The sequence below is a fragment of the Triticum urartu genome, chromosome 1 (assembly GCF_003073215.2).
Source record: "Triticum urartu cultivar G1812 chromosome 1, Tu2.1, whole genome shotgun sequence".
In the NCBI taxonomy this organism is placed as follows: Eukaryota; Viridiplantae; Streptophyta; class Magnoliopsida; order Poales; family Poaceae; genus Triticum; species Triticum urartu.
This window is the reverse complement of record NC_053022.1, coordinates 284,762,958-284,827,273: the sequence shown is the minus strand read 5'-3', so window position 1 is coordinate 284,827,273 and position 64,316 is coordinate 284,762,958. Positions and strand designations below refer to the sequence as shown.

The following is a 64,316-nucleotide window of genomic DNA, read 5'->3' as shown; positions in this document are numbered from 1 at the left end:
ATTGGGAGAGAATCACATCTTGGACGCTACAAGTTGGTATCAGAGCCTTACTGATCTTAGGAGCCCCCTTGATTGATCAAACTGCTGTCGTTGTTGAGTCTAGAAAAAACTATTTTAAGTCTTAGTTATATCGGAGAGTAGGAATTCTTTTTACTTCTCATCGCCTTTGTCGCTCTGGTGAGGATTCTGGACGTAGATGTTTTGACTTCACTCTTCTCTTTTTCACTCAATTTTTTAAGGATCACGTGGGTATTGTGGAATCGGTCCGATATCGTTATGACGGAAATTTTGTCTTGGTGCCTCCTGACATTTAGGGGTTGTGGCAGTGTCCCCGAGAGTTGAGCTCCAAGGTGTTTTTGTCACAGTGCTTATCATTTCAGTTCCAGAATACCAGAGGTCACGGACATCGAAAACGCTTCTATACTCTTTGTGGTGAGAGTAGTTTGACGACACCCAGTACTGGGGAGAGCGATCAGATGTATTGCCACATCTAGTATATCGGATGTTTTCGAAGGTCTGAGGTACACGATTCCGAGGTTTTTCTTGGTTATGTGTTGAAGGATGGATACAGTTGGAGCGTAGGGATTGTTATTTGTGTGATATATTGTGCCTCCCTGTATACCCAACACCAGATTGCATAACCAGAAAGTTTCGGGAGTTTTTAGGTGGGAATTCAAGTATCACGTAGGAATTATTTCCAACAAACACATGATACGATATGGGGTCTATCATATGTTTGTTCTGGCTTATTCCGCAAGTCAAATCCTTTGTTTTGTTTTGAGTTGTGGTATTCGAGTTGCTTCGAAGTCAAGTGTTGATTCCATACCTTTCCTAAGCGGTGTTCTCATATTTTGATGTGAATGCTAATCCTTCTTGATCATCAAGATTGTCATGTCAATTCTTTCCAACCGGTGTGCTTCTGTTCAAAGTAATCCGATCCCTTCAACATTCGCAAGATCAATTCTCAGTTTGCTCAACGGTGTTCGTTTCACCCTTCCTAAGTTGTCTTCTTCTTTGTTCCACCCTCCCACCCTTCTTCTTCAAGAAGTCAAAATTCTCAGATCATGTATCCTTGTATTCGTGAGAAGTCTCTTCATTCTTTTCTTCAATGTTCATAGCCGGTGATTTCTCGTGAAGATGCTCAGGAGTTTCAAGTTCATCATTCTTCATTATCATTTTCTTCTCCGGTGGACATAATTCAAACTTTGATGTTGATCATATCTCTTCCTCTTGTTTCACATGTTTTCCCATGTTGGAATTTCTTATCCAAGACTCTCTTAATCGTTCACCTCTCGCTATTCATTTGTTCCGGAGTGTTGAAGATATCTCAGAACATTCGTGTTTCAATTCTTAATCCGTTCAACCTATTTCGAGGTTGTTACCTCATTCAAGCCATTTAATTCAACCGGTGCAATCTCTCCTTAAAATTCGTTCAATGGTGTTTTCTTTTGAGTGGGCCCTAACCCACAGGTCTTTTCTCAGGATCTTACCTGACTTTTCTAATTATCAGGAGCGATTCTCAAATTCGTTTCCAAGTTTGACGTAAGAATGAATTCTCATCGGTCATATGCCTTCTCCGAGATCTTTCAAATTCTTTTCATCGTTGGTTCAACATTTCTATTCTTCATTGTTCTGAAGTGCCTCAACAATTCCTGGTGGTGTTTCTCATAGTCATTCTTAACACAGAAGACCGAGGAAGAGATTTCCTCCAAATCTTATCCGTTCTCTCAAAGATTTGTGGTTCTAGCTTTATGCCATCCTCTCATAATTGTTTTCGATTGTCAGAATTCTTTTCACCCATCCAGAGCAATTTAGGAGTCTTTTCAGTTTGAATTCTCTGGAGCCCATCATCTCAGAATTATTCATTCTTAGCTTTCAGCTATTGTTCTCCAAATCTGACCGGTGCATCTCTCAAGTATTCTCTAGTCAGCTCATGATTTCTTTGTTCTCCTGTATCTAAATTCCATCAAGCATCTCCATTCGTTTTCTAATTCTTAGCGGCGAGGCATTCTTTTCTTCGTTCGTTTTAAATTCTTACGGTGCTTCATCCAACATTCCTATTCCTTTATTATCATATCATTTCACCCGTTCTTTCCAATCCTACCGGTGATTCGTCGAAGACTTCTTCAGAGTTTGCGCTAAGTCAATCATTTTTCAATGAGAATAAGTAGATGCCAAATCCGTTTGTCATAAATTTAAATTGTTGAAGGATACACATAACATAATTCTTATTTTTATTTAATCCAAGTGATTAATCCCTTCCTTCGGAATTTGTTCATGAAGAATAAATTCTCGGCTTCAAGTTGTTCATCTTTCTTATCCAGAGTTCAAAGTTTTCTCATTTCGTAGCTCCATCTAAATCATTGCAAGGCTTCTACTGGAGTTCTTTTCAACTTTACTTTCGTTTGATCATTCTTTTATTACCAGAGTTCTCACGAAGGCTCAACATGGTGGCTCATCGAAGATTTAATTCATTCTCGAAGTGTTCGTCAAGATTCTTGTTCGAGGAGCTCAAGTATTCTTCATCTTGCATTCCAAAGTGCAATTCTTCTAAATTATCTTTTGAGGTGGTGTTATGTCATTTTTGACAATTTCCTTCATGTTTCATGATTAACAAGTTGTCAGGAATGAGATATTTAAACCCATCATTTTCTTCCTTGGAGTTATCTTGGTATAGATTTCACCTGAAGCCTTCCATTGGGAATGTTGCTAATTGTGTTGTCTATCAATAATCCAACTTCCCTCCTATTCTCGTGGTGAAAGAAGTTTTTCATCTCTTCGTTGATCTCAAGCAATCATTTGCTTTTCGTTGGTGGCATAATTTCACCTATTTTGTTAAGATGTTTTCCATAAGCCCACACCAAGCTTATTCATTTGGTTGTTGATTCTTTCAACAACTCCGTTTGAGTCTTCCTAGCAAAGTTGCTCTTCAAGTTTACCTATGGCGGAAGAATTATTTTCTTCTCTGTTCTTTTCATTCCATTCTTTCATTTTTTTCTAGAGGCTTTGCATTGTTGCTCTCGTCAAGTATCATCCCATCATCTCGTTTTGCCAAGATCATGTTCTTTTCTTTTCCTTGTTTATCCATTTAGCCAGAGTGTTGTGTCGCCTCTGCAAGTTCTTCTCACCACCGGCGAAGTTTGCACCAACTCTCAAGGTGAGAAAGGGCAATGCACGGTACCGAAGAGTCTAGCAATGATGGAAGGGTGAGAGTGCGTATAATCCATGGACTCAACATTAGTCATAAAGAACTCACATACTTATTGCAAAAATCTACAAGTCATCAAAACCAAGCACTATGCACATGCTCCTAGGGGGATAGATTGGTAGGAAAAGACCATCGCTCGTCCCTGACCGCCACTCATAAGGAAAGCAATCAAATAACATCCCATGCTTCAAATTTGTCACACAACGTTTACCATACGTGCATGCTACGGGACTTGCCAACTTCAACACAAGTATTTCTCAATTCCACAATTACTCAACTAGCACAACTCTAATATTACCACCTTTATATCTCAAAACAACTATCAAGAATCAAACTTCTCATAGTATTTAATGCACTCTATATGAAGTTTTTATTATACCCATCTTGGATGCCTATCATAATAGGACTAATTTTGTAGCCAAAGAAAATTACCATGCTGTTCTAAAAGACTCTCAAAATAATTTAAGTGAAACATGGGAGATCAATAATTTCTATAAAATAAAACCACCACCGTGCTCTAAAAAGATATAAGTGAAGCACTAGAGCAAAATTATCTAGCTCAAAAAATATAGGTGAAGCACATAGAGTATTCTAATAAATTCCGATTCATGTGTGTCTTTCCCAAAAGGTGTGTACAGCAAGGATGATTGTGGTAAACTAAAAAGCAAAGACACAAATCATACAAGACGCTCCAAGCAAAACACATATCATGTGGTGAATAAAAATATAGCCTCAAGTAAAGTTACCGAGAGATGAAGATGAAAAAGGGGATGTCTTTCGGGGCATCCCCAAGATTAGGCTTTTGGTTGTCCTTGAATTTTACCTTGGGGTGCCATGGGCATCCCCAAGCTTAGGCTCTTGCCACTCCTTATTCCATAATCCATCAAATCCTTACCCAAAACTTGAAAACTTCACAACACAAAACTTAAAAGAAAATCTTCCTGAGCTCCGTTAGTAAAAGAAAACAAACCACCACTTCAAGGTACTGTAATGAACTCATTCTTGATTTATATTGGTGTTAAACCTACTGTATTCCAACTTTTCTATGGTTCATAAACTCTATTACTAGCCATAGATTCATCAAAATAAGCAAACAACACACGAAAAACAGAATCTGTCCAAAACAGAACAGTCTGTAGTAATCTGTAGGTTTCGAATACTTCTGCAACTCTAAAAATCCTGAGAAATTAGGACATCCTAAATAATTAGTATATTGATCTAGTTCAGTTGGAATTGGTATTTTATCACTCCCTGGTAAAAATGAAAATTATTCTCGTGAGCGCAAACTTTCTGTTTTTTTCAGCAAGATCAAAAAACAATCATCCAAGAAGATCCTAAAGGCTTTACTTGGCACAGACACTAATTAAAACATAAAATACACAATCATAAGAGAGGATAGATGATTTATTTATTACTTAACATGAACAAAAATCAAGGAACAAAAATAAAATTGGGTTGCCTCCCAACAAGCGCTATCGTTTAACGCCCTTAGCTAGGCATAAAAACAAGAATATATCTAGGTATTGCCATGATAATGATAAGGCAAATCACGAAAACTCATCTCATAATCCCTACGTTCAGCAGCAAGTTTTCTTTGTGGCAAGCAAAAGTAATCAAAAGGGCTAAATTTAATGGGACAAAAGTCCCCAATATCAAGCTCGGCAGTTATTGGTTCCTCCTTTGGCCCCTCATATTGCACAACCAACTCATCATTATAAGCATTCTTTTGGCAAAAATTCATGAGCCTGTGTTCAAGGGAAAAACCTAACCCATTGTTCTAGATAGCAAAATTATCATTAAGTTCAGAAATTCTGTCAACTAGAACATCGGTAGGAACCTTTTTTCTAAGGTTTTGATTAAAAGCAACATGATCTAAAGATCGTAAGCGCATTATGTATTCTCGATAGAAAATGATTGCTTCTATGGGAGGATGGCCGGCATCCACCCTATAATGCGCAAAAATTTCATCGGCCTCTTTTATTATAAATCTGAACTCATGAGCTAAAAAGATGGTAGCTGCTCACTTAATAGAAGAATGCTCAATATTAGAAAATTCTAGAAAAATCCTCTGTATGCAAGGATGCATGTGGATAAATTGTCTTTCAAGTTCAACCACAAGAAAAGATATAGCATCCGCAAGACTACTAGTTTTATGAAGAATAGACCCGCTCATGGTGGGCAAAGCACTGGCGCAAGTAAATAAATCTTGAATAACTCCTTTTCCAATAATATTACCACTACCGATCCGAAACTTTTTAGTGTATAAAATAGTAGGTTCTTAATGAGGATAATCAAAAGCATCAACGTTTCCCCCATCGTTACTATTATCCTTTTCAACGATAACCTTCCCAGTTTCAGACATGATGGCAACAAAACGTACTAAGAACGAACACACAAAAGGCAAGCAGAAAGAGACGAACGGAAGAAGGGCGAATAAAACGGCAAAGGTGAAGTGGGGGAGAGGAAAAAAAGAGGCAAATGGCAAATAATGTAATGCGAGGGATAAGAGTTTGTGATGGGTACTTAGTATGTCTTGACTTGAGCGTAGATCTCCCCGGCAATGGCGCCAGAAATCCTTCTTGCTCCCTCTTGAGCATGCATTGGTTTTCCCATGAAGAGGAAAGGGTGATGCAGCAAAGTAGCGTAAGTATTTCCCTCAGTTTTTGAGAACCAAGGTATCAATCCAGTAGAAGAGTACATGAAAATTGCCTAGTACCTGCACAAACAAATAAGAACCTTGCAACCAATGCGATAAAGAGGTTGTCAATCCCTTCACGGCCACTTGCAAAAGTGAGATCTGATAAAGATAATAAGATAAATATTTTTGGTATTTTTGTAAAGATTGCAAAATAAACGGCGACAGAAATGGCTAGTTGACAGGAAACTAATATGATGTAAAGTAGACCAGGGGGGCATAGGTTTCACTAGTGGCTTCTCTCAAGATAGCATATATTACGATGGGTGAAAAAATTACTGCCAAGCAATTGATAGAAAAGCGCATAGTTATGAGAATATCTAGGCATGATCATAAACATAGGCATCACGTCCGTGTCAAGTAGACCGAAACGATTCTGCATCTACTACTATTACTCCACACATTGATGTCTACTACACAACCTTCTTCTTGTAGACGTTGTTGGGCCTCCAAGTGCAGAGGTTTGTAGGACAGTAGCAAATTTCCCTCAAGTGGATGACCTAAGGTTTATCAATCCGTGGGAGGCGTAGGATGAAGATGGTCTCTCTCAAGCAACCCTGCAACCAAATAACAAAGAGTCTCTTGTGTCCCCAACACACCCAATACAATGGTAAATTGTATAGGTGCACTAGTTCGGCGAAGAGATGGTGATACAAGTGCAATATGGATGGTAGATATAGGTTTTTGTAATCTTAAAATATAAAAACAGCAAGGTAGCAAGTGATAAAAGTGAGCGTAAACGGTGTTGCAATGCTAGGAAACAAGGCCTAGGGTTCATACTTTCACTAGTGCAAGTTCTCTCAATAATAATAACATAATTGGATCATATAAATATCCCTCAACATGCAACAAAGAGTCACTCCAAAGTCACTAATAGTGGAGAACAAACGAAGAGATTATTGTAGGGTAGGAAACCACCTCAAAGTTATCCTTTCTGATCGATCTATTCAAGAGTCTGTAGTAAAATAACACAAAGCTATTCTTTCCGTTCGATCTATCCTAGAGTTCGTACTAGAATAACACCTTAAGACACAAATCAACCAAAACCCCAATGTCACCTAGATACTCCAATGTCACCTCAAGTATCCATGGGTATGATTATACGATATGCATCACACAATCTCAGATTCATCTATTCAACCAACACAAAGAACTTCAAAGAGTGCCCCAAAGTTTCTACCGGAGAGTCAAGACGAAAACGTGTGCCAACCCCTATGCATAAGTTCACGAGGTCACGGAACTCGCAAGTTGATCACCAAAACATACATCCAGTCGATCACGTGAAATCCCATTGTCACCATAGATAAGCACATGCAAGACATACATCAAGTGTTCTCAAATCCTTAAAGACTCAATCCGATAAGACAAATTCAAAGGGAAAACTCAATCCATTACAAGAGAGTAGAGGGGGAGAAACATCATAAGATCCAACTATAATAGCAAAGCTCGCGATACATCAAGATCGTGCCGAATCAAGAAAACGAGAGAGAGAGAGAGAGAGAGAGATCAAACACATAGCTATTGGTACATACCCTCAGCCCCGAGGGTGAACTACTCCCTCCTCGTCATGGAGAGCACCGGGATGATGAAGATGGCCACCGGAGAGGGATTCCCCCTCTGGCAGGGTGCCAGAACGGGTCTAGATTGGTTTTCGGTGGCTACAGAGGCTTGCGGCGGCGGAACTCCTGATCTAGGTTTCTTTCTGGAAGTTTGGGTATATATAAGAGGTGTTGGAGTCGGGAACAAGTCAGGGGGGGTCCCCGAGGCGGCCACAAGATAGGGGGGCACGCCCCCCACCCTCGTGGTGGCCTCGGGACTCCTCTGGTCCATCTCCGGTACTCCGTGGGCTTCTTCTAGTCCAAAAACAATCTCCGTGAAATTTCAGGTCAATTGGACTCTGTTTGGTTTTCCTTTTCTGCAATACTCAAAAATAAGGAAAAAACAGAAACTAGCACTAGGCTCTATGTTAAAAGGTTAGTCCCAAAAATCATATAAAATAGCATATAAATGCATATAAAACATCCAAGGTTGATAATATAATAGCAGGGAACAATCAAAAATTATAGATACGTTGGAGACATATCACACATCGACCGCTATCCAGCATGCATCTAGAGTATTAAGTTCATAAGAACAGAGTAACGCATTAGGCAAGATGACATGATGTAGAGGGATAAACTCAAGCAATATGATATAAACCCCATCTTTTTATCCTCGATGGCAACAATACAATACGTGCCTTGCTGCCCCTACTGTCACTGGGAAAGGACACCGCAAGATTGAACCCAAAGCTAAGCACTTCTCCCATTGCAAGAAAGATCTATCTAGTAGGCCAAACCAAACTGATAATTCGAAGAGACTTGCAAAATATCAAATCATGCATGTAAGAATTCATAGAAGAATACAATATTGTTCATAGGTAAACTTGATCATAAACCCACAATTCATCAGATCTCGGCAAACACACAGCAAAAAGAATTACATCGAATAGATCTCCAAGAACATCGAGGAGAACTTTGTATTGAGATCCAAAGAGAGGGAAGAAGCCATCTAGCTAATAACAATGGACCCGAAGGTCTGTGGCAAACTACTCACACATAATCGGAGAGGCTATGGTGTTGATGTAGAAGCCCTCCGTGATCGAATCCTCCTCTAGCAGATCGCCAGAAAAGGTCCCCAGATGGGATCTCATGGGTACAGAAGGTTGCGGCGGTGGAGAAGTGGTTTTGTGGCTCCCTTGGATGTTTTCAGGGTATAAGAGTGTATATAGGCGAAAGAAGTAGGTTGGTGGAGCTACGAGGGGCCCACGAGGGTGGGGGGCGCGCCTGCCCCCCTGGGGAGCCATCAGTCCATAAATGGATCGCTGGAGCTTGCACACTTCGTTAGCACCTTTTGGATTGACAAAACCTTCCGGTTGCATCATATACAACTCTTCTTTAAGATATCCATTAAGGAATGCAGTTTTGACATCCATTTGCCAAATTTCATAGTCATAAAATGCGGCAATTGCTAATATGATTCGGACAGACTTAAGCATCGCTACGGGTGAGAAGGTCTCATCATAGTCAACTCCTTGAACTTGTCGAAAACCTTCCGCAACAAGTCGAGCTTTGTAGACAGTAACATTACCGTCAGCATCAGTCTTCTTCTTGAAGATCCATTTATTCTCTATGGCTTGCCGATCATCGGGCAAGTCAACCAAAGTCCACACTTTGTTCTCATACATGGATCCCATCTCAGATTTCATGGCTTCAAGCTATTTTGCGGAATCTGGGCTCATCATCGCTTCCTCATAGTCCATAGGTTCGTCATGGTCAAGTAACATGACCTCCAGAACAGGATTACCGTACCACTCTAGTGCGGATCTTGCTCTGGTTGACCTACGAGGTTCGGTAGTAACTTGATCAGAAGTTTCATGATCAACATCATTAACTTCCTCACTAATTGGTGTAGGAATCACTGGAACCGATTTCTGTGATGGACTACTTTCCAATAAGGGAGAAGGTACAGTTACCTCATGTGACGCCCCCGTTTTGACCGTACACTAATCATACACGCAAACGTGTACGATCAAGATCAGGGACTCACGGGAAGATATCACAACACAACTCTACAAATAAAATAAGTCATACAAGCATCATGTTAGAAGACAGGGGCCTCGAGGGCTCGAATACAAGAGCTCGATCATAGACGAGTCAGCGGAAGCAACAATATCTGAGTACAGACATAAGTTAAACAAGATTGCCTTAAGAAGGCCAGCACAAACTGAGATACAGATCGAAAGAGGCGCAGGCCTCCTGCCTGGGATCCACCTAAACTACTCCCGGTCGTCGTCAGCGGGCTGCACGTAGTAGTAGGCACCTCCCGAGTAGTAGTAGTCATTGTCGACGGTGGCGTCTGGCTCCTGGGCTCCAACGTCTGGTCGCAGCAATCGAGTATAGAAAGGGGGAAAAGGGGGAGCAAAGCAACCGTGAGTACTCATCCAAAGTACTCGCAAGCAAGGAGCTACACTACATATGTATGCATTGGTATCAAATGGAAAAGGCTATCATATGTGGACTGAACTGCAGAATGCCGAAATAAGAGGGGGATAGCTAGTCCTGTCGAAGACTACGCTTCTGGTAATCTCCATCTTGCAACAGGAGAAGAGAGTAGATGGTAAGTTCACCAAGTAGCATCGCATAGCATAATCCTAACCGATGATCCTCCCCTCGTCGCCCTGTGAGAGAGCAACCACCGGTTGTATCTGGCACTTGGAAGGGTGCGTTTTATTAAGTATTCGGTTCTAGTTGTCATAAGGTCAAGGTACAACTCCAAGTCGTCCTGTTACCAAAGATCACAGCTATTCGAATAGATTAACTTCCCTGCAGGGGTGCACCACATAACCCAACACGCTCGATCCCATTTGGCCGGACACACTTTCCTGGGTCATGCCCGGCCTTGGAAGATCAACACGTCGCAGCCCTACCTAGGCACAACAGAGAGGTCAGCACGGCACGCCGGTCTAAATCCTATGGCGCAGGGGTCTGGGCCCATCGCCCTTTGCACACCTGCACGTTGCGAACGCGGCCGGAAGCAGACCTAGCCTAGTAGGCGTTCCAGTCCAATCCGGCGCGCGCCGCTCAGTCGCTGACGTCACGAAGGCTTCGGCTGATACCACGACGTCGAGTGCCCATAACTGTCCCCGCGTAGATGGTTAGTGCGTATAGGCCAGTAGCCAGACTCAGATCAAATACCAAGATCTCGTTAAGCGTGTTATTTGAAATAACCGCGAACGCCGACCAGGGCCAGGCCCACCTCTCTCCTAGGTGGTCTCAACCCTGTCGCTTCGCCACAAAGATCCACTCAGAGGGCCGTCGGGACAAACGTCCTTTCGGACCCAATCCGTGAATCACTCGCGGGTACTCCTACGAGCCGACCCGTCTTTAGTCACACAAGTATCATATATTATGTATAGGTATATACCCGTGATCAACTCCCGAGTGATCACTGGCCCGATAGTATAGCATGGCAGACGGACAAGAATGTATGGCCATCTGATGATAAACTAGCATCCTATACTAAGCATTAGGATTGCAGGTAAGGTACAACAGTAGTAGCAGTAGCAAGGACAGGCTATGCAACATGATAGGATTAACGGAAAGCAGTAACATGCTACACTACTCTAATGCAAGCAGTATAGAGGAGAGTAGGCGATATCTGGTGATCAAGGGGGGGCTTGCCTGGTTGCTCTGGCAAGAGAGAGGGGTCGTCAACACCGTAGTCGTACTGGGTAGCAGCGGCGTCGGTCTCGGGGTCTAGCGAGAGAAGAGGGGGAAGAAACAGTAAATATAATGCAAACAAAAGCATGACGATGCATGACATGACAAAGCATGATGCTAGGTGTGCCCTAACGCGATATGAGGTGGTACTGGTGAAGGGGGAAACATCCGGGAAAGTATTCCCGGTGTTTCGCGTTTTTGGACAGATGAACCGGAGGGGGAAAGTTGCGTATTTGCTATGCTAGGGATGCGTGGCGGACGAATGTGTTGCGTATCCGGATTCGTCTAGTCGTTCTGAGCAACTTTCATGTTGAAAATATTTTAATCCGAGTTACGAATTAAAAGATATGATTTTCTAAAGATTTTATTAATTTCTGGAATTAAATTAATTATTTAAATTAATTCGAAAATGAACTAATGACATCAGCATGATGTCATGCTAACATCAGCAGTCAACAGAGTTGACTGGTCAACCTGACCAGTGGGTCCCACTGGTCAGTGACACATTATTTTTAAACAGTTTAATTAATCTAATCAAAATTAATTAGGGGTGGGCCCCACTGTCATAAAAATTAATTAGCTAATTAACTAACCAGGTTAATTAGATAACTAATGTTTAATTAGTTTAATTATTTGTTTAGTTTAATTAATCAAAATTAATTAAGTTAATTACTTCCGTAATTAATTAATTATATTATATTATTATTATTTTTTATATAATTTTTTAATTCTTTTTTTTATAAACGTTCTGGGGGCTTGAGGCCCCACTTGTCATAGGGCCAGCGGGCCAACAGGGTTAAAGGGCGCGGGGTGTGGGGCACAGCCCGAGCGGTTCGGGCGCTGCAGGCATCCGCCCGTTTGGGCGCCTGTCTACGCCAGTGAATGGTGCCGGGACGCCGGCAACTGCGGCAAGCGCAACAGCGAGCGGGGCGACTGGCCGGCAGCGGCGACTGAGGCCGGGCGAGGGGAGCAGGGGCGTGCGGTGGGGCGTGGGCGCGCGCCGGCGAGCCGGGGCGCGGCCAAGCGCGGATGTGCGCGCGCATCAGCGGCGCGTGGCCAGGGGGCGGACGCGCGGATCCGGTGAAGGTCAGCGCGTAGTGGGGCGAGGGCGCGGCCGGCAGCCACGGCGAGCGGAGGCGGGCGCTAGAAGCGGTGGGGTGAAGGCGGAGATGGCCGCGGGGCGAGGCACGAGCGGGCGCGGGCTCACGCGCGCGCGTGGCGCGTAGGCGCGGCGAGGCCGGGAGCACGACGGCAGCAGTACGGGGCGGCACCGGCGCGGACGACCTAGGGAAAGGGGTAGGGGAGATGGGGTCATACCCCCGGTGCAGGGGTTCGGTCGGCGATGTTCGGGGCGGCCAGCGTGGAGGGGATGAGGAGGCGGCAGTCCGGCGAGCTGGCGAAGGTGTCGAGGTCCGGCGACGGCACGACGAGGTGGCAGCGTTCGGCGACGGCGTGGTGAGGTAGAGGCCTCGGGCGGCGTCTCGCGGTGCGAAGGAGGGGCGAGGAGGCGAGGCGACGGCAGCTGGTGGTCGGAGGCGCCGGACGGGTGCGGTGTCGGGGCGAGCGGCGGGGTCAGGACGTGGCCCGATCCAGATCCCAAATCGGGGGGAGGAGAGGAGCGTGGGTGCGTGTGGGGAAGTGGGGGGGTCTGGTGGTTAGGGTTCGGGTGTGTGGGGTGGCCTAATAGGCCAGGGGGCAGCATGGGGTGGGCCGGTTTGGCCGTGTGGGATGGGTCGAGGCCCATGGGGAGCTGGGGGGGGTCTTCTCATTTCCTTTTCTTTTTGTTAGTTTTGTTTTTCCCTTCTTATTTTTCTTTTATTCTGTTTTATCTCTGTTTCCTATTGTTTTAGTTTTTGTAAAATATATACTAGGCATCTAATCTAGTATTTCAATTTAGTCCATTGTCACAAAAAGTCTAGTCCCCAAATAATTTAGTTTGGTATTTTATTAATTAGTAAAGGCATTGAAATAATTAGGTTTGCTACTATTTAAATCATTTTAGTGCAGTTAAGCATTTCATAAAAGTTTGGTTTCACCACCACAATCACCTATGCATTTTCTGGCACGACACGAACATTTTAGTTTCATTGTTTGAAAACTTTTGTTGTTTGCCTGATTTTTTAATTTGGATTCGAATCGGTTTCAATCTAACGCGAGATCAGCAACGGTAATTGAGGTGACGTGGCGTCATTAGTAGAGGTTCACTGTAGCTTAAGTATCCGGGCATCACAATTCTCCTCCACTACAAGAAATCTCGTCCCGAGATTTAAGAGGGGTCTAAGGGGGAAAGGTTTGGTTACGAAATTCTAACGAATCTTCTCAGTCTTGGTTGCTCCTCTCGAATTGGTCGATCCATTATATTGATGTCTTCATTTTTCTGCTTCAGGTCATCAATATGAAGTCGACATCCTTTCTTTGGGGGTTCCATCGTACTTATGAAAGAATAAGGGGGTTATTCCGGGAGAACGAACCTCTACAAGGTCGACTATCTGGTCGATAACATCGGGGAAGGTGGTAGAAAGTAACTCTCGAATTGAAACTTAAGAAAATATCGAGAGCAAAGTAATGAGGTTTCATGGGAAGTTTCGAGCGAGCAGGCAACCGTTCGATGCCTGAAACAGGCGTGAAAGGGGCTCAAAGCAATCGATAATAAGTATTGCATCCGGTAACAGATTTGATGATCCCTCGGAAGGTGGCTCGTGAATTACATATGAGGCCACACGCGAGGAACAACCTTGGGAACAGGGGGTGCAGGAGAGTCGGGTTTCGATCCTGTGGAACTGTGGGTTATGGGCCCACCATGTGGTCCAAAAGTAGGAAGGACGTCGACATATTGCATGGTCATGGTAGCAAGGCATGGCAGAGGATAGCCTGTTATTTATGTTGGCAACAACGTTGGTACCAAGGGCGAGGGACGATGAGAACCATTTTCCTGCTCGTTGAACAAGGCGGACCAATAGGCAAACTTCTCGTCCATCGGTGGTTACCAGAATGTCAACAACAATAGTAATAGGGTCTTACTGACAGAGTTGTACACTGAGGTGCTTATAAAAGCAGTGACATATTACTGCTTAGATCATTTAAACCTCAAGAAGGTTAAACAGAACAATGGAAAGGAAAATGTGATTATTAGATTAAACAGATCAATGGGAAGGAAAATGTGTTTAAACACATATTTCAGGGGTATATCCTTCCCAAGAACAAGCAGAGTATGATATCCAAGACCGGATAGAAGATAGAAAACCACTTAAGTAAGGGGGAGGAAGCTCATGATATTACCCATACAACGGTGTTTGGATAATTGAGCAGGAAACATTTAGCATTAGCATTCAATGTTTTTGTTGAAAATCGGAATACCATAGACATGCTTCGAGATAGCATTGACATGGCTGTCAAGCAAAGATTACACTTCGGATACACGAAGGATCCATCAGGAACAACTTGTAGAATAAGCCTTACAATTTCCTCATGGAAGAATGGATAATATTGCTAAAAGGAAGAACTATAACAATAGGCCCTCCAGCCAGGTGTGCTAGGCATGACATCACCTTACCGGGTCATATAAAGACCAACGTTATAACTCTTGGAAAATGAGTCCCAACCATCATATCTGACCGGGATCCATATCTGATTGGTGTCAGGATACATCAGACTCAGGATGCCTGAGAAGAAAAGGTGCAACACGATTTGACGAGATGACATTGTGAGATTCTCAGAAATGATCTATGGAAGTGAGCTCTGAAACAAGAGTTCTTCAGTAAACCAAGGAGAGGATGAGGAGGTGGCTGATAGGCTTAGCAACAAATCATCGAGATTTCCAAAGGATTGATTTCCACAATTATGTGAATAAGGAAATATCATTTGTCGGATCAAATGATATAATGATGTATGCTCGAGGGAAACATACACAACTGTACAATGATAGAAGGGTGCACCCAGGAATCTGGACTAGATAGCACGATCAATGTTCGAATGATGATTCAATAAGCAATAGACTTAGAATGAAACTGTAGACCAATAACTTCAAAGCAAAGGGTTGCTAGAAGTTTAGAATTTACACATCACAAACCATTTGTCGGTATTCCGATTAGAAACAACACGGAGACCAAGAAATGAACGCAAAAGGTGAGAGATATTACTATATCAAGAATTCTCAAGAGGTGGTAAAATTACCACGACATTCTTGACATAAAAGGTGGTAGTATTCCAAGGTAAAGAAGAACAAATGCTGGATAGCAAGGATCTCAAGGTATAACACAAAACACGAATAAGTTTGTGTTGAACGGAAGGCAATAAAGTGGTCGATGATAACACAAACCATTGAGGGGCGAGGATGGTATTTCTCATCAAGAATTCGATATATAACTTGGAAGAGCTTAGGATGTTGATGATGACCACGACACATTTGTCGAGAGATTTCATGAAGATGTAATCGGTTGGCGATGACATCAAGTCAAATGATGATGCAGCGAAAGTCAAATAATACTTGAAGAAGAACTCATAAGAAGTTATGCAGTTCCGTGATAATCTCGAGATACCAGAGGGGGTAATACTCGATGACAGATCAAAGTAGAGGTTGGACTGGGGTATTGCTCTACAGAAGACAAGCGCTTAAACTTGCACGCGAAATGGTATTTAAAGGAGAACATGGTCGGAACCACGATTGCAAAAGGCCAGATCCCAGATATAAGATGAACTTATACCAAAGGAATAATTTAATTTAAGAGAAGATTTAACGATAAGATCTACATCGTGTCCTTGGGCATGAACACAAAGTTTAAGGTCGACTCCCACTTCTCCAATGCATAACCTTTCATTCACTTCTCACTTTTGAAGAAGTTGTAGTGTTGAAATTTCATCTGGCAAAATACCAGAAGGGTATGACTCGTGAAAACTTTCGAGTTCACACAGTTTAGAGAAGGCATATGTTCAACCCATAGGGGCTTCTTAGAAACATATACCACAAGTTTCAAGGGTAAATATCACAAGCTCGAAAGTAGAGCAAGGTTGAGAAAGTACATGATACAATTTACCAAAGGCATTATGTATCCAAGGGAAGGCTCACAAGGTTATTGAATATGAAGGACGCTACCGGATAAAATCCATTAAAGGATCTGCCGGTCCATAACAGAGCTGACGTTAGCATCGGCACACAACCAGAGGAAGTAACAATGCAAAGGCATTGGATTATGGAAACAACTGACTAATCCAGAGCTCAAATGCTAAGGAATTATGATTTTCAAATCAAGGGATCACAAGCGATGTTCTGATTAGGGATGGATAAGTTGAATAGCCTTAGGGGTACAATCAACGGCAATTGGATCTGTTGAGAACCAGCTCATGTTTAAAATGACGTCTGAGCCGGAAGATAATTTAAAAGGATCAACTGATGACTGCGTGCATTCGCACTCATGTTAAATCAAAGGGATCAAAATGACGGTGCCTAAGGATACTAATGAATATTGCCAGACATATGGAAAGCATCCATCATGCAAGCAGACAAGTATTGCAGAGCAATAAGCTACTAAGGATTTTTGGAGGATCGAATAGTATTTCGATGATCATTGTGAAACACATGAACAACTGGGGGATGAGCGGATACTCGATAAGTGCGAGAATTATCCGTAGGGGTATTCAGGTGACAAAGAACAACAAGGCAGTAAGCCCAAAGAATTATCGAAACAACGACGAGTATTACGGGGTATCTTGTAATAACAAGACCAATTGGGAATAAAAGTAAGAACGAAGGGTGTAAGTATTTATCCATAGGGATTTTTCGGTGGTAGGGAATTGCAAAAGCAACGGGCACAAGGTCTTGAGAAAATATCGGAGAGTATTGTCAAAATCTTCTGTTGAAGCAGTCGACCATCCGTAATGAAAGGGTTCTCCGGCATGAAGTGGTAACGAGAACCTAGAGTTAGATTTTAGCAAAATCATTTAACCCGAATAGAAGAGAGATCAGAGTCCTAGGGTAAGGATCGAGGAGTAAAAGATCCTAATACCACCCAGATGGCGACGTGGGCCTGTAAGGCACACAACCATGTTAGTAAACGTTTTTTGCAATGTGTAGACTCAACTTCAGCCAAGGAGCGTGGAAGGGGGATTCCTACAGGCAGTCGGCTCTGATACCAACTTGTGACGCCCCCGTTTTGACCGTACACTAATCATACACGCAAACGTGTACGATCAAGATCAGGGACTCACGGGAAGATATCACAACACAACTCTACAAATACAATAAGTCATACAAGCATCATATTACAAGCCAGGGGCCTCGAGGGCTCGAATACAAGAGCTCGATCATGGACGAGTCAGCGGAAGCAACAATATCTGAGTACAGACATAAGTTAAACAAGATTGCCTTAAGAAGGCTAGCACAAACTGAGATACAGATCGAAAGAGCCGCAGGCCTCCTGCCTGGGATCCACCTAAACTACTCCTGGTCATCGTCAGCGGGCTGCACGTAGTAGTAGGCACCTCCCGAGTAGTAGTAGTCGTCATCGACGGTGGCGTCTGGCTCCTGGGCTCCAACGTCTGGTCGCAGCAATCGAGTATAGAAAGGGGGAAAAGGGGGAGCAAAGCAACCGTGAGTACTCATCCAAAGTATTCGCAAGCAAGGAGCTACACTACATATGTATGCATTGGTATCAAATGGAAAAGGCTATCATATGTGGACTAAACTGCAGAATGCCGGAATAAGAGGGGGATAGCTAGTCCTATCGAAGACTACGCTTCTGGTAACCTCCATCTTGCAGCAGGAGAAGAGAGTAGATAGTAAGTTCACCAAGTAGCATCGCATAGCATACTCCTAACCGATGATCCTCCCCTCGTCGCCCTGTGAGAGAGCGACCACCGGTTGTATCTGGCACTTGGAAGGGTGTGTTTTATTAAGTATCCGGTTCTAGTTGTCATAAGGTCAAGGTACAACTCCAAGTCGTCCTGTTACCAAAGATCACGGCTATTCGAATAGATTAACTTCCCTGCAGGGGTGCACCACATAACCCAACACGCTCGATCCCATTTGGCCGGACACACTGATAGAGGCTAAGGTGTCCCGATATTTCGATGAGATGGTGGCTATCGTTTTCTGTGGGAGTTCGACCTTGACGATCCGACTACGAACGTGCGAGACGTCGCGCCTTAGCAATCGCTAAACCAACTTCCGAGGGTTATTGACCACGCCGGAGCACGATCAACCTGACCACGAGGGTCTGTTTCCTGCGAGCAAACGAAGAACAAGCAAGAAACTGAGATTGCAATCGGGATATTGCGAATATAAGATGAAAGCTTTATTGATCAAGGTGGGGTTCTGTGACGTCTTGGTCTGGTCGTTGGACACAAACGAAGTACGCGAAGTTGCAGCTATGGCGAACTTTTAATCTAAACAAAACCCAAAGTCTAAACGACGCCCTAAGGGCTGTATATATGGAGGAAGAGGGGGGAATTTCGTGGCCCTTGAGGGTGGGGTCCGAAACCAACCCTAACTCTTGTTTCCCCACACATACGGACTCTAAAAATAGCCTATACTTAAGTATTTCGAAATTACATGGGCCTGACCCATTAATAAGGTGACGCAGCACCTAGAATAGCCTATGGACGAATATTATGGAAGTGGCATCTTGTATATTTCGTCCAAGGCTTCATGCACTCCTTATGGCGGCATCAAAGTCCTGAAATCATCACTTGTAACTCCGTTCTTGATCCCCTTGCGCATGCCATCAACTCCATGCGTGTTCTTGCTCCAATGTTCATCCTTCTCCAAGCTAGGCCCTTCATTTGTAAGCAAAACAAATGTATCCAATTTAGGCAGCATCATAATCTCATGAACATTAGAATCATTACCAAGAAACGAAAGTACCTGGTAATTTAATTGGCGTGCGCGAGCTCTAGTAATTGGTCCAGTATATGTAACAGTAGGGGCTGTGGGTGTAACAATGGTATTGATGTCCTCATCATCCTCCCCTTCTTGAAACGAAGTCGTCCTCGACGGAAGCGCATCTTCCTCACCCAAATAAGGCTTCAAATCTGCAATGTTAAAAGTGGGACTAACCCCAAAATCTACAGGTAGCTCAAGTTTATATGCATTATCATTTATTTTCTCTAACACCTTAAAAGGACCATCAGCACGTGGCATTAGCTTTGATTTGCGCAGATTAGGAAATCTATCTTTACGCAAATGTAACCAAACAAGATCTCCAGGCGCAAACACAACATGTTTTCTACCCTTATCTCCAGCAAGTTTATATTTAGCATTCATACGCTCAATGTTTTCCTTAGTTAACTCATGCATTTTTAAAATCAATTCAGAACGTTCTTTAGCATCAAAATTAACCTTCTCTGAAGATGGAATAGGCAACAAATCAATAGGTGCACGAGGTAGGAAACCATACACAATTTTAAAAGGGCACATCTTAGTAGTAGAATGCAATGAGCGATTATAAGCAAATTCAATATGAGGCAAGCATTCTTCCCACATTTTCTTGTTATTCTTCAAAACAGCCCTAAGCATAGTAGACAATGTTCTATTGACTACTTCAGTTTGTCCATCAGTTTGGGGGTGACAAGTAGTACTAAAAAGCAGCTTAGTCCCCAACTTAGCCCATAAACATCTCCAAAAGTGGCTAAGAAATTTAGTATCACGATCTGAAACAATAGTATTTGGCACACCATGTAAGCGAATAATTTCACGAAAGAACAAATCAGCAACATTAACAGCATCATCGCTTTTATGACATGGTATAAAGTGTGCCATTTTCGAGAACCTATCCACGACAACAAATATGCTATCCTTCTTTGTTCGAGGTAAACCTAAAACAAAGTCCATAGATATATCCTCCCAAGGAACACTAGGTACTGGCAAAAGCATATATAAACCATGAGGATTGAGTCGTGACTTAGCTCTTTGACATGTAGTGCAGCGAGCAACAAAACGCTCAACATCCCGTCTCATCTTTGGCCAAAAGAAATGTGTAGCAAGTATATCCTCCGTCTTCTTGACGCCAAAGTGTCCCATTAATCCTCCTCCATGCGCCTCCTGCAACAACAAAAGACGAACGGAGCTAGCTGGAATGCATAGCTTGTTAGCACGAAACACAAATCCATCGTTAAGAACGAACTTGTTCCAAGTTCTCCCTTCCTTACAATTCTGCAATACATCTTTAAATTCAGCATCATGAACATATTGATCTTTGATGGTCTCCAAACCAAATATTTTAAAGTCAAGTTATGAAAGCATAGTATAACGACGAGACAAGGCATCAGCAATAACATTTTCTTTACCCTTCTTGTGTTTAATGACATAAGGGAAAGTCTCAATGAATTCAACCCATTTAGCATGTCTACGGTTCAGTTTTTCTTGACTTTTAATGTGTTTCAAAGATTCATGATCAGAATGTATAACAAATTCCTTGGGCCATAAATAATGTTGCCATGTTTCTAAGGTCCGAACAAGAGCATATAATTCTTTATCATAAGTAGAATAGTTCAGACTAGGCCCACTCAATTTTTCAGAAAAGTATGCAACAGGTTTTCCATCTTGTAATAACACACCTCCTAATCCAATTCCACTAGCATCACATTCAAGCTCAAAAGTCTTATTGAAATTAGGAAGTTGGAGTAAAGGAGCATGTGTCAACTTATCTTTCAAAATCGTGAAGGCTTCTTCCTGTGCGGTACCCCAAACAAAAGGCACATCCTTCTTTGTAAGCTCGTTGAGAGGTGCAGCAATGGTGCTGAAATCTCTCACAAAACGCCTATAGAAACCAGCGAGGCCAAGGAAACTCCTCACTTGTGTGACCGTTTTGGGCTGCGGCCAACTCTCAATAGCTTCAATCTTGGCTTTATCAACTTCAACTCCCTGTGGAGTAACAACATAGCCAAGAAAAGATACTCGGTCGGTGCAAAAGGTGCACTTTCCAAGGTTTCCAAACAAACGTGCATCACGTAGAGCAATAAAAACAGCACGTAAATGTTCCAAATGTTCCTCCAAAGATTTGCTATAAATCAATATGTCATCAAAGTAAACTACCACAAATCGTCCAATGAAAGCACGTAAAACTTCGTTCATTAACCTCATGAAAGTACTAGGTGCATTAGTTAACCCAAAAGGCATGACTAACCACTCATATAATCCAAACTTAGTTTTAAATGCTGTTTTCCATTCATCTCCCAATTTCATACGAATTTGATGGTATCCACTACGCAAAATCAACTTGGAGAATATTGTAGAGCACTCAATTCATCAAGCATATCATCTAGCCTAGAATAGATGACGATAACGAATAGTAATATTATTAATGCCTCTACAATCAACGCACATACGCGACGTACCATCCTTTTCGCACTAAAATGAATAGGAACAGCACAAGAACTAAGGGATTCGCGTATATAACCTTTTCGAGCAGTTCTGTACTTCGCATAATCTCTTCGTCTCCTCTGATTGTACGGTATGGTGCACGGTGGGTAGACACCGGAATTAAGTCAATTTGGATGCTCAATCCCTCGAATAGGTGTAATCCCGGTGCACGTCTTGTGGAAAAGACGTCATCGAACTCCTGCCAAAATGTTAATGACAGCAGGGGGCAAAGAGGAAGGCACGTCCTCGAATGAAAATAATGCCTCTTTGCACACAAAAGCATAGCAAACAGATTTGCTAAAATCTAGCTCATCAATATCAGATTTGGTGGCAAGTAAAATGCACTTTTCAATTTAATTTCAGAAAGCAACACTAGATGGTTTATTATTAGGCTTCATTTGGTGCTCAAATTCTTTTGCCACAATCTGATTTTCACTCTTATTTGTCTCCTGTTTTGCTTTATTAGCTCTATTAATATCATCTTTCAAAATGGAATCAGGAGTCATAGGAAGCAAAGTAATATTTTTATCGTTATGAACAAGAGTATACTGATTGTTTCTACCATGGTGTATAGAATTTTTATCAAATTGCCATGGTCTACCAAGTAATAAGGAACATGCTTGCATAGGTACCACATCACAATCAACATAATCAGCATATGTAGAGATACTAAAATACACACGAACAGTACATGTTACCTTAACCTTGCCGCTGTTGTTGAATCATTGGATGTAGTAAGGATGTGGATGTGGTCTTGTGGTGAGAGATAGCTTCTCCACCATCCCCATGCTAGCCAAGTTATTGCAGCTCCCTCCATCTATGATCACGCGAACAGAACATTCCTTCACAACTCCCTTTGTATGGAACAAATTATGCCTCTGATTTTGCTCAGCTTATGTAACCTGCACACTCAAAACACGTTGAGCAACTAAACATTCATACCTATCAGCATCTTCAGGAGCCATGTATTGCGTCTCATGATCAGAATCGTCTCCACCGTGTTCGTCACATGTAATAAGAGCCAAAGTCTCCTCATCATAGTCACTAGCGGACTCATACCCACCATCCTCAGTAACAATCATCACACGCTTAGATGGGCATTCTCTCGCATAATGACCTCCACCCTTGCAACGTCGACAAATAATATCATGTGTTTGCCCTGTTGATGCCATGGATGAAGAAGAGCTCTTTGCAGGCCCAGAAGGTGTGCTCTTGGCAGATAGTGGTGATTGTGCCTGCTTTATTGTATCACGGTTGGAGGTGGTAGCCGACGGAGGCGCCGGTGTAGCAGAACGTGTGGAACTAGATGATGCACGTGGTGTCCATGATGAAGGTCGACCTGCAGAAAAGTTAGTCCGTGCCAATGCCTATCGATCCAGCACTTCACGTTCAGCTTTACAAGCAAGATGGAATAAACGCGTGATATTAGTATACTCCTTATACTCTAGAATCGTCTGAATCTCTCTATTTAATCCACCCATAAAACGTGCAAGCATAGCTTCATTCTCCTCAACAATACCACATCTAATCATGCCAGTTTGTAATTCCTGATAATATTCTTCTACAGAATTTTTTCCCTGTCTTAAGCGCTGCAATTTTTGAAGTAATTCACGTTGATAATATGGTGGAACCCAACGAGTACGCATAGCAGTTTTCAAAGCAGCCCAAGTAGCCGGAATAGGATATAATCTACAATGCTCAGACCACCAAACACATGCAAAACTAGTGAAAGCACAAACAGCAGCAGGAACACGTCTCTCCTCGGGATATTGTAAACATGTAAATCGTTGTTCAGTTTCTAACTCCCAAGTAAGATATATATCAGGAACATATCTACCCTCAAATGGTGGAATATTCAATTTTAGTTTAGGGAGATGGTCATGATCTCGTACCTGAGGGTGAGCCCTACCATTGCCATTATTTGCATGTGGACGACCTGGTGGTTGCTGTGCTGTTGGTGGCACGTAGTTCTGATTTTGATCAACCTCATCCTCATAATCTCCCACATAAGCATCCTCCTCCACATCAGCAGTAGGAGCCACAGAAGTATCAACAGCAGCACCAGCAGTTTGGCCCGACTGAAGAGGGACACGGCTCGCTCGGCGGAGGGCTGTTTCCCGACGTGGAGGTAGTCGATGTTGTTGCTGTTGTTGCAGAGGTGCGGCAGGAGCAGCCGGTGGTGGTGGTGGAAAACGCGAAAGCAATTCAGCAAACTTGTTATCGAGCTTTGTTTCAAACGTCTTCTCCATGCCATCTATCTTCTCCATGGCCTCTTCAAATCTGTTTATCACATCTTGCACCTGTCCATTCATCATTTGCTGGAACGTATCATGAAGCTCCTTGTTCGTCAAGTTCTCCCAGTCAGTCTCGTCGGCTTGTGATCCTGGCATGGTTAGCAGCAATAGAAACACACAATAATATGATCCTACAGACTACTAACAAGTGGTGGTGGTGGCGGGTGTCACAAATCCGTCAAGCAAACTCAAATTCTTACCAGTTCTTACCCAGCAGCAGGCGGTGATCGGCAACCGTTGTAGTCAAAAACTCTCAAAAGCTTGGATAGAGCGATTGCCAGGGAGAGTCAAACGCACGACATAGATGTATGTGGAGCTGGGAAGGCTTATAGTATTGTAGCAAAAAGGGTCAGCAATAATCAATTCAGAGATGCAAAGTTCAATAAACGCTCAACGACGGTACTGTGCTGGTTCTAGGCTAGACCGTGCTAGAGACGCGAGCCTAGAACACTAACAAAATCACGGCGCTGCACGTAAATAAGGGAAAAGCACACTCTGGAACTTTTTTTTCGCTCTTTTTTTTGCGCTCCTTTTTTTTGCGCTCCTCTTTTTTTTTGCGAAAAATCACTATAATGGCGAGTGTCTCAAAACTCTTCCCTCGTCAAACTGATAGGATGGGCATGAAAAAAAAATTTCACTTTTTTTCGAAAATCAGGGCAGCGACGACGAAAAAGTGCGACAAAAAATCACTATGATGGCACGTGGCTCAAAAGACTCAGAAAAGCCTAAAAATAGGATAGGGAAAAAAAATTGCCCGTGAAAATTTTGGCCTAAAAACTGCCCGGGGGTCTCCAGACTTTTTTTTTCCGAGACCTACGCAGGCAAGGAAACACGAATCGGAATTTAGATTGATCTCAAGAACAAACCTAATATGAGAAGAACTCGGATTGGTGGTGGATATATGGTTGTGGTATATGGCAGCGGTGGTGGTATATGGTAGCGGTGGTGGTATATGGATACAGATTGGTGGTGGTATATGGATACGAATTGATAGTGGTATATGGATATGGATTCAGAGCGGTGGCGGATAAGCAAAAGTGGTAGATGGGCGATGATGATGGTGCGGCGGCGGCGTGACAACTTATGACCAGAACTCGAAACTCTAAAAGACTAGACTCTAAGACCAGCAACTTGACACGGCGATGCAACCGCAAATTCAACAAAGCAAAAACCCTAAAAAGATTATGCAAAGGCTCAGATTGGTTCGGATGATGAACTAACCCTAAATTTTTTTTGTGGCTTTTTTTCGTGGACTTTAGGTATGAAGAACAGACTCGATCTAATCTATGAAAAACTGTAAAAATCTCACCGAGCAACCTGGAAATCTGATACCACTTGATAGAGGCTAAGGTGTCCCGATGTTTCGATGAGATGGTGGCTATCGTTTTCTGTGGGAGTCGACCTTGACGATCCGACTACGAACGTGCGAGACGTCGCGCCTTAGCAATCGCTAAACCAACTTCCGAGGGTTATTGACCACGCCGGAGCACGATCAACCTGACCACGAGGGTCTGTTTCCTGCGAGCAAACGAAGAACAAGCAAGAAACTGAGATTGCAATCGGGATATTGCGAATATAAGATGAAAGCTTTATTGATCAAGGTGGGGTTCTGTGACGTCTTGGTCTGGTCGTTGGACACAAACGAAGTACGTGAAGTTGCAGCTATGGCGAACTTTTAATCTAAACAAAACCTAAAGTCTAAACGACGCCCTAAGGGTTGTATATATGGAGGAAGAGGGGGGAATTTCGTGGCCCTTGAGGGTGGGGTCCGAAACCAACCCTTACTCTTGTTTCCCCACACATACGGACTCTAAAAATAGCCTATACTTAAGTATTTCGAAATTACATGGGCCTGACCCATTAATAAGGTGACGCAGCACCTAGAATAGCCTATGAACGAATATTATGAAGTGGCATCTTGTATATTTCGTCCAAGGCTTCATGCACTCCTTATGGCGGCTTCAAAGTCCTGAAATCATCACTTGTAACTCCGTTCTTGATCCCCTTGCGCATGCCATCAACTCCATGCGTGTTCTTGCTCCAATGTTCATCCTTCTCCAAGCTAGGCCCTTCATTTGTAAGCAAAACAAATGTATCCAATTTAGGCAGCATCATAATCTCATGAACATTAGAATCATTACCAAGAAACGAAAGTACCTGGTAATTTAATTGGCGTGCGCGAGCTCTAGTAATTGGTCCAGTATATGTAACAGTAGGGGCTGTGGGTGTAACAATGGTATTGATGTCCTCATCACACACTTTCCTGGGTCATGCCCGGCCTCGGAAGATCAACACGTCACAGCCCTACCTAGGCACAACAGAGAGGTCAGCACGCCGGTCTAAATCCTATGGCGCAGGGGTCTGGGCCCATCGCCCTTTGCACACCTGCACGTTGGGAACGCGGCCGGAAGCAGACCTAGCCTAGCAGACGTTCCAGTCCAATCCGGCGCGCGTCGCTCAGTCGCTGACGTCACGAAGGCTTCGGCTGATACCACGATGTCGAGTGCCCATAACTGTCCCCGCGTAGATGGTTAGTGCGTATAGGCCAGTAGCTAGACTCAGATCAAATACCAAGATCTCGTTAAACGTGTTATCTTGAAATAACCGTGAACGCCGACCAGGGCCAGGCCCACCTCTCTCCTAGGTGGTCTCAACCTACCCTGTCGCTTCGCCACAAAGATCCACTTAGAGGGCCGTCGGGACAAACGTCCTTTCGGACCCAATCCGTGAATCACTCGCGGGGTACTCCTACGAGCCGACCCGTCTTTAGTCACCACAAGTATCATATATTATGTATAGGTATATACCCGTGATCAACTCCCGAGTGATCACGGCCCGATATTATAGCATGGCAGACGGACAAGAATGTATGGCCATTGATGATAAACTAGCATCCTATACTAAGCATTAGGATTGCAGGTAAAGGTAACAACAGTAGTAGCAAGGACAGGCTATGCAACATGATAGGATTAACGGAAAGCAGTAACATGCTACACTACTCTAATGCAAGCAGTATAGAGGAGAGTAGGCGATATCTGGTGATCAAGGGGGGGGGGCTTGCCTGGTTGCTCTAGCAAGAGAGAGGGGTCGTCAACACCGTAGTCGTACTGGGTAGCAGCGGCGTCGGTCTCGGGGTCTAGCGAGAGAAGAGGGGGAAGAAACAATAAATATAATGCAAACAAAAGCATGACGATGCATGACATGACAAAGCGTGATGCTAGGTGTGCCCTAACGCGGTACGAGGTGGTACCGGTGAAGGGGGAAACATCCGGGAAAGTATTCCCGGTGTTTCGCGATTTTGGACAGATGAACTGGAGGGGGAAAGTTGTGTGTTTGCTATGCTAGGGATGTGTGGCGGACGAACGGGCTGCGTATCCAGATTCGTCTCGTCGTTCTGAGCAACTTTCATGTTGAAAATATTTTAATCCGAGTTACAGATTAATAGATATGATTTTCTAAAGATTTTATTAATTTCTGGAATTTAATTAATTATTTAAATTAATTCAAAAATGAACTAATGACATCAGCATGATGTCATGCTGACATCAGCAGTCAACAGAGTTGACTGGTCAACCTGACCAGTGGGTCCCACTGGTCAGTGACACATTATTTTTAAACAGTTTAATTAATCTAATCAAAATTAATTAGGGGTGGGCCCCACTGTCATAATAATTAATTAGCTAATTAACTAACCAGGTTAATTAGATAACTAATGTTTAATTAGTTTAATTATTTGTTTAGTTTAATTAATCAAAATTAATTAAGTTAATTACTTCTGTAATTAATTAATTAATTAATTATATTATTATTATTATTTTATATAATTTTTTAAATTCTTTTTTATAAACGTTCTAGGGGCTTGAGGCCCCACTTGTCATAGGGCCAGCGTGCCAACAGGGTTAACTTGCGCGGGGTGTGGGGCACAGCCCGAGCGGTTCGGCGCTGTGGGCATCCGCCCGTTTGGGCGCCTGTCTACGCCAGTGAATGGCGCCGGGACGCCGGCGACTGCGGCAAGCGCAACAGCGACCGGGACGACTGGCCGGCAGCGGCGACTAAGGCCGGGCGAGGGGAGCAGGGGCATGCGATGGGGCGTGGGCGCGCGCCGGCGAGCCGGGGCGCGGCCAAGCGCGGATGTCCGCGCGCAGCAGCGGCGCGTGGCCAGGGGGCGGACGCGCGGATCCGGCGAAGGCCAGCGTGTAGTGGGGCGAGGGCGCGGCCGGCAGCCACGACGAGCGGAGGCGGGCGCTAGAAGCGGTGGGGTGAAGGCGGAGATGGCCGTGGGGCGAGGCACGAGCAGGCGTGGGCTCGCGCGCGCATGGCGCGTAGGCGCGGCGAGGCCGGGAGCACGACGGCAGCAGTACGGGACGGCACCGGCGCGGACGACCTAGGGAAAGGGGTAGGGGAGATGGGGTCATACCCCCGGTGCAGGGGTTCGGTCGGCGAAGTTCGGGGCGGCCGGCATGGAGGGGACGAGGAGGCGGCAGTCCGGCGAGCTGGCGAAGGTGTCGAGGTCTGGCGACGGCACGACGAGGTGGCAGCGTTCGACGACGGCGTGGCGAGGTAGAGGCCTCGGGCGGTGTCTCGCGGTGCGAAGGAGGGGCGAGGAGGCGAGGCGACGGCAGCGGGTGGTCGGAGACGCCAGGCGGGTGCGGTGTCGGGGCGAGCGGCGGGGTCGGGACATGGCCCGATCCAGATCCCAAATCGGGGGGAGGAGAGGAGCGTGGGTGCGTGCGGGGAAGTGGGGGGTCTGGTGGTTAGGGTTCGGGTGTGTGGGGTGGCCTAATAGGCCAGGAGGCAGCATGGGGTGGGCCGATTGGGCCGTGTGGGATGGGCCGAGGCCCATGGGGAGCTGGGAGGGTCTTCTCATTTCCTTTTTTTTGTTAGTTTTGTTTTTCCCTTCTTATTTTTCTTTTATTCTGTTTTATCTTTGTTTTTTATTGTTTTAGTTTTTGTAAAATATATACTAGGCATCTAATCTAGTATTTCAATTTAGTTCACTGTCACAAAAAGTCTAGTTCCCAAATAATTTAGTTTGATATTTTATTAATTAGTAAAGGCATTGAAATAATTAGGTTTGCTATTATTTAAATTATTTTAGTGCAGTTAAGCATTTCATAAAAGTTTGGTTTCACTACCACAATCACCTATGCATTTTCTGGCATGACACGAACATTTTAGTTTCATTGTTTGAAAACTTTTGTTGTTTGCCTAATTTTTTAATTTGGATTCGAATCGATTTCAATCTAACGCGAGATCAGCAACGGTAATTAAGGTGACGTGGCGTCATTAGTAGAGGTTCACTGTAACTTAAGTATCTGGGCGTCACACTTCATCAAGTTCTAATTTCCTCCCACTCACTTCTTTCGAGAGAAACTCCTTCTCTAGAAAGGATTCATTCTTAGCAATGAGTATCTTGCTTTTAGATCTGTGATAAAAGGTGTACCTAACAATTTCCTTTGGGTATCCTATGAAGACACATTTTGGGTTCAAGCTTATCAGTTTGAAGCTTTTTCACATAAGCATCGCAGCCCCAAACTTTAAGAAACGACAAATTAGGTTTCTTGCCAAACCATAGTTCATATGGTGTCGTCTCAACAGATTTTGATGGTGCCCCATTTAACGTGAATGCAGCCGTCTCTAAAGCATAACCCCAAAATGATAACGGTAAATCAGTAAGAGACATCATAGATCACACCATATCTAATAAAGTGTGGTTACGATATTCGGACACATCATTATATTGTGGTGTTTCAGGTGGCGTGAGTTGCGAAATTATTCGACATTGTTTCAAATGAAGACCAAACTCATAACTCAAATATTCACCTCCATGATCAGATCATAGAAACTTAATTTTCTAGTTACGATGATTTTTCACTTCACTCTAAAATTCTTTGAACTTTTTAAATGTTTCAGACTTATGTTTCATCAAGTAGACATACCCATATATGCTCAAATCATCTATGAAGGTCAGAAAATAATAATACCCTCCATCAGCGTCAACACTCATTGGACCACATACATCAATATGTACTATTTCCAATAAGTCTGTTGCTCGTTCTATTGTTCCGAAGAACGGAGTCTTAGTCATCTTGCCCATGAGGCATGGTTCGCAAGCATCAAGTGATTCCAAAGCCCATCGGCATGAAGTTTCTTCATGCGCTTTACACTAATATGACCTAAACAGCAGCGCCACAAATAAGTTTCACTATCATTGTTAAACTTATATCTTTTGGCTTCAATACTATGAATATGTGTATCACTACTATCGAGATTCAATAAAAATAGATCACTCATCAAGGGTGCATGACCATAAAAGATATTACTCATTTAAATAGAACAACCATCATTATCCGATTTAAATGAATAACTGTCTCGCATCAAACAAGATCTATATATAACGTTCATGCTTAACGCTAGCACCAAATAACAATTATTTAGGTCTAATACTAATCCCGAAGGTAGATGTAGAGGTAGCGTGCCGACCGCGATCACATCAACTTTGGAACCATTTCCCACGCGCATCGTCACCTCGTCCTTAGCCAATCTTCGCTTAATCTGTAACCCCTGTTTAGAGTTGCAAATATGAGCAACAGAACCAATATCAAATACCCAGGCGCTACTACGAGTTACTATGAGCATTAGTAAGGTACACATCAATAACATGTATATCAAATATACCTTTCACTTTGCCATCCTTCTTATCCGCCAAATATTTGGGACAGTTCCGCTTCCAGTGACCAGTCCCTTTGCAGTAGAAGCACTCAGTCTCAGGCTTAGGTCCAAACTTGGGCTTCTTCACTTGAGCAGCAACTTGCTTGCCGTTCTTCTTGAAGTTCTCCTTATTCCTTTTGCCCTTTTTCTTAAAACTAATGGTCTTATTAACCATCAACACTTGATGCTCCTTCTTGATTTCTACCTTCGCAGCTTTTAGCATTGCGAAGAGCTTAAGAATTGTCTTATCCATCCCTTGCATATTATAGTTCATCACGAAGCTTTTGTAGCTTGTTGACAGTGATTGAAGAACTCTGTCAATGACACTGTTGATACATCTCCAACGTATCTATAATTTTTGATTGCTCCATGCTATATTATCTACTGTTTTGGACATTATTGGGCTTTATTATTCACTCTTATATTATTTTTGGGACTAACCTATTAACCGGAGGCCCAACCCAGAATTGTTGTTTTTGCCTATTTTAGGGTTTCGAAGAAAAAGAATATCAAACGGAGTCCAAACGGAATGAAACCTTCGGAAACATAATTTTCTCAACGAACAAGACTCAGGAGACTTGGACCCTACGTCAAGACACAAAAAAGGAGGCCACGAGGTAGGGGGCGCGCCTACCCCCAGGCGCGCCCTCCACCCTCGTGGGCCCCTTGTTGCTCCACCGACGTACTCCCTCCTATATATACCTACGTACCCCCAAACGATCAGATACAGAGCCAAACCCTAATTCCACTGCCGCAACTTTCTGTATCCATGAGATCCCATCTTGGGCCTATTCCGGAGCTCCGTCAGAGGGGGCATCGATCACGGAGGGCTTCTACATCAACACCATAGCCCCTCCGATGAAGTGCGAGTAGTTCACCTCGACCTATGGGTCCATAGTTAGTAGCTAGATGACTTCTTCTCTCTTTTTGGATCTTAATACAATGTTCTCCCCCTCTCTTGTGGAGATCTATTCGATGTAATCTTCTTTTTGCGGTGTGTTTGTTGAGACCGATGAATTGTGGGTTTATGATCAAGTCTATCTATGAACAATATTTGAATCTTCTCTAAATTCTTTTATGTATGGTTGGTTATCTTTGCAAGTCTCTTCGAATTATCAATTTGGTTTGGCCTATTAGATTAATCTTTCTTGCAATGGGAGAAGTGCTTAGCTTTGGGTTCGATCTTGCGGTGTCCTTTCCCAGTGACAGTAGGGGCAGCAAGGCACATATTGCATTGTTGCCATCGAGGATAACAAGATGGGGTTTTCATCATATTGCATGAGTTTATCCCTCTACATCATGTCATCTTGCTTAAGGCGTTACTCTGTTTTCATTAACTTAATACTCTAGATGCATGCTGGATAGCGGTTGATGAGTGAAGTAATAGTAGTAGATGCAGGCAGGAGTTGGTCTACTTGTCTCAGGCGTGATGCCTATATACATGATCATACCTAGATATTCTCATAACTATGCTCAATTCTGTCAATTGCTCAACAGTAATTTGTTCACCCACCATAGAATACTTATGCTCTCGAGAGAAGCCACTAGTGAAACCTATGGCCCCCAGGTCTATCTTCATCATATTAATCTCCTAATACTTAGTTATTTCCTTTGCTTTTTAACTTTGCTTTTATTTTTACTTTGCATCTTTATCACAAAATATCAAAAATATTATCTCATCATATCTATCAGATCTCACTCTCATAAGTGGCCGTGTAGGGATTGACAACCCCTTATCGCGTTGGTTGCGAGGATTTATTTGTTTTGTGCAGGTGTGAGGGACTCGCGCGTAGCCTCCTACTGGATTGATACCTTGATTTTCAAAAACTGAGGAAAATACTTACGCTACTTTGCTGCATCGTCCCTTCCTCTTCGGGGAAAACCAACACAGTGCTCAAGAGGTAGCAAGAAGGATTGCTGGCGCCGTTGCCGGGAGGTCTACGCAAAAGTCAATATACCAAGTACCCATCACATACCCTTATCTCCCGCATTATATTATTTGCCATTTGCCTCTCGTTTTTCTCTCCTCCACTTCACCCTTGCCGTTTTATTCGCCCTCTCTCTCTATCCTCCCTCTCTTTCTCTATTTGCCTTTTTTTGCCCGCTTGCTTTTTGTTTGCTTGCTTGCCACTATGGCTCTACCTAAATCTGGTGATCTTCACCTTAAAAGGATAGAAAAGATCGAAAACAATGTAAGGAGTTTTATGGTTTTGCAATTTGAACATAATAGTTTCTTCAGAAACAAGCTTAAGGAACAGAAAAGTTTTATGAGTTTTATGAACAAAGAGCTTGATGATATGTCTAAAGAATTCAATGGTTTAAGATCCCAGATTGCTCTTCTTGAGAAATTGACTGCTGAAATTTTGAATAAGCAGGCTACCTTAGTTAATAGGATGGCCGCTAAACAGGATTACTATAAAAATAAAGATGAAGATCTAAAAGTTATTAATGTGTCCCCTATTAAATCTTTGTTTTGCAATATGAATTTTGATAATGATGGGACTGAATATGATCCACCTTTATCTAGAAGACGTTCCAAGAATTCGGAATTTTTTGATCTTGATGCTAAAATTGATAAAAGTGGGATTGAAGAAATTAAAATCCTAAATGTTGCTAAACCCACTATTATGAATTTCAAGGAATTTAACTATGAAAATTGCTTTTTGATTGATTGTATTTCCTTGTTGCAATCCGTGCTAAATTCTCCTCACGCTTATAGTCAAAATAAAGCGTTTACTAAACATATCGTTGATGCCTTGATGCAATCTTATGAAAAAAAACTTGAATTAGAAGTTTCTGTCCCTAGAAAACTATGATGAGTGGGAACCAACTATTAAAATTAAAATTAAAGATCATGAATGCTATGCTTTATGTGATTTGGGTGCTAGTGTTTCCACGATTCCAAAGACTTTATGTGATTTGTTAGGTTTCCGTGATTTTGATGATTGCTCTCTAAACTTGCACCTTGCAGATTCCACTATTAAGAAACCCACGGGAAGAATTAATGATGTTCTTATTATCTCTACTCCTAATGTCTCAGTTGGTAGGTCGCGTTTCGAGTTTTATTTTCGCCCAACCTCACCCAGTCTTTTTTGGTACTTCTTTGGTACTTCCTCCCACCTCCCTCTCAGACGCGAAAAACCAAGAAAAACCCCGCGATCGAGTCCAGCACACGCCCAACCTCCCGTCGTAATTAATTGAGACGATCGAAAATAAACCACCGAGCACAAACCAGCAAAAATTAACCAGCGAAAAAAAACCCAAAACAATCGCACGCACGTACGAGCGAGGCCGCCCACCCTCGAGCGAGAACCACTCGCACGCACGACTCGCTCAGCAAACCATGCGCCGCCGCCCTCCATCCTTCGCCACCGCCGCTCCATCCCTTCGCCGCCGACCTCGCACATCAAAGCCGCCGCCGCTCCATCCCTTTGCCGCCGCCCACGATCCACTTCAGGAGACGCCGTCGATCCCGTTAAGGACCTGCTGCCCATCATGTCGAGGATCCGAAGACGATCCCCTTCAGGAGCCTTGCCGATCCTTCTCCACACGCCACCGCCTCCCTTGCGAAGACGCCTTGCCATGGATATCAATCGGTGCCACGACGACCGTGGCCTCCCCACCCGCCGACGTTCCAGATCCAGCCATCGTTAACCCCCTCCACATCAGTGATTGGTCAAGGTAGGGGTGTGTGGCTCTATCCATCTTCCCGCGTGTACGGCGTCCATGTATCCCGGGCAAGGGTGCTTGTGAGATCGGGAGGCGATCAAAAGGAGGAAGAGGAGATCCATGGTTGGGGATACATTCAACGACCTAGGCATCATCCTCCCTGACGTCGTACTCGAAGCCTGCAGCCATTGCCTTCTCAATCTATGTTAGTCAGCAGCAGCAAGGTCAGGCCCCACTATATTTTCTTCAGATCTTGCATCGCCATGGTGACTCCACAAAATTTGTACATCCATTGCCGACGTTGGTATTTATTCAGCAGAGAATTAACAACAGTAGACCAAAGCAAAGGGGGGTCAGCCTGAATGGGACGTATCCCCTTCCAGAGGACTCGCCCTAGCTAACCTGCATGGTACCTTTCAATAGCACTTCTCCCAGTAAGTTTGCAAAATTTGGATCCACCACTTTTGAATCATGCTTGGTGTGTGCTGACGGTGCACGAGGAACGTGACGGTTTTTCTCTGAATCATGCCATAGTTCTCTCAATATTGTACGTGTTGTTCTCTCAGCATTGTACGTCTTGTTCTCTGCATGATGTGTGGTCGATGGGCGGAGGCGACGACTGGCGGCTGTTCTATTTACACCTGACATGGTTGAGAGGCTAGGGAGCAGGCGATTTTGCACTCGTATTTGGTTGGCAATGGAGATGAATTTGTGAGGGATGTGGCTGGGAGTTGCACCGGTCATTTTTCTGCCCTCTCTATGTTATCCCTTTGCACTAATCGGTAATTGCTTTTTGACCAGGGGATAGGGTAGCGTACACGAACAGCAAAATTGTAGAAGACGAGGAGGACAATCTGAGTGACCAACATTATGTGGAGTATTGAGATGCAGGTAAGACATGTGTAATCTGAATTGAGACATATGGAGGGCATACATAGTATGTATGTGCAGTTTTTAATTGTAGGTTGAATTCTTGTTCTCTAGATCCATCTTCACTGACAGCACGCGCTTGTCTGTGACCTCCCACCAGCAACGCCTTGAGGTCACCCACACAAGCGACCAAGCAATTCCACGCTGTCACCCTCTGCTACTTCGCCAACGACATCGAGGAGGTCGTGGGTGAGAGCTACTGTCCTCCCTGGAGAACATGCTCGTGCCCCATGCGTACGAAGAAGAGCTAAGACACTCGCATGGGTGCTCAAGGAAATACACCAGATTGAGCGAGGTTAGATTAAAGTTTCTTCATTCTACACTAGCTTTTCTTGTGCCTTTAGGTATTTCAGATAAGTATCGTATGCTGCCTACAACATGTAAGGGAAGCTAAAAAGGATTACAAAATATTTATGCTTCTTCATAGTTGTCCATTTGGTTCTAAACTTTGTTGAGTGGCAGACATATTTTACATTAATTAATAAATAGTGTTGCTGCACACGTGAGTTGGTTTGCAATGAAGTGGGCAGGTAGACATGTTTTTGTTGAATAAATATTTTTCATAAATACGGGGGCATGAAGATAATCTATTCTTTCTTTACTCCATTGACAATGGGACAATGTTCTTTTTGTGTTTCAGAGTAGAAAAAAACAGACTCCAATCTGAATCTGATGAGTAAAAAAATATCGTTGTGTTTCAGAGTGTTACGCAATTTATCAACAAGAGCAAAGACTCCAATCTGATGATGTAGGACAGCTTTAATGTGACAGAGGATCATGGTGGTCGATGGATTGTGCACCCGGTAGTAGACTAGGAAAGGAACATTATTTACGGAACACAATGATATTCAGAGCAGCCCTGCACTATGTGAGATTTAGAAGGTATTCAAATTAGTGTTTGTTGATAATTGCAAATTCTGTGTGTCCGAGTTTCATATTTTTCTTTCTATCCCTGTCAACGTATTAATCCGTTGTTCTTTGATGTGCAGTTGGTACTGCCGGCGGATGCATCCATGTGCTAATCTCCTGGCACCACGTAGACGGAGCCAAACGAGTTGGGGCCTCCGGCCGGCTGGTAGTGGACAACAACACCGGGTTTGTTAATTAATCAACAAGTCACAGATTGTCCTCTTTTTTGATTGGTCTGGTGTGGATTATCAGGCCTGCCGCGCAATCATAGATTTATCTTTTGATTTATGTGGGTGGACAGAAACACCCTTTCTAAAGTTCTCTAGGGATTGTAATGAAGCACGGTAACACACTCCAGCATTCATTCTTTGCTTGATATTAGCAAACAATGTAAAATAACCAAGCTCACAACATTCTAAAGCGGTCTATTAGCTACTTCAGCAGACAACAGACAGAAAGAAGTAAGCAGTGTTTGATTTGCTCATACCCGTGGAGGGATCGAATTCTGCCCAAAGTTTGTCGCAGCACTTGTGGTCAGCAGCGAGGATGAGCACCCACACCCGCTCCTTGTTGCTGGCCTCTGCATCCTCCTCCCTTGAAGCGGGTCTATGCGGGGAGTTGATCTAGAATATCCTATTGTTAGATATAACAAATAGGTGACAAGAAATAAACAAGAACTATGTAGTACAATATATGTGTCACACAGTATACTTTGAAAATATGTGTAATTTGAGATTCTGATATAGATGTAGGCCTGTAACACACCTTGAACATGCACTGAAAATTGTTGTTTACAGTTTGATTTCTAAACGTGATGAAAACCCCTATTTAAAAAAGATTTAATAGAATTTGTAGTGATTCTTTTGTCAGATTGATAATATATTGCAAATTATGCTTGATGGTTAATTTCTTGGCATAAAAGGTGCTTATTTGAAATTTGGTTACTACTGAAATTTTGTCAAGATACTTGGACTTGTTCATTGTTCAGTCAGGTTCCAATCAAGAGTTAACCTGAGACAATAGAAAGTACTGTCTGTGTAATTATTGATGGTTCTGGAATAAGGATTAAACCAAATCAACGAAACAAATCCTCGAGGATGCCTTTTTTGGTAGCTAGCCAGGTTAAACTTTTCAATCCGTGCTCAGCCCTGTACTCATAGGTCCATTGTTTCAATATTTATGAAGCACCACATTTCCAAATACATTTATTAAGCACCCTACCAATGTCAAGTTTTCAGATCTTACGTACTTTCTTGTGGTACATGCCTACAAATTTTTGTACAGTCTATAAAAAAACGACGACTGTCCGGTCTGGTCATAAATGTAGCCTAATCATAAAAAATGAAGTACACAAAAAACTTCATAAACATAGTTGTCACAATTTTTTATTAACCTTGTTTTTACAATATTTCAGATTATTCAGAAAATGAATTACACAATTTTTTATTTAGAGAAAGAGTTACCACCATTTTTTTAAGAAACAACTTTCATGTTTTTCTTTAGAAACATTTTTTACCACTATTATGAAAATATGTTCATATTAAAGATTACAGCTGCAAAAAATATAACAGCTGCATGATGGTTAATCAAATCAAGGATGGTCGAGAACTTGCAGATGCTACGTTTTTTATTTTGAAGTTAAGACTCAACTTGGAGCATTGGAGCATTTGAGAAATCTCACCACCAAGTCGACATCCAGCAATGGCATCTAGAGCACAAAGGTCTAAAATTGAAAAGTACACAATCTGTCAAAATGCTCTCACCATCTCATGAAATTGATGTGCTCGGTGAGGCAGAGGACGATGGTGTAGTGCTGCCAAAGCTCGGTACTTCCTTCGCTGCACTGTGCTTGCTCTTCTAGGTGTCATCCAACGTTGCCCTTGCACGCATCCGCATCAGTCTCCAACCTTGTTACAATTAATATATTAACGCCCATTGCTTCAAAGGGATATATATGAAAAGACAACAGAATGGAAAACCATAGAGAAACATGGTGGAAATGACTAAACAGAGTTACTATATGCACATCTTTGTAGAGAAGGTAAGAACAAAAGAAATTCCTTCCTCTGCTCCAAGTGTGACACCTCTGAATCTTTCAGTTGTAGAAGAAGACAGAATGGAGATTAGACTAATCTGCCTTCTCGTTTTGAAGATCACAACAACATTTACTACATCACGACGCACAAGAACCTAACGGTTACGTCAAACGGAGTTTGGAAATCAACAATCGTGAGTTGTGAGATAACAAAATAATCACATCTGACTTGGTCACTCAAAAGAACTTATGCAGGTGAGAACCCTTACTGTGCTACTGCTAACGCCATAATTTATTTGATTCAAGTGGAGAGCTTTTTTATTCCTCCAAAGCCCAAGATATATAGCATTTTTCAGAGAAAGGTAACAGCCTCAACAGATTCTAGATAAGAAAAGGTCACGGAAGTGCATGAAGCTGGATTTGAGAGTGAGACTGAGAAGAAAAGACTACGGGGTAATCAAAGTACAATAGGTGATTCAAATAGAATGTTTAGGATACATATGTTTACAGTTGATTTTCAGTTCGTAGAAATATAATGTTTGGTACATCTGGACTGAAACAAAACTCAAAAAAATTGTACCTTCGCTGTGTGATTTCCCTGTCAAATACCGAGCATACTATCAGTACGCTGTGTAGCAGGCCAACAGGCAGCAAGCTAGCAACTCAGCCTGGGTTGGCCAGATCGACGGTGCGGCTCAGCTTGAGGTAGAAATCTTCAAGTCGCCCTCGGCTCCGGAAATCGCCCTGGGATGGCTAGATCCACGGCGCGGCTCGCCGACGGCCGGATCCGGCTGCTCACCGCGACACCTGGTCTCGCCACTGCTCACTGGACCCGGCCGAAACAGATAACTGTGGCGGGGACCGAGGAGTGGAGGGGATGGGAGGAGGCAGGGACGCGCCAAGGTGGGGAGTTGTGGCGGCTGGGACGGCGTGGCGGAGAGGGTTGGCGGCGGCGACGATGTGGCGGAGAGAACGAGCAAGAGGGGTGAGAGAGTGTGGTCTTGCAGAGGGGTGCCATGGGATGAGAGAGTGAGAGGGTGGCTGCCGTGAGGATAAGTCAGGATAGGTGGAAAAACTAATTTGGTTTGTCTCTTTTGTTTTACATGTTTACGTGATTAGCAACTTGGTTCTTTCTTAGACCACATTACACAGTACACGTGGAGCCTGGCACTACATCCAGCACCCAACATGTAACAAAGCAGGATCTAGATAGTGAGTTCAGTTTAAATTAGCATAAATTAACAAGCAAGCATGACATTATTTATATGACAGATCCACAGCAATGTTAAACTCCTAGGAGTTTGTAGTTTTAGAGAAAAACAGTACTAGCAGTTTTCACATGAGACAATGATGGATTGGGGATAGGAGGAGAAGCTTGAGGGGAAGCTAGACTATGCTCGGCGCGGCTTGGCGGGGAGAGGAGGATGTGGGTGGCGTGAGAGGTTGTCGGGCAGAGGAGGTCAGCAACGACGTGGCGGAGAGAGGATGATGTACGTGACACCATCGAGGGATTAGAGGGAAAGGAGACATGACAGCTGGCGTGGAGAGGAGGTGTCGAACGATGCCATGGAAGGAAGAGGATGATGTGCGGCAATGACAAAAGCGGATGGGCTTCGACAGTGGCGTGAAGAGGAGGACCATCGAAGTTGTGGAGGAAGGAGGAGGGGGCGGCTGACATCGTGGAAGGGATAGGAGAGGTCGGGAGACGACATGGAGCGAAGAAGAGGCGCCACTCCTGCAAAAAGCTGACGACCACATTCCTGATATTGTGCATGAATATCATAAGCGCATCAAGCTAATCTTAATTTGTAATAGGTTATTAGTTGAATCATCGCTCTCTATGTATACATCGTCAAATTACCTTTTTTACCATATTACATTGCAAGTGAAGTGGATTTTAATTATTACTCGATTGCACTCGTGCTATCTTTTCTATACATGTGAAATTTAACATGCATTATGTTTATATATAACTTTAACAAAATATTCCAAAAGTCTGTGGCAACGCACGGCCATTCTACCTCTCTTATGATAAAAATAAAAATAAATGGAAATAAAATTCTAACAATAAATGTTATCAAGGATTGATATATCTACCTATCACAAGAGAGGTAGGAGTAGTATGTTCTAGAAGATGTGTTTTTCTATAGTGTTTCTAAATGGTAAATTGTATGGTTTCAAGCACCTAAGAAAAACGTCCTACAATGATTTGATCTGTTCGCTCGCTCACCCCTCCCCCCTCGCGGGCGACATGCGAATCCCCGACCCCCCCTCTCCTCCAACCCCTCCCCGTCTTTCCCCCCTGCCGCCGCCGGCGTGGTCCGCCAGGTCATTCCCACGCGGTGCTGGCAGAGGCGGGCCGTTCTTTCCCCGCTCGTGCGTTGGGGGTGGGGTGGGGGGGCTGATGGCGGTGGTGCTCCTCGGGCGAAGGCGGGCCGTTCTTTCCCCGCATGCGTGTTGCGGGCCGTGGGTGCCCCTGATGCGGCGACGCGGCCGTTGGCTGCAAGGCGCGTGGTGCTGCGGCTGGCTGGCGGCGTCCACTCCGCCCAGATCTAGGCCATTTTGGGCCCCATCTGGGTTGAGGCGGGCCGGCGGTCCGATGTGCGGCGGTGTGGCTCCCTGGTGGTGGTGGCGAGGCATCGGGGGGTGCGGGTGGTGGCGGCTTTGTCGGCCGACGTGCTGCAGTGTGGCAGCAGGGGCTGCCCTAACCCATTTGGGCCCGGTCGGGCCAGTAGGGGCCTGGTAGGCCCCTGCCGTCACGTCTGGTCGGCTTCGCGGCAGCGGCGAAGGTTGTCCCCTCTCGTCGGCTGAGTTGTGGATGCCCCCGAGCCCCTTGGCTCCTCTTCCCTCCTCTAGATCTCGTGTCGGTGGCCTCAGGAGATGACGAAGTTGGTTCAGTGAACGTGGTGGCAAAGGCTGGTGGGCGGCAGGTTGGTTGGTACACTTCAGATCGTCGGGGGTGGTGGTGGTTGTGTTTGGGTTCGTGAAATCCCTGGCGGCTCGTCCGGCATCGACGTGGTGCCGCCTGCAGACGCTGCCGGACCTCCCTAAAGGTCCTCGGGTATACGCCTTCCCCACTGTCCTGTGCGTACCGAGGGAAACCCTAGGACTTGTCCGGGCAGCAGTGGCGTCGTCGTTGCATTCCTTCTTGAAGGTGTTGCTCTGTACGCGACGCTTCGGGTGCTAGGAGAGCGGTGGTACTTCACCGGACGGTGCAGCGGTTACCGGTCATCTTTGTTTCATTGATCTACCGATGTCGGCATTTGTTGCCAATTATTATCTTTCGTTTGACATGCAACAAATACAAATTTTCAAAATCCCGTTGCAACGCACGGGCAGTCTACTAGTTGCAAATAGGAATTATGTGCCCATAGATTTTATTGTTCTTGACATAGATTGCAATCCTTCATGTCCTATTATTCTTGGTAGACCTTTCCTTAGAACGATTGGTGCAATTATTGATATGAAGAAATGAAATATTAGATTCCAATTTCCATTAAGGAAAGGCATGGAACACTTTCTTAGAAAGAAAATTAAATTACCTTATGAATCTATTATGAGAGCCACTTATGGATTGCCTACCAAATATGGCAATACCTAGATCTATCCTTACTTGTTATGCCTAGCTAGGGGCGTTAAACGATAGCGCTTGTTGGGAGGCAACCCAATTTTATTTTTATTCCTTGCTTTTTGCACATGTTTAGTAATAAATAATTTATCTAGCCTCTATTTAGGTTGTTTGTTTTTTGTGTTTAATTAGTGTTTGTGCCAAGTAGAACCATTGGGAAGACTTGGGGAAAGTCTTGTTACACTTGCTGTAAAAAAACAGAAACTTTAGTGCTCACGAGAACTGCTGCCATTTTTTTTGAAAGTGCTATTTAGTTAATTCCTTTTGCATATAATTAATAGATAAATTCCTCACGTCCAGCAATTTATTTTAGAATTTTTTTGGGTTCCATATCTCGCGCTAGCTACAGATTACTGCAGACTGTTCTGTTTTTGACAGATTCTGTTTTTCGTGTGTTGTTTGCTTATTTTGATGAATCTATGGCTAGTAAAATATTTTATAAACCATAGAGAAGTTGGAATACAGTAGGTTTAACACCAATATAAATAAAGAATGAGTTCATTACAGTACCTTGAAGTGGTCTTTTGTTTTCTTTCGCTAACGGAGCTCACGAGATTTTCTACTTTGAGTTTTGTGTTGTGAAGTTTTCAAGTTTTGGGTAAAGATTTGATGGATTATGGAACAAGGAGTGGCAAGAGCCTAAGCTTTGGGATGCCCATGGCACCCCAAGATAATCTAAGGACACCTAAAAGCCAAAGCTTGGGGATGCCCCGGAAGGCATCCCCTCTGTCGTCTACTTCTATCGGTAACTTTACTTGGAGCTATATTTTTACTCGTCACATGATATGTGTTTTGCTTGGAGCGTCTTGTATGATTTGAGTCTTTACTTTTTAGTTTACCACAATCATCCTTGCTGTACACACCTTTTGAGAGAGCCATACATGATTTGGAATTTGTTAGAATACTCTATGTGCTTCGCTTATATCTTTTGAGTTATATAGTTTTGCTCTAGTACTTACTTATATCTTCTAGAGCACGGTGGTGGATTTGTTTTATAGAAACCATTGATCTCTCATGCTTCACTTAGATTATTTTGAGAGTCTTAAATAGCATGGTACTTTGCTTAAAATCCTAATATGCTAGGTATTCAAGATTAGTAAAATTTTCTTATGAGTGTTTTGAATACTAAGAGAAGTTTGATGCTTGATGATTGTTTTGAGATATGGAGGTAATAATATCAAAGTCGTGCTAGTTGAGTAGTTGTAAAATTGAGAAATGCTTGTGTTGAAGTTTGCAAGTCCCGTAGCATGCACGTATGGTAAATGTTATGTAACAAATTTGAAACATGAGGTGTTATTTGATTGTCCTCCTTATGAGTGGTGGTCGGGGACAAGCGATGGTATTTTTCTACCAATCTATCCCCCTAGGAGCATGCGCATAGTGCCGAGGTTTTTGATGACTTGTAGATTTTTGCAATAAGTATGTGAGTTCTTTATGACTAATGTTGAGTCCATGGATTATACGCACTCTTACCCTTCCATCCTTGCTAGCCTCTTCGGTACCGTGCATTGCCCTTTCTCACATTGAGAGTTGGCGCAAACTTCGCCGGTGCATCCAAATCCCGTGATATGATACGCTCTTTCACACATAAACCTCCTTATATCTTCCTCAAAACAGCCACCATACCTACCTATTATGGCATTTCCATAGTCATTCCGAGATATATTGCCATGCAACTTTCCACCATTCCATTTATCATGACACATTCATTATTGTCATATTGCTTAGCATGATCATGTAGTTGACATAGTATTTATGGAAAAGCCACCGTTCATAATTCTTTCATACATGTCACTCTTGGTCCATTACATATCCTGGTACACCGCCGGAGGCATTCGTATAGAGTCATCTTTTGTTCTAGTATCGAGTTGTAATCATTGAGTTATAAATAAATAGAAGTGTGATGATCATCATTTTCTAGAGCATTGTCCCAAGTGAGGAATTATAAAAAAAGAGAGAAAGGCCATATATAAAAAAGGCCAAATAAAAAAATATGAGAGAAAAAAGGCCAAATAAAAGGCCAAATATAAAAAAGGACAATGTTACTATCCTTTGCCACACTTGTGCTTCAAAGTAGCACCGTAATCTTCATGATAGAGAGTCTCTTGTTTTGTCACTTTCATATACTAGTGGGAATTTTCATTATAGAACTTGGCTTTTATATTCCAACAATGGGCCTCCTCAAGTGCCCTAGGTCTTCGTGAGCAAGCAAGTTGGATGCACACCCACTTAGTTTCTTTTGTTGAGCTTTCATACATTTATAGCTCTAGTGCATCCGTGGCATGGCAATCCCTACTCCTTGCATTAACATCAATCGGTGGGCATCTCCATAGCCCATTGATTAGCCTCGTTGATGTGAGACTTTCTCCTTTTTGTCTTCTCCACATAACCCCCCTCGTTATATTCTATTCCACCCATAGTGCTATGTCCATGGCTCGCGCTCATATATTGCATGAAAATTTATAGGTTTGAGATTACTAAAGTACGAAACAATTGCTTGTCTTGTCATCGGGGTTGTGCATGATGAGAGCATTCTTGTGTGATGAAAATGAAGCATGACTAAACTATATGATTTTGTAGGGATGAACTTTCTTTGGCCATGTTATTCTGAGAAGACATAATTGCTTTGTTAGTATGCTTGAAGTATTACTATTTTTATGTCAATATGAACTTTTGTCTTGAATCTTTCGGATCTGAATATTCATACCATAATTAAGAAGAATTACATTAAAATTATGCCAAGTAGCACTCCGCATCAAAAATTCTGTGTTTATCATTTACCTACTCGAGGACGAGCAGGAATTAAGCTTGGGGATGCTTGATACGTCTCCAACGTACCTATAATTTTTTATTGATCCATGCTATATTATCTACTGTTTTGGACATTATTGGGCTTTATTATCCAATTTTATATTATTTTTGGGACTAACCTATTAACCAGAGGCCCAGCCCAGAATTGCTGTTTTTTGCCTGTTTTAGGGTTTCGAAGAAAAGGAATATCAAACGGAGTCCAAACGGAATGAAACCTTCGGGAACGTGATTTTCTCAATGAACAAGACCCAAGAGACTTGGACCCTACGTAAAGACACAAAAGAGGAGGCCACGAGGTAACAATCAGATACGGAGACAAAACCCTAATTCCACCGCCGCAACTTTCTGTATCCACGAGATCCCATCTTGGGGCCTGTTCCGGAGCTCCGCCGGAGGGGGCATCGATCACGGAGGGCTTCTACATCAACACCATAGCCCTTCCGATGAAGTGTGAGTAGTTCACCTCAGACCTACGGGTCCATAGTTAGTAGCTAGATGGCTTCTTCTCTCTTTTTGGATCTCAATACAATGTTCTCCCCCTCTCTTGTGGAGATCTATTCGATGTAATCTTCTTTTTGCGGTGTGTTTGTTGAGATCAATGAATTGTGGGTTTATGATCAAGTCTATCTATGAACAATATTTGAATCTTCTCTGAATTCTTTTATGTATGATTGGTTATCTTTGCAAGTCTCTTCGAATTATCAGTTTGGTTTGGCCTACTAGATTGATATTTCTTGCAATGGGAGAAGTTCTTAGCTTTGGGTTCACTCTTTCGGTGTCCTTTCCCAGTGACAGTAGGGGCAGCAAGGCACGTATTGTATTGTTGCCATCGAGGATAACAAGATGGGGTTTTCATCATATTGCATGAGTTTATCCCTCTACATCATGTCATCTTACTTAAGGCGTTACTCTGTTTTCATTAACTTAATACTCTAGATGCATGCTGGATAGCGGTCGATGAGTGGAGTAATAGTAGTAGATGCAGGCAGGAGTCGGTCTACTTGTCTCGGACGTGATGCCTATATACATGATCATACCTAGATATTCTCATAACTATGCTTAATTCTGTCAATTGCTCAACAGTAATTTGTTCACTCACCGTAGAATACTTATGCTCTCGAGAGAAGCCACTAGTGAAACCTATGGCCCCCGGGTCTATCTTCATCATATTAATCTCCTAATACTTAGTTATTTCCTTTGCTTTTTTACTTTGCTTTTATTTTTACTTTGCATCTTTATCACAAAAATACCAAAAATATTATCTTATCATATCTATCAGATCTCACTCTCGTAAGTGGCCGTGTAGGGATTGACAACCCCTTATCGCGTTGGTTGCGAGGATTTATTTGTTTTGTGCAGGTGCGAGGGACTCGCGCGTAGCCTCCTACTGGATTGATACCTTGGTTCTCAAAAACTGAGGGAAATACTTACGCTACTTTGCTGCATCATCCCTTCCTCTTCGGGGAAAACCAACACAGTGCTCAAGAGGTAGCAACTGTCATCAGGAAGATTAACTCCCAGTTGAGTGAAGTGGTTGTGGTACCCAGACATTCTGAGTATATGTTCACTGACAGAACTATTCTCCTCCATCTTGCAGCTATAGAACTTATTGGAGACTTCATATCTCTCAATTCGGACATTTGCTTGAAATATTAACTTCAACTCCTGGAACATCTCATATGCTCCATGACGTTCAAAACATCGTTGAAGTCCCGATTCTAAGCCGTAAAGCATGGCACACTGAACTATCGAGTAGTCATCAGCTTTACTCTTCCAGACGTTCTTAACGTCATCATCAGCATCTGTAGGAGGCCTAGCACCTAGCGATGCTGCTAGGACGTAATTCTTCTGTGCAGCAATGAGGATAATCCTCAAGTTACGGACCCAGTCTGTGTAGTTGCTACCATCATCTTTCAACTTAGCTTTCTCTAGGAACACATTAAAATTCAATGGAACAGTAGCACGGGCCATTTATCTACAACAACATAGACATGCAAAATACTATCAGGTACTAAGTTCATGATAAATTAAAGTTCAATTAATCATATTACTTAAGAACTCCCACTTAGATAGACATCCCTCTAATCATCTAAGTGATCACGTGATCCATGTCAACTAAACCATGTCTGATCATCACGTGAGATGGAGTAGTTTTCAATGGTGAACATCAGTATGTTGATCATATCTACTATATGATTCACGCTCGACCTTTCGGTCTTAGTGTTCCGAGGCCATATCTGCACATGCTAGGCTTGTCAAGTTTAACCTGAGTATTCTGCTTGTGCAAAACTGGCTTGCACCCGTTATGTGTGAATGTAGAGCTTATCACACCCGATCATCATGTGGTGTCTCGGCACGACGAACTATAGCAATGGTGCATACTCAGGGAGAACACTTATACCTTCAAATTTAGTGAGAGATCATCTTAGAATGGTACCGCCGTACTAAGCAAAATATGATGCATAAAGGATAAACATCACATGCAATCAATATAAGTGATATGATATGGCCATCATCATCTTGGGCCTTTGATCTCCATCTCCAAAGCACCGTCATTATCACCATCATCACCGGCTTGACACCTTGATCTCCATCGTAGCATCGTTGTCATCTCACCAACTATTGCTTCTACGACTATCGCTACCACTTAGTGATAAAGTAAAGCAATTACATGGTGATTGCATTTCATACAATAAAGTGACAACCATATGGCTCCTGCCAGTTGCTGATAAATGTTACAAAACATGACCATCTCATACAACAATTCATATAATCACATCTTGACCATATCACATCATAACATGCCCTGCAAAAACAAGTTAGACATCCTCTAGTTTGTTGTTGCAAATTTTACGTGGCTGCTACAGGCTTCTAGCAAGAACCATTCTTACCTACACATCAAAACCACAATGATTTTTCGTCAAGTGTGTTGTTTTAACATTCAACAAGGACCGGGCATAGTTACACTCGATTCAACTAAAGCTGGAGCAACAGACACCCACTAGCCACCTATGTGCGAAGCACGTCGGTAGAACCAGTCTCATGAACGCGGTCATGTAATGTCGGTCTAGGCCGCTTCATTCAACAATACCGCTGAATCAAAGTATGACATGCTGGTAAGCAGTATGACTATTATCACCCACAACTCTTTGTGTTCTACTCGTGCATATAATATCTACGCATAGACCTGGCTCGGATGCCACTGTTGGGGAACGCAGTATTTCAAAAATTTCCTACGATCACGCAAGATCTATCTAGGAGACGCATAGCAACAAGAGGGGAGAGTGTGTCTACGTACCCTGATAGACCGAAAGCAGAATCGTTTAGTAACGCGGTTGATGTAGTCGAACGTCTTCACGATCCAACCGATCAAGTACCGAACGCACGACACCTCCGCGATCTGCACACATTCATCTCGGTGACGTCCCTCGTACTCTTGATCCAGCTGAGGCCGAGGGTGAGTTCCGTCAGCATGATGGCGTGTTGACAGTGATGATGAAGTTTACCGATGCAGGGCTTCGCCTAAGCACTACGACAATATGACCGAGGTGGAAAACTATGGAGGGGGGCACCGCACATGGCTAAAGATGAACTTGTGTGTCTATGGGGTGCCCCCCTTGAGGGATTCATGGACTAAGGGGTCCTCAGGCGTCTGGGCTGTTAGCTATGGGCCAGACTGATGGGCTGTGAAGATACGAAGATCGAAGACTGTACCCGTGTCCGGAGGGGACTCTCCTTGGCATGGAAGGCAAGCTTGGCGATCAAATAAGTAGATTCCTTTCTTTGTAACCGACCTTGTGTAACCCTAGATCCTCCTGGTGTCTATATAAACCGGAGGACTTAGTCCGGAGAAAAGGACAATCATTACCATAGTCATACAGGCTAGGCTTTTAGGGTTTAGCCATCTCGATCTCGTGGTAGATCAACTCTTGTAATACTCATATTCATCAAGATCAATCAAGCAGGAAGTAGGGTATTACCTCCATAGAGAGGGCCCGAATCTGCGTAAACATCATGTCCCCTGTCTCCTATTACCATCGATCTTAGACGCATAGTTCGGGACCCCCTACCCGAGATCCGCCGGTTTTGACACCGACACCCCTCCCCCGTATATAAAGGAGGGGAGGAGGAGGAGGGCCGGCTGCTACCTCTTGAGCATTGCGTTGGTTTTCCCTTGAAGAGGAAAGGGTGGTGCAGTAAAGCAGCGTAAGTATTTCCCTCAGTTTTTGAGAACCAAGGTATCAATCCAGTAGGAGACCATGCACGAGTCACCTCGTACCTACACAAACAAATAAGAACCTCGCAACCAACGCGATAAAGAGGTTGTCAATCCCTTCACGGCCACTTGCAAGAGTGAGATCTGATAGAGATGATAATAATAAGATAAATATTTTTGGTATTTTTATAATATAGATTGAAAGTAAAGATTGCAAAATAAAATAGATTGGAAACTTGTATGATGGAAAATAGACCCGGGGGCCATAGGTTTCACTAGTGGTTTCTCTCAAGATAGCATAAGTATTACGGTGGGTGAACAAATTACTGTCGAGCAATTGATAGAAAAGCGAATAACTATGAGAATATCTAGGCATGATCATGTATATAGGCATCACGTCCGTGACAAGTAGACTGACTCCTGCCTGCATCTACTACTATTACTCCACACATCGACCGCTATCCAGCATGCATCTAGAGTTTTAAGTTCATAAGAACAGAGTAACTCCTTAAGCAAGATGACATGATGTAGAGGGATAAACTCATACAATATGATGTAAACCCCATCTTTTTATTCTCGATGGCAACAATACAACACGTGTCATTTCCCTTTCTGTCACTGGGATCAAGCACCACAAGATTGAACCCAAAGCTAAGAACTTCTCCCATTGCAAGAAAGATCAATCTAGTAGGCCAAACCAAACTGATAATTCGAAGAGACTTGCAAAGATAAACTAATCATACATAAAAGAATTCAAAGAAGATTCAAATATTGTTCATAGATAAACTTGATCATAAACCCACAATTCATCGCATCTCGACAAACACATCGCAAAAGAAGATTACATCGAATAGATCTCCAAGACAATCGAGGAGAACTTTGTATTGAGATCCAAAGAGAGAGAAGAAAGCCATCTAACTACTAGCTATGGACCCGAAGGTCTGAAGTAAACTACTCACACATCATCGGAGGGGCCATGGAGTTGATGTAGAGGCCCTCTATGATCAATGCCCCCTCCGGCGGAGCTCCAGAAAAGGCCCCAAGATGGGATCTCTTGGGTACAGAAGGTTGCGGCGGTGGAAATAGGGTTTCATGGTGCTCCCAGATGTTTGCGGGATATGTGAACATATATAGGAGGAAGAAGTAGGTCGGTGGAGCTACGAGGGGCCCACAAGGGGGGAGGGCGCGCCTAGGGGGGTAGGCGCGCCCCCCTTCCTCGTGGCCGCCTCGTTGATTGCTTGATGTCCACTCCAAGTCCTCTGGATCACGTTTGTTCCAAAAATCACTTTCTTGAAGGTTTCATTCCATTTGGACTCCGTTTGATATTCCTTTTCTACGAAACACTGAAATAGGCAAAAAACAGCAATTTGGGCTAGGCATCCGTTTAATAGGTTAGTCCCAAAAATAATATAAAAGTTTAAAATAAAGCCCATTAACATCCAAAACAGATAATATAATAGCATGGAATAATCAGAAATTATAGATACGTTGGAGATGTATCACTAGTCTCAAGGGACGCGCCCAAAGGGGGGATTCCTACTCCTAGTAGGAGTAGGTTTCCCCCTTTCCTAGTCCAAGTAGGAGAAGAAGGAAGGAGAGGAACAAGAGAAGGAAAGGGGGGCCCGGCCCCCTAGCCCTAGTCCAATTCGGTTTGGGCTAGGGGGGCGTGCGCCACCTCTGGGCCTGCCTTCTCTCTTCCACTACTAGGCCCATGAGGCCCAATAACTTCCCGGGGGGAGGGGGTTCCGGTAACCCCTGGTACTCCGAAACTTATCCAAAATGACCCGAACCATTCCGGTGTTCGAATTGTTGGGGAACGTAGTAATAATTCAAAATTTCCCTACGTGTCACCAAGATCAATCTAGGAGATGCTAACAACGAGATAGAGGGAGTGCATCTTCATACCCTTGAAGATAAGCGGAAGCGTTACAAGGAACGCGGATGATGGAGTCGTACTCGCGGCGATTCAAATCACGGAAGATCTGATCCAGCGCCGAACGGACGATGCCTCCGTGTTCAACACACGTACAGCCCGGGGACGTCTCCTCCTTCTTGATCTAGCAAGGGGAGAGGAGAAGTTGAGGGAGAGCTTCGGCAGCACGACGGCGTGGTGGTGGAGCTTGCAGTTCTCCGGCAGGGCTTCGCGAAGCACAACGGAGGAGGAGGTGTTGGAGAGGGGGAGGGGCTGCGCCAGGGGAAGGGTATGGAAGCCCTCCCACCCCCCACTATTTATGGGGGAAGGGGAGAGGGGGCCGCCCCCCAGATCCCATCTACAGGGGGGGGGGGCAGCCAGGGGGGGGGGCTTGCCCCCCAAGTCAGGTGGGAGGTGCCCCACCCCCTAGGGTTTCTAACCCTAGGCGCATAGGGCCCCTTGGGGGTGCACCATCCCACCAAGGGCTGGTTCCCTCCCTTGTTCAGCCCACTTGGCCCACCGGAGCAGGTGGCCCCACCCGATGGACCCCCGGACACCTTTCAGTGGTCCTGGTACAATACCGATAACCCCTGAAACCATTCCGATGACTGAAACTGGACTTCCCATATATAAATCTTCATCACTGGACCATTTCTGAACTCCTCGTGACGTCCGGGATCTCATCCAGGACTTCGACCAACCTTCGGTAACCACATACTATTTCCCATAACAACTCTAGCATCACTGAACCTTAAGTGTGTAGACCCTACGGGTTCGGGAACCATGCAGACATGACCAAGACATCTCTCCGGCCAATAACCAACAACGGGATCTGGATACCCATGTTGGCTCCCACATGTTCCATGATGATATCATCGGATGAACCACGATGTCGAGGATTCAATCAATCCGTATACAATTCACTTTATCTATCGGCATGATACTTGCCTGAGATTCGATCGTCGGTATCTCTATACCTCGTTCAATCTCATTACCGGCAAGTCTCTTTACTCATTCTGTAACGCATGATCCCGTGGCTAACTCCATAGTCACATTGAGCTCGTTATGATGATGCATTACCGAGTGGGCCCAGAGATACCTCTCCGTCATACGGAGTGACAAATCCCAGTCTCGATTCGTGCCAACCCAATAGATACTTTTGAAGATACCTGTAGTGCACCTTTATAGCCACCCAGTTACGTTGTGACGTTTGGTACACCCAAAGCATTCCTACGGTATCCGGGAGTTGCACAATCTCATGGTCCAAGGAAATGATACTTGACATTTGAAAAGCTTTAGCAAACGAACTACACGATCATGTGCTACGCTTAGGATTGGGTCTTGTCCATCACATCATTCTCCTAATGATGTGATCCCGTTATCAATGACATCCAATGCCCATGGTTCAGAAACCATGACTATCTATTGATCAATGAGCTAGTCAACTAGAGGCTTACTAGGGACATATTACGATCTATGTATTCACACATGTATTACGGTTTCCGGTTAATACAATTATAGCATGAACATTAGACAATTATCATGAACACAGAAATATAATAATAACCACTTTATTATTGCCTCTAGGGCATATTTCCAACAGTCTCCCACTATCACTAGAGTCAATAATCTAGTTACATTGTGATGAATTGAACACCCATAGAGTTCTGGTGTTGATCATGTTTTGCTCGCGGAAGAGGTTTAGTCAACGGATCTGCGACATTCAGATCCGTATGCACTTTACTAATATCTATGTCTCCATCCTGAATATATTCACGAATGGAGTTGAAGCGACGCTTGATATGCCTGGTCTTCTTCTGAAACCTGAGCTCCTTGGCAAGGGCAATAGATCCAGTGTTGTCACAGAAGAGATTCATCGGGCTCGACGCATTGCGAATAACCCCTAGGTCGGTGATGAACTCATTCATCCAGACTGCTTCCTGTGCTGCCTCCGAGGTTGCTATGTACTCCGCTTCACATTTAGATCCCGCCATGACGCTTTGCTTGCAACTGCACCAGCTGACTGCCCCACCATCCAAAATGTACACGTATCCGGTTTGTGACTTGGAGTCATCCAGATCTGTGTCGAAGCTAGCATCGACGTAACCCTTTACGACGAGCTCTTCATCACCTCCATAAACGAGAAACATATCCTTAGTCCTTTTCATGTACTTTAGGATATTCTTGACCGCTGTCCAGTACCTCCCTACCGAGATTACTTTGGTACCTCCCTACCAAACTTACGACAAGGTTCACATCAGGTCTGGTACACATCATGGCATACATAATAGACCCTATGGCTGAGGCATAGGGGATGACACTCATCTTTTCTCTATCTTCTGCCGAGGTCGGGCATTGAGTCGTGCTCAATTTCACACCTTGCAATACAGGCAGGAACCCCTTCTTGGACTGATCCATATTAAACTTCTTCAATATTTTGTCAAGGTATGTGCTTTGTGAAAGACCAATGAGGCGTCTTGATCTATCTCTATAGATCTTGATGCCTAATATGTAAGCAGCTTCTCCACCTTCATTGAAAAACACTTATTCAAGTAGGCCTTTATGCTTTCTAAAAGTTCTATATCATTTCCATCAATAGTATGCCATCCACATATAATATGAGAAATGCTACAGAGCTCCCACTCACTTTCTTGTAAACATAGGCTTCTCCATAAGTCTGCGTAAACCCAAATTCTTTGATCATCTCATCAAAGCGAATGTTCCAACTCCGAGATGCTTGCACCAGCCCATAGATTGAGCGCTGGAGCTTGCATACCTTGTCAGCATTCTTAGGATCAAAAAAACCTTCTGGCTGCATCATATACAATTCCACCTTAAGGAAACCATTAAGGAATGCCATTTTGACGTCCATTTGCCATATCTCATAATCATAGAATGCGGCAATTGCTAACATGATTCGGACGGACTTCAGCTTCGCTACGGGTGAGAAGGTCTCATCGTAGTCAACCCCTTGAACTTGTCGATAACCCTTAGCAACAAACCGAGCCTTATAGATAGTCACATTACCATCCACGTCAGTCTTCTTCTTAAAATCCATTTATTCTCTATGGCTTGCCGATCATCGGGCAAGTCTGTCAAAGTCCATACTTCATTTTCATACATGGATCCTATCTCGGATTTCATGGCTTCAAGCCATTTGTGGGAGTCTGGGCCCGCCATCGCTTCTTCATAGTTCAAAGGTTCGTCATTGTCTAACAACATGATTTCCAGGACAGGGTTGCTGTACCACTCTGGTGCGGAACGTGTCCTCGTGGACCTATGAAGTTCAGTTGCTTGATCCGAAGACTCATGATCAGCATCATTATCTTCATCTCTAGTTAGTGCAGGCACCACAGAAACATCTTCCTGAACTGCGCTACTCTCCGGTTCAAGAGGTAGTACCTCATCAAGTTCTACTTTCCTCCCACTTACTTCTTTTGAGAGAAACTCTTTCTCTAGAAAGGATCCATTCTTGGCAACAAAGATCTTGCCTTTGGATCTGAGGTAGAAGGTATACCCGATAGTTTACTTAGGGTATCCTATGAAGACGCATTTTTCCGACTTGGGTTCGAGCTTTTCAGGTTGAAGTTTCTTAACATAAGCATCGCATCCCCAAACTTTCAGAAACGACAGCTTACGTTTCTTTCCAAACCATAATTCATACGGTGTTGTCTCAACGGATTTCGACGGAGCCCTATTTAAACTGAATGCGGCAGTCTCTAAAGCATAACCCCAAAATGATAGCGGTAGATCGGTAAGAGACATCATAGATCGCACCATATCCAATAGAGTGCGATTATGATGTTCGGCACATTACACTGAGGTGTTCCAGGTGGCGTGAACTGTGAAACAATTCCACATTTCCTTAGGTGCGTGCCAAACTCACGACTCAAATATTCTCCTCCACGATCTGATCGTAAGAACTTTATTTTTCTGTCACGTTGATTCTCTACCTCACTCTGAAATTCCTTGAACTTTTCAAAGGTCTCAGACTTGTGTTTCATTAAGTAGACATACCCATATATACTTAAGTCATCAGTGAGGGTGAGAACATAATGATAACCACCGTGAGCCTCAACGTTCATTGGACCACACACATCAGTATGTATGATTTCCAATACATTGGTTGCTCGCTCCATCGTTCCGGAGAACGGAGTCTTGGTCATTTTTCCCATGAGGCATGGTTCGCATGTGTCAAATGATTCATAATCAAGAGACTCCAAAAGTCCATCTGCATGTAGTTTCTTCATGCGTTTGACACCAATGTGACCAAGGCGGCAGTGCCACAAGTATGTGGGACTATCATTATCAACCTTACATCATTTGGCATTCACACTATGAATATGTGTAACATCATGTTCGAGATTAAACAAAAATAAACCATTGACCAGCGGGGCATGACCATAAAACACATCTCTCATATAAATGGAACAACCATTATTCTCGAATTTAAATGAGTAGCCATCTCGCATTAAACGAGATCCAGATACAATGTTCATGCTCAAAGGTGGTACTAAATAACAATTATTAAGGTTTAAAACTAATCCCGTAGGTAGATGTAGAGGGAGCGTGCCGACGGCGATCACATCAACCTTGGAACCATTCCCGACGCGCATCGTCGCCTCGTCCTTCGCCAGTCTCTGCTTATTCCGTAGCTCCTGTTTGAGTTATAAATATGAGCAACTGCACCGGTATCAAATACCCAAGAGCTACTACGAGCGCTGGTAAGGTACACATCAATAACATGTATATCACATATACCTTTGGTGTTGCCGGCCTTCTTATCCGCTAAGTACTTGGGGCAATTCCGCTTCCAGTGACCATTTCCCTTACAATAAAAGAACTGAGTCTCAGGCTTGGGTCCATTCTTTGGCTTCTTCCCGGCAACTGATTTACTGGGCGCGGCAACTCCCTTGCCGTCCTTCTTGAAGTTCTTCTTGCCCTTGCACTTTCTTGAAACTAGTGGTTTTATTCACCATCAACACTTGATGTTCCTTTTTGATTTCCACCTCTGTTGATTTCAGCATTGAATATAAATCAGGAATGGACTTCTCCATCCCTTGCATATTGTAGTTCATCACAAAGCTCTTGTAGCTGTTGGGGAACGCAACAATTTCAAAAAAATTCCTGCGCACAAGCAAGATCTATCATGGTGATGCATAGCAACGAGAGGGGAAGAGTGTTGTCCATGTACCCTCGTAGACCGTAAGCGGAAGCGTTATGACAACGCGGTTGATGTAGTCATACGTCTTCACGATCCGACCGATCCTAGTACCGAAAGTACGACACCTCCGCGATCTGCACACGTTCGGCTCGGTGACGTCCCACGAACTCTCGATCCAGCTGAGCGTCGAGGGAGAGCTTCATCAGCACGATGGCATGATGACGGTGATGATGAAGCTACCGACGCAGGGCTTTGCCTAAGCACTACGACGATATGACCAAGGTGGATTATGGTGGAGGGGGGAACCGCGCATGGCTAAGGGATCAATGATCAACTTGTGTATTCTAGGGTGCCCCCTGCCCCCGTATATAAAGGAGCAAGGGGGGAGGCTGGTCGGCCCTTGGGGCGCGCCAGGATAGGAGGAGTCCTCCTCCTAGTAGGAGTAGGACTCCCCTTTCCTAGTCCTACCAGGAGGGGGAAAGGAAGGAGGAGAGGGAGAAGGAAAGGAGGGCACCACCCCCCTTCCCTAGTCCAATTCGGACCAGAGGGGGAGGGGCGCGGCCTGCCCTTGCCGGCCCTCTCTCTCTCCACTAAGGTCCATGTGGCCCATTAGTTCCTCGGGGGGGGGGGGGTTCGGTAACCTCCGGCACTTCGGTTTTCTCCGAAATCACCCAGAACACTTCCGGTATCCGAATATAGCCATCCAATATATTAATATTTATGTCTCGACCATTTCGAGACTCCTCTTCATGTCCGTGATCATATCCGGGACTCCGAACTACCTTCGGTTCATCAAAACACATAAACTCATAATACTGATCATCGTCAAACGTTAAGCGTGCGGACCCTACGGGTTCGAGAACTATGTAGACATGACCGAGACATGTCTCCGGTCAATAACCAATAGCGGAACCTGGATGTTCATATTGGCTCCCACATATTCTTTGAAGATCTTTATCGGTCAAACCGCATAACAACATACGTTGTTCCTTTTGTCATCGGTATGTTACTTGCCCGAGATTTGATCGTCGGTATGTCAATACCTAGTTCAATCTCGTTATCGGTAAGTCTCTTTACTCGTTCCGTAATGCATCATAGCGTAACTAACTCATTATTCACATTGCTTGCAAGGCTTATAGTGATGTGCATTACCGAGAGGGCCCAGAGATACCTCTCCGACAATCGGAGTGACAAATCCTAATCTCGATCTATGCCAACTCAACAAACACCATCAGAGACACTTGTAGAGCATCTTTATAATCACCCAGTTACGCTGTGACATTTGATAGCACACTAAGTGTTCCTCCAGTATACGGGAGTTGCATAATCTCATAGTCATAGGAACATGTATAAGTCACGAAGAAAGCAATAACGATAAACTAAACGATCATAGTGCTAAGCTAACGGATGGGTCTAGTACATCACATCATTCTCTAATGATGTGATCTCGTTCATCAAATGACAACACATGTCCATGGCTAGGAAACTTAAACATCTTTGATTAACAAGCTAGTCAAGTAGAGGCATACCAGGGACACTTTGTTTGTCGATGTATTCACACATGTACTAAGTTTCCGGTTAATACAATTCTAGCATGAATAATAAACGTTTATCATGATATAAGGAAATATAAATAACAACTTTGTTATTGCCTCTAGGGAATATTTCCTTCAGTAGCTAGGTGGAAGTGACTGGAGGATCCTGTCAATGACCGAGTCATCTGGAAGATTAACTTCCAGCTGAGACAAGTGGTTGTGCAACCCAGACATTTTGAGTATATGCTCGCTGATAGAACTGTTTTCCTTCATCTTACAACTGTAGAACTTGTCGGAGACTTCATATCTCTCGACCCGGGCATGAGCTTGGAAAACCATTTTCAGCTCTTGGAACATCTCATATGCTCCGTGCTGCTCAAAACGCTTTTGGATCCCCAGTTTTAAGTTGTAAAGCATGCCGCACTGAACCAAGGAGTAATCATCACTACGTGACTGCCAGGCGTTCATAACGTCTTGAGTTGCTGGGAAAATGGGTGCGTCACCTAGCGGTGCTTCAAGGACATATGCTTTCTTGGCAACTATGAGGATGATCCTCAAGTTACGAACCCAACCCGTATAGTTGCTACCATCGTCTTTCAGCTTGGTTTTCTCTAGGAACGCGTTGAAGTTGAGGGCAACATTAGCGTGGGCCATTTGATCTACAAGACATATTGTAAAGACACTTTAGACTAAGTTCATGATAATTAAGTTCATCTAATTAAATTATTTAATGAACTCCCACTTAGATAGACATCCCTCTAGTCATCTAAGTGATACATGATCTGGATCGACTAGGCCGTGTCCGATCATCACGTGAGACAGACTAGTCATCAACGGTGAACATCTCCATGTTGATCGTATCTACTATACGACTCATGTTCGACCTTTCGATCTCTCGTGTTTCGAGGCCATGTCTGTACATGCTAGGCTCATCAAGTCAACCTAAGTGTTTTGCATGTGTAAATCTGGCTTACACCCGGTGTATGCGAACATTAGAATCTATCACACCCGATCATCACGCGGTGCTTTGAAACAACGAACCTTCGCAATGGTGCACAGTTAGGTGGAGCACTTTCTTGAAATTTTAGTGAGGGATCATCTTATTTATGCTACCGTCGTTCTAAGCAAATACGATGTAAACATGACAAACATCACATGCAAATCATAAAGTGACATGATATGGCCAATATCATCTTGCGCCTTTGATCTCCATCTTCGAGGCGCGGCATGATCACCATCGTCACTGGCATGACACCATGATCTCCATCATCATGATCTTCATCATCGTGTCTTCATGAAGTTGTCTCACCAACTATTACTTCTACTACTATGGCTAACGGTTAGTAATAAAGTAAAGTAATTACATGGCGTTTTCATTGACACGCGGGTCATACAATAAATTAAGACAACTCCTATGGCTCGTGCCGGTTGTCATACTCATCGACATGCAAGTCGTGATTCCTATTACAAGAACATGATCAATCTCATACATCACATATATCATTCATCACATCCTTTTGGCCATATCACATCACATAGCATACCCTACAAAAATAAGTTAGAAGTCCTCTAATTGTTGTTGCATGTTTTACGTGGCTGCTATGGGTTTTTAGAAAGAATGTTTCTTACCTACGCAAAAACCACAACGGTGATATGCCAATTGCTATTTACCATTCATAAGGACCCTTTTCATCGAATCTGATCCGACAAAAGTGGGAAAGACAGACACCCGCTAGCCACCTTATGCATCAAGTGCATGCCAGTCGGTGGAACCAGTCTCACGTAAGCGTACGTGTAAGGTCAGTCCGGGCTGCTTCATACCACAATGTTGCCGAATCAAGATAAGACTAGTAACGGTAAGCAAATTGAACAAATCATCGCTCACAACTACTTTGTGTTCTACTCGTGCGTACAAACTACGCATAAACCTGGCTCATGATGCCACTATTGGGGAACGTAGTAATAATTCAAAAATTTCCTACGTGTCACCAAGATCAATCTAGGAGATGCTAGCAACGAGAGAGAGGGAGCGCATCTTCATACCCTTGAAGATCGCTAAGCAGAAGCGTTACAAGGAAAGCGGATGATGGAGTCGTACTCGCAGCGATTCAAATCGCGGAAGATCCGATCCAGCGTTGAATGGACGGCGCCTCCATGTTCAACACACGTACAGCCTGGGGACGTCTCCTCCTTCTTGATCCAGCAAGGGGAGAGGAGAAGTTGATGGAGACCTCCGGCAGCACGACGACGTGGTGGTGGAGCTTGCAGTTCTCCGGCAAGCCTTCGCCAAGCACTACGGAGGAAGAGGAGGTGCTGGAGAGGGGGAGGGGCTGTGCCAGGGGAAGGGTATGGCAGCCCTCCCACGCCCCCACTATTTATAGGGGAAGGGGAGAGGGGGCTGCCCCCCCAGATCCCATCTACAAGGGGGGGGGCAAGGGGGGGACTTGCCCCCCAAGTCAGGTGGGAGGCGCCCCCACCCCCTAGGGTTTCTAACCCTAGGCTTGGGGGGGGGCACCAACCCACCAGGGGTTGGTTCCCTCCCTTGTTCAGCCCACTTGGCCCACCGGGGTAGGTGGCCCCACCCGGTGGACACCCGGACACCTTTCAGTGGTCCCGGTACAATACCGATAACCCTTGAAACCATTTCGGCGACTGAAACTAGACTTCCCATATATAAATCTTCACCTCCGGACCATTCCAAAACTCCTCGTGACGTCCGGGATCTCATCCGGGACTCCGAACAACCTTCGGTAACCACATACTATTTCCCATAACAACTCTAGCGTCACCGAACCTTAAGTGTGTAGACCCTACGGGTTCGGGAACCATGCAGACATGACCGAGACATCTCTCCGACCAATAACCAACAACGGGATCTGGATACCCATGTCGGCTCCCACATGTTCCATGATGATCTCATCGGATGAACCACGATGTCGAGGATTTAATCAACCCCGTATACAATTCCCTTTGTCTATCGGCATGTTACTTGCCCAAGATTCGATCGTCGGTATCTCTATAACTCGTTCAATCTCATTACCAGCAAGTCTCTTTACTCGTTCCGTAACGCATGATCCCGTGGCTAACTCCTTAGTCACATTGTGCTTGTTATGATGATGCATTACCGAGTGGGCCCAGAGATACCTCTCCGTCATACGGAGTGACAAATCCCAATCTCGATTCGTGCCAACCCAACAGATACTTTTGGAGATACCTATAGTGCACCTTTATAGCCACCCAGTTACATTGTGACGTTTGGTACACCCAAAGCATTCCTACGGTATCCGGGAGTTGCACAATATCATGGTCCAAGGAAATGATACTTGACATTAGAAAAGCTTTAGCAAACGAACTACACGATCTTGTGCTATGCTTAGGATTGGGTCTTGTCCATCACATCATTCTCCTAATGATGTGATCCCGTTATCAATGACATCCAATGTCCATGGTCAAGAAACCATGACCATCTATTGATCAACGAGCTAGTCAACTAGAGGCTTACTAGGGACATATTATAATCTATGTATTCACACATGTATTACGGTTTCCGGTTAATACAATTATAGCATGAACAATAGACAATTATCATGAACACGGAAATATAATAATAACCACTTTATTATTGCCTCCAGGGCATATTTCCAACACGAATGTAGCCTTCCAATATATGAATCTTCATGTATTAACCATTTTGAGACTCCTCGTCATGTCCGTGATCACATCTGGGACTCCGAACAACCTTCGATATATCAAATCACATAACTCATAATACATATCGTCATCGAACGTTAAGCGTGCGGACCCTACGGGTTCGAGAACTATGTAGACATGACCGAGACACATCTTCGGTCAATAACCAATAGCGGAACCTGGATGCTCATATTGGTTCCTACATATTCTACGAAGATCTTTATCGGTCAAACGCATAACAACATACGTTCTTCCCTTTGTCATCGGTATGTTACTTACCCGAGATTCGATCGTCGGTATCATCATACCTAGTTCAATCTCGTTACCAGCAAGTCTCTTTACACGTTTCGTAATGCATCATCCCGTGACTAACTCATTAGTCACATAGCTTGCAAGGCTCATAGTGATGTGCATTACCGAGAGGGCCCAGAGATACCTTTCCGATACATAGAGTGACAAATCCTAATCTCGATCTATGCCAACTCAACAAACACCACCGGAGACACCTGTAGAGCATCTTTATAATCACCCAGTTACGTTATGACGTTTGATAGCACACAAGGTGTTCCTCCGGTATTCGGGAGTTGCATAATCCCATAGTCGTAGGAACATGTATAAGTCATGAAGAAAGCAATAGCAATAAACTAAATGATCATAGTGCTAAGATATAACTGATGGATCTAGTCCATCACATCATTCTCTAATGATGTGATCTCGTTCATCAAATGACAACACATGTCCATGGCTAGAAAACTTAACCATCTTTGATTAACGAGCTAGTCAAGTAGAGGCATACTAGGGACACTTTGTTTGTCGATGTATTCACACATGTACTAAGTTTCCGGTTAATACAATTCTAGCATGAATAATAAACATTTATCATGATATAAGGAAATATAAATAATAACTTTATTATTGCCTCTAGGGCATATTTCCTTCACAGGCCTCGGCCTCTCGGCCAGTGTCACAACAGTCCTCAACAAAGAAAACGAAGAAGACATTGGGCCACGACGTTGCTCCTCCTCCTTTTGTCCCAATGGCGAGCGAAATTGGAGTGCCTTCCTAGTCCTACGCCGGACCAAAAACCACGATGTGGAAAAAAACCATTCGTTTGTATTCGGTTTCTGTTCCATTAAACACAAGGCGGCCATGGAAAATCTTGGGAAATATGTAATGTTTGTTATTTACTGATGGATTTGTGATTTTAGGGGGAAGATAGTTAACGATGAATCATTTATCGAGAATATGACTTCCTCGTCCAGCTCGGCGCGGCCGGGTCGACAGCGGTGTGCGCGCCGGCGTACACCGCATGATGGGCCGGACCTGACTACGCCGAGGGGCTGGTGGCCCTGGACGCCGCCACGCTCAACACCATCGTGTTCACTAGCTCAGCCAAGGTGAAGGGGCTGCTCAAGGGGCACGACGCTGCGGGCGGGAGCTGGCCGCGGCTCAGGGTGCGGTGGCCTGACATGGTCATGGTCGCACATGGACCGGTCACCGCCGAGGGCCTCAGGAGGCTCGACATTGAGCTCCAGGTTTAGCAACTTTCATGGAAAGATGACTCTGGATTTGACTGAAGATTAGTTTGATGCACATGAGGTGCTCGATATATTGCTAAGAGAGAAGAGAAAGAACATCAAGTCCAAGTGTCTGCATGCTATTTTTTTTTCTGCCAACTCAGACCGGTGGTGGGCCTGATCAATTTGTGACATCATCAAAACACTTAGCTTTCATTGTCAGTGTTTTTTTTTGGTGTGGTGATTTTTATGACCAAATGTAAAATGGTGATTTTTTCTGCTAATGACACCGCTATTGCGGGTGTTTTTTTTTTCGTTTCACTTCACCACCACCGGTCCTCCTGTCGCCGGCGTGTTTCCTCCCGCGGCAAACTCCCCCGCTCCACTGGTCGGCCGGCGAGCACGCCACTGCTACGGTCTGTTCGCTCATATCTACCCCGCATCGGCGGCTCCCAGATCCTACTCCACCTTTGCTTTATCCAAACCCTGAGCTCTGCGGAGCGACTCCAACAGTCGAACTAAGCAGCGCCGGCAGAGTAACCGAGGCCGGCGCGGCAACTTCCCCGGTCGGCGTCTCCGCCCGGTGAGCTGCTACGTTTGGTAAGCCCCCCCCCCCCCCCCCCCCCCCCCCCCCTCTACACAACTCTTGATTACACCAGAGACAGAGCGCTTCTCCAACGAGCACGCCCCTAGGGTGCTTGCGCAAAATGCCACTTCGGCACATGCTTCTCCAAGCGCGGCAGCGCTGGTCTCAGCAGCCTCCGCAGCTCTCCGAGCTCCTGCATATCTTCCGCTCGCTCTCTATTCTACCATCCGGAGCCTCTGCCGCGCCGTCCAACCGCTCTCCTAGGCAAATTCAGCTGCCCCAAACCTTGCCTTGCTCCAATGCCAACCCACTTGGCGCCGGCTTCCACATCGACGTTGTTGACGATGACCTCTGGCCCACTTCCTTCGGCTTCTCCTCAGATCCCATGACTGGTGATGAGTGTCTTGATACCTTCCAAGAACACGGAGAAGAACAAGTGCACGACTCGGATGATGAGATAGATGACATGAGGCACCGCAAGCAGCTGTTCTACAAGCTGGACAGGGGGTCCAAGGAGTTTGAGGAATATAACTTGCCCTTGCGCCGCAGATGGAAGAGAGATAAACCCAATGCCAAGAATCCATCCGATTGCGAGAAGGTGGAACCTGACAAGCCAGCTCGTTTGAAGGTCCCAAAGCTGAAAGAAGAGCCTGCAGTGCATAAGGATGACATAGTTGAGGTGAAGAGGGACCGAGTGCCAACTTTTAACCAGATGACTGATCCTTACCACCACCCTTTCTGCCTCGACATACATGTCTCCAAGGGGTCAGTGCGTGCTTGCTTCGTTCACCGAGTGACCAGCAGGGTTGTGTCGGTCGCTCACTCCATATCAAAGGACATGAAGTTTGATCTGGGTTCAAGGAAGGGCGTCAAGGCATGTGTGGCGGTTGGGGCGTTACTTGCGAAGCGTGCAATAGAGGATGATATTCACAATGCAATTTATACTCCTAGAAAAGGGGACAAAATCAAAGGAAAAATTGAGGTTGTGTTGCGTGGAATAATTGAGAATGGAGTCGATGTGAAGGTGAAACTCAAACAAAGGAGGAAGCTAACAAAGGTATGTCATGATTATTTATTATTCTATTTCCCTTGTTTGATGATGCCTTTGAATTTTCTAATATACAATATATTTTAATCTTCTCAGCACATTACATGTGGAAGTAATTTGAAAATATTTGGTTGGTACCAAGT

General features: G+C 44.1%; 1 protein-coding gene and 2 long non-coding RNA genes across 17 annotated transcripts in view; 2 read left to right on the top strand and 1 right to left on the bottom strand.

Annotated features, from left to right (window-relative positions):
* Nucleotides 1-25,862: 25,862 nt before the first annotated feature.
* On the bottom strand, nt 25,863-39,112 carry LOC125507921. Of its 8 annotated transcripts, none has more exons than XR_007283146.1 (4): nt 38,647-39,112; nt 37,795-37,938; nt 36,519-36,654; nt 25,863-25,881 (listed from the first exon to the last, which is right to left on the bottom strand). It is a non-coding gene; the product is annotated as an uncharacterized LOC125507921 (long non-coding RNA). The 8 variants fall into 8 exon arrangements; XR_007283148.1 differs by lacking the exon at nt 25,863-25,881 and adding an exon at nt 26,098-26,116; XR_007283147.1 differs by lacking the exon at nt 25,863-25,881 and adding an exon at nt 26,102-26,120.
* On the top strand, nt 34,275-36,253 carry LOC125507943. 8 transcript variants are annotated; one of them, XR_007283159.1, is made up of 6 exons: nt 34,275-34,416; nt 34,512-34,601; nt 34,994-35,083; nt 35,177-35,417; nt 35,880-36,004; nt 36,112-36,253. It is a non-coding gene; the product is annotated as an uncharacterized LOC125507943 (long non-coding RNA). The 8 variants fall into 8 exon arrangements; XR_007283157.1 differs by having other exon boundaries at nt 34,512-34,626; XR_007283156.1 differs by having other exon boundaries at nt 34,509-34,601.
* A 23,732-nt stretch (nt 39,113-62,844) lies between the features above and the next one.
* LOC125507913 overlaps nt 62,845-64,316 on the top strand; it is a 2,533-nt gene continuing 1,061 nt past the window's right edge. The window contains exon 1 of the mRNA XM_048672441.1: nt 62,845-64,182. Coding sequence (XP_048528398.1) covers nt 63,247-64,182 — 936 coding nt within the window. The 5' untranslated portion in view covers nt 62,845-63,246. The remainder of the gene's footprint in view (nt 64,183-64,316) is intronic.